This window comes from Stegastes partitus, unplaced genomic scaffold, assembly GCF_000690725.1.
Source record: "Stegastes partitus isolate 25-593 unplaced genomic scaffold, Stegastes_partitus-1.0.2 Scaffold309, whole genome shotgun sequence".
In the NCBI taxonomy this organism is placed as follows: Eukaryota; Metazoa; Chordata; class Actinopteri; family Pomacentridae; genus Stegastes; species Stegastes partitus.
The window spans coordinates 475193-547281 of NW_007578040.1; the positions used below are offsets into that span (position 1 = coordinate 475193).

Consider the following 72089-nt stretch of genomic DNA (forward strand, 5'->3'; position numbering starts at 1 on the left):
AACGACACCTTTTGGTGCATTTTTGTTTCCTAAACTGTCCGACATGAGTCAAGCAATCTTAAAAGTATGCAAGTAATTATAGAATTAGAATAAAGGATATAGGGCTTTATTAATCCCTTCGGTACAAGACCTCAGGGAAATTACTACATCAAAAAACAACATAACACCAACATAAAATCAGCAACAAAACATCCATCCATCATCTATACACCGCTTAATCCTCACTAGGGTCACGGGGGGCTGGAGTCTATCCCAGCTGACTCAGGGTGAAGGCAGGAGACACCTGGACAGGTAACCAGTCTATCACAGGGCTACACTTAGAGACAGACAACCAAGCACACTCACATTCACACCTACGGACAATTTAGAATCACCAATTAACCTCAACATGTTTTTGGACTGTGTGGGAGGAAGCCAGAGAACCCGGAGAGAACCCACACTGCACGGGGAGAACATGCAAACTCCACGCAAGACTCCACCGGGACGCGAACCGGCGACCTTCTTGCTGCGAGGCAACAGTGCTACCAACTGCACCACCTTGCAGCCCCAGCAACAAAACAACAGCAATCAAGATTCAAATCAAATCAGCATTCAAATTCAGCACACAATGCACAGACACATGTAACATATTGCACAGTCTAAAGTTATTGAATATTCAGTATGATTGCTTGCTGACCCCTTTGTCTTCTCACATTTCTCATCCTGTTAAACAATCAGAGACTATTTAGTTTTAAAACTGTAGATCTGCTGCTGCCTGAGAAGTCAACCCTCTGAATCCGTCGTAAACTCCCGTCATATTTTAAAGTCACTGTGGGCTCATTTTTCACTCCAATATAAAGTCCTGCAGCTCCATGGAAGCAGCACAACTCTGTCTATAAGTAGAGAGAACTCAAAAATGTCTTCCGTGCAGTACGACGCAGTGATAATGCCATGAATCACACAAAAAAGAGAAAAACAGAATTTAAATTTCTTTGATTATTCATTTTCCAAACCCGACCTCATCCTGTTTCTGTGTGCCTATTGGTGTTAACAGCAGTGTGAAAAACAGTTGCTCTGCATATTACAGATATTTTACAAGTCACATTTTAGTTCGTGCCCTGTTGTTCGTCACCTCTCTGCTACGTGTAAACACTGCCTGCAGTTCAGCACACGAGTCCCGTCATGTTTGTCACATGACGGTTGGTGGCAACTCAGCAGTTTCACCAAGAAGCGCAGAGTTCTTTGTTTTTCACACAATCTGGCAACTAGACACGTAGAATAAATAGATTTTGATGAAATATTGTGATTTTAAGCTTAGATTTCGTCATCTTTGGATGGAAACGCAGGTCAGACAGATCACAAAGCTGAAAGTCCCAAGATTTTTTTCTATTTTTACAGTTTCTGGATGGAAAACGGTGCCATTTTAGCCATTATTTGCTTTTATTTGGGGTTCAGGAAGTAAATTTAATTCAAATAAACTTTATAATTCATTTAAAGTCATCAAAAATATCAAACAACTTTTAACTGAACTAGAAAGAACAAGTCAGTCGGTATCTTTCAGCCCTTCACTGGTGACTAAAAGCACCGGCTGAGGTTGACATTACTTTCTCCTAAAACCTGTTAGAAGACATTAAAAAGCCTGATAAGTGTAAAAGTCACATAAAAGGGCAGACTGGCTTTGTACTGAACCGAACATGACTGAGATGAAGACAGTAATTATCGAACATCAGACTGCGATCGCTGATGCTTTCGCTGCTGTAGCTGCTGAAGCGCTTCTGGCTTGTGGGGAGAATAAACGAACAAGCTGCTGACACAATGACAACAAATCATCGAAGTGAAGAAAATACTTCAGTCAGCAAAGAGGTTCGTGATTTCCAGCTCTTTTAAATTCAGCCAGTTGCACGCAGACAGTCAGATTTGCTTTCTGGTTATATTTTCGTAGCTTGTAAATTGATTTTTAGTGAGTTTTTCCATTTCTTTTCTGTGCAAAGACCAAACAATGGCTACTTAAGCATTATTACTGAACCAGGGCAGTTAGAAGTGAAACCTTCACCATGGTGGGATTTCATTATCTTCAGATGAAACAACAATAACGTAACACCTGTTACAGACACAGCCATTTACCAACATGTGCACCAGTCAGCCACAACAAGCTTTTAACCACCATAAAAAGCACAGAAGTTTCCCTAATACTCAAAAAGAAGTCAGACACCACACAGGAAGAGTAAAACACTCAACCTGTCGCTTTTAAAAAAAGACTTTCATGAACAAAATAGAGCAACTGCTTCGCATTCAAGCAACACAAAAGCTCCATATAAAAGGAAAACACACCCAATAATCAGAGTTCATTCAACCCAAATAACAATCAAACACAGAAGCAAGTCACAAACAAATGCCCATTAAATCAACAAACACCAAATTAAAAGCCTGATACCAAACATCAGCAGAAATTTTAATTCAGCATCCTGACAAGAATAATCAAAAGCTCCTTGATTAACAAAGGAAGAGAAGGCCTTGAGATCATTAAAATTGCACAAGAGAGGAGGAGAAGCCTGCAGATTTTGGAGGAAAAAAAGGACACTTACCTTAACCAGAAACATCCACCTCAGTCCAAGAAGGCCAAACAGGGAGTTGAATAAGCGAACATGCAGCCACGTAGCTCCTGGGATCAGCTCATGGCTCCTTATTGCACAGGACGTTCCCACAAATCCACAGTTTTATGCTTACATTTCTCATTCTAGAGCAAAGATGAGCAGAAACTGGATTAAACTTCCAGAAATCTGCTCTTTTTCACTTCTCTCTCATCACTCTCTTGTCCTTCATGTTGCCTTGTTGGTTTGTTTCAGCTCACAGGTGAGTCTGGTTTAGCTCCTCCCCTCAGTTCCTGTCCAGGTGAAAAAGGACAATTCTGTGTTTTTGCTTTTTTCTTCTCTCTGCAGGTTGTCCTGACACCATATCTTGGTCTGCAGCAGCATTAGGGTGGGTGGTATGTGTACAAATTCAAGGGTTTCCCAGCAGAACGCTGTACTGTAATGAAATAATCAGTGGTTGTAATGTTTAGGTTGATGTGTGTTCAATTTTCTTTAAACTACAAAAAGTCCCTGGAGGCTTTTATCTCATAAACAACGCGTACCGTGAGGTTTGTTAATATGCAAGTACTAATAAAAGTCATTCCAAATTCTTCGACATGCTTCAAGTGATCCAGATATGATGTTTGAGAGATTCTTATTTATTTTATTTTTCCTTTATTTAACCAGGTAGGTTAATTGAGAACAGATTCTCGTTTACAATAACGACCTGATCTGACGGTCTTAAAATGCAAACTAGAAATTCTTAAGCTGCCTCAATGTAAAATTATTAAAACATGCTGATATTTACATTAAACTGATTCCACTAAATTTATGTTGGACTGTAGTAAATAAAACTAGAACTAAAAAAAAAACTAAAAAAAACTCATTATTGTTAGGATTTTTTTTCAGTTCTTGGAGAAAAGAACTGAGTTAGTCGCCTCTGCAGAGAAAATGAACTGAGTTTCTTAATGTGCACATAAGTTTTTATATTATTGTCAACTTCTTGCTCTTGTTTCTGGTCCATCTATGAGTTCTCCAGTCGAGTGAAAGTTCAAAATCCGGGCAAAAAAGGGACACATATTTAACTAACATAGTCAGAATTTTAATGTCACAATCATTCTGACGACTACTAGTAAATAATAATAATAATAATAATCCATCCATTGTCTATACGCCGCTTAATCCTGTCTATCAGCTTCACTTAGAGACAGACAACCAAGCACACTCACATTCACATCTACGGACAATTTAGAATCACCAATTAACCTCAGCATGTGTCTGGATTGTGTGGGAGGAAGCTGGAGAACCCGGAGAGAACCCACGCTGCACGGGGAGANTTCTTAATGTGCACATAAGTTTTTATATTATTGTCAACTTCTTGCTCCTGTTTCTGGTCCATCTATGAGTTCTCCAGTCTGGTAAACTTGAATTTCTACACTAGTGGATCCAAAACTAAATTAAGGTTGAGGTATCTTAAGGAAACTGGCTTGATAACTTAATTTTTCTTTACCTTGAAGTCAGAATTTCAAGTCCCCTTCCTGACCTACTGAGCACTGGAGAATCTTACTATTATTATTATTATTATTATTACTATTATTATTATTATTATTATTATTATTATTATTATTATTATTATTATTATTATTATTATTATTATTTGATTTCCCAACTTAAAAACTTGTTCATAATTGTATATTATATCATATTTAATACATAAAACGTAGAAAATCCTTTTGAATAACGTGGAATAAGTTTTGATGATAATCAACATTTGTGTTTATGCCACCAATCGCTACATAATTAAAGACACGTTTGATTGAAAAAGAAAAGTGAATTCCACCAACTCAACATAGTTTGTTGGTTGAACATAATTTAATTCAAAGTCGTCATAACTGCATAAAAGATGCAAATTGATTTTTTTAAAGTGTAATAAGTCAGTTCAGGAGTTCTTCTCAGAGGTTAATGCTGGAGTTCATTAAACATTCTTTGTGACAAACTGCAAACTGGAAGTTAAACTGGATGTTTTAGATTGAATCGTCTCATCTCTATACTGCTAGTGTCTCGAATGCAGCCAGCAGGTGGCATCACAGCAGCGTCCCCTGTGAAGCTCTGTGACGATTCCCAGTCATCCAGGTCCTGGTGTGTCTACATGCTAAAGCACAGGCAGCTGGAACTGGCATGAGATTATTGAAAACCTCCCATCCAACTGGCTTCTTCACTTCTGACTATCAACACTGTCAGTTAAGTCTTTTAAAAATGTCGATGTTCCTCATGACTCTGTTCACCTCCATCACTGGCCCAACATGCTCACATCTCTTAGTTTATTTAGAGTCCCGCCCACTGGCATGCTGTCCTGCTGATGCAAATAAAATAACATAAAAAAACAAGATAAGAAAAGATGAGATGAGAATAAATGAGATGAGTCAAGATAAGAAAAACTTTTATGAATCCCACAATTAGGAAACTTGGAGTGTCCTGGCAGCAAAGGGAACAGTGTGCACATGAAAGAAAATAGTACACACATATATGTGTGCATATACATAAGTACTAGTTCTAGAGATAACAGTATTGCACATGTCAATGGTATTGCACAGAATCCTTCATATTTAATGAATAGAAATACTGAGAGACGTATTTATTTTGCACAGATTTATACAAATTCAAATAAATAGTCACGAGAGTGTCACATATATTCAAATAAAAAGCACTTCTGCCTGTATAAGTGTTGCAAAAACTTGTTTTAGGACATTGTTGAGCCTTTAAAAACCTTAAACTGTGTCGTTTAAAGGTGTCCTATCCTCAGTGTGATCAAATGGAGCCGAGGGCCACAGGCTAGTAAAGAGCATCACTTCATTTAGTCCTAAAGTGCATTCAAATCTCTTAGTTTCAAGCGATCTGCAAATCAAACGTAACGATTTTTTGACGCTGATCAAAGTTGTGTCTTGGAAGTGACAGGGTCCCTCGTGCCTCGCTGCTGTTCTGTCAGGTCTCATAATTGGCTTTCTCACTTGCACAAGCACCTGCAGGTGAAACATACACGCTCTCCTCATCCTCATCCACGCGGATGCATATACGTCCACGCAGCCTCGCCATGTAGGAGCTGCAGCAGACAAACACGCTGCTGTGCACCTTCAGGTGTGCACAGACACAGCAGGCGACTGGGAGGAGTGTGAGCACACCTCAATCTGTAACAAGAAGATTGTCACACCCGGCCTGACAGAAGTCACCTGCTGCCACACTTACAGATGTCATTAGAGACGAGTCGAGGCTCTTTGTTACTTCCACTCGCTGACTTCACTTTTTTTTTTTTTTTTTTAAAGCCTGATGAATCCAATTAGTTAGGTTAAGTTAGGTCTAACTGGGGTCTGAATTGAGGTTCATCTCCAGAACTCAATGACAAGTGAAAACAGTAAACTCATTCATTTTTTTTGCATTTTTCATGTATTCATTTTGAACAGAGTCGACACAGAGAGAACAGCCCACAAACACTGAGGAGATTATCGTCAGACAAACACAGATAAATAGGAAAATATAAACATAAGAGGTGCAGTGCTACAATTTAGATTTTAAATTAGAATCACAGTCTTTAGGGCGTCCCTATAGCTCACCTGGTTGTGTGGGTAATCCATGAACAGGGGCTGCAGTTCCCCGACGTAGTGGTCGTGAGTTCAACTCCTGTTCACAACAGTTTGCTGTAGGTTCTCATTCCCTCACTGTCCTAACTGTAAAAAGGCCAGAAAAAAATAATCTTGAAAAAAAAAAAATCTTTACAAAACTTTACAAAAAATCAATAATCTACTTCAATTTTAAAACTCTTTAAAAAAGTTTTTTTTTTTTTAAATCAATTATATTCCCGATATATATATATCGAGGGAAGTAAGATATCTTAAACTTCTAAACTTTCAAACTGTTGTTGTTCCATTTTTTAACAAATATTTACTTATTTTCTTGCTTAATTTTGTCCTTCAGCCAATTTAATTTACATTTTAACAAAAAAGCTTTTTAAAAAAAAGTTATTAAATTAAAATGTAATAGTAAATTAAGATGAATTTATTGATGTGATATTTTTGTTTGACATCTTAGTAATTCATCAAAAATCACATGATTATAATAACATGTTTGTTCATTCAGGGCCAAACAAGTCAGTACATCACTGTTTTTATTTTGTATTATTTATTCACTTTTTGGGGTCTTAATTTTTCTCTTCAGTGATGAGACAACATTTTTCTAAATAAAAAAATAATCAATTTAAAATTCAACGTTGATTGAATATAATTGTTTAATTTTGCCCTTCAGCTGATTAAATTTAACTTTTAAAAAATGTAATTACCAATCACAAATTTTACTTTTTTTAAAAATATATTTTTGTGTAAGTACGACATCATCAATCAAATGATTAAAACACCATGTGTGTGTTAACTCAGGCACAACAAATAGGCTCATTTGTAGTTTAGTTTTTTTTATTTTTCTTATTTTTTTGGTGTATTTTGCGCTGAGTTTAGCCTATGGATGCCTCCCTAAACTCAGCCACGTCCTGCCACTAAAAATAACGCTGCACTGTCTAATTTTGTTGTAATAACACTTGATGAAGTGGCCATCGTGAGCTGAAAACAGTCGCTTGAAGAATCCAGATTGGACAATTATCCCGTCTTCTAACTCACTGTTTTGATTTCGCAGCAAATGACAAGTATCCCAGCTGTCATTAACCTAATTTCTCACAACTGGGTTCAGCAAAACGCCAATAAACCAACTTCACATCACCTGCTCAACATCAGCAGAATGAGCAGAAAGAGCCACATTATTCCTTCGAGATTTGACAAAAATGGTGCAAAAAGGTAAACTAGTGCAGCATAAAAGCAACTCTGAGACGTTTTTATGACTCGGCTGATCACTATGCACAGCGCTCTGTAAATCCACGCTTAAAGAAACTTTAAACTTTGTTATTATAATGAAGTATCAGGCGAGAAGCTGCATATTCATGTCCTCGCATCTAGTGTCGCCATCAAGTCCTGCGTCTCAGTGTGTCTGATAGAAACTTTAATAGCTAGCAGCATGAGACACTGATCAGCCAAGCACATCAGCATAGTGAGATCCAATATGTCACCGCCACGCAGAGACACTGAGAGCATGTGTGAGTGTGTGTGAGAGAGGAAGGCGAGCTACATGTGTGCCTTGTTAGCGCGGGGTGTAACAGTGGAAGTGATGGCAGTAATTTGGGAATGACAAAGGAGCTCTCACTGTGAGCTATATGAAGACACGTGAGACGAGGGAGGCTTCTGCGACATGTTACAGCCAGTGTGTGTGTGTGTGTGTGTGTGTGTGTGTGTGTCTATCTGTCTGTAAATTAATCTCACACCAAAAATTCAAAATTAACAAATGCTATTAAGTGAAGTCTGTGCTGCTTTATTCTTAAGATATTTGTTTGTTGGATGAATTAAATATAAAGTTTAAATACACTTCAGAAGGTGACCTCTCTCATTTACTGACTGTGATGCCAACAAAATGTTAATTTCAGTTGTTAATTGTTGATAATTGTATTTTAGTGGGACGTAGGATATTTTAAACTTTATATAAATAAGCAAATAGTTATTTTATTATTTTATTTTATTTTATTTTTAATTTTTTTTAAATTTTATTTTATTCTTAATGGCTTAATTTTGCCCTTTAGCCAATTCAGTTGAAATCTTCTTCTTTCTTTTTTTTCTTTAATGAAAACATAAAAATAATTTTAAAAATTGAAATCTAAAAATATTGTATTTTTAGGTTTTTGGGGGGCAAGCAAGACATGTTCCGAATTCATTTTATAATCACATGATTAAAACATTATTAGGTCTAAGCAAATACGCACATTGTTGCTGTTTATAGTTTTACTATTAAGTTTATCTCAGTACAAGCACATGTTCAACATCAGGCTAAAAAAATTCCAAGTTAACATATGCTAATAAGGGTAAAGTGAATATAAAATAATTTCTGTGCTGCTTTATTCTTTAGAAACTGGTTAGTTGGAGTTTAATTACACTTGAGCAGGTGAGCTCTGTCGTTTACTGACTGTGATGCCAACAAAATATGATTTTTAGTTGTCGAAAAAAAGATGCATCATTAAAGTTGACAAAGTTGACATTTTCCAAATTAGTTGTTTGAATAAAGAAAAAAAAAACTTTAAATCCCATTGAAGAAGTCGTTTTATTTTGTCAATTTAGTCAAAAACCAACTTTAATTTTTTAATACATTCTTCAGGATTCAATTTATCTTGAAGATTACAGCAAATGTTATTTTTCTTTTTAAGTAAGTGAAGCTTGTTTTTTCAGATGCTTTTTGAATCATCAGCAACATATCAAACTGTGTTTTAATTCTTGTGATTAGATTCAAGCTGAACTGTCTCCTCTTTGTAAAGATGCTGCAGTTTTTAGGTGAAGTGCATTTTTTATTGCCTTAGAGAATAACTTTAGGACAGGCGGTACTTTATTGAACACGATTTTAAAAGGAAAGCTGTGTTCTCCACTAACTGACAACATTTGATTTCTTCTTTTAAAAAATATAAGCGTGGCTTTAGGGATGACAGCGTTACAGTGAAATATCTCCACCATTATTGCACCAATTCCCGTGAAAGTTTATACAGACATTGATTGTCACTTGAGGATGTATTTTAATCACTTTGGTGGTTCCTTGACTTTTCTCTCAGTGCTACACAAAATTGAAATTATGCTTTCTAATAAAGTTTCTAGTGTTGCTCTCCTTAAAGCTTCGCTGGTCACTTTTCTGCACCCATCATATCAAAACAGTGAGATGTCCGAAACCTCTATCCATCTTGTTTAGTGCTGAGAAAAATTCTAACACACTACCTAAAAAGCACAAAATTCACTTTAGCATCATCACTGTGAGCGTTTTATCGTCATCATTTAACCCAAAGTACTGAGACCAGGTGCAGCTTCATGAAACACAGCTGAACCTTCAAGCAATGAATCAACAAAATCCAGCTGAGAGGGTTCATGTCAAATCTTAACATGTACTCATCATGTTAATGCATCATCGTTTTTATTCCTGTAATTTGCTTTATTCTTGCTTTTTTTATTATTGCAAAGTTAACAGTGATCCCAAAATGTTTGTCTTGTAAAATGTGACTGTATAATATTAAAAGTAATGCTTAATTAGTGTATAAATGAGGTTGTAGTTCTCTTTCTCAGGGCTTCATATGACTGCTACAACAATTCCCATCTTACTGAGATGTTGCTTTTTCTGCATTCATTTATTTAACAGACCTGGAAACGTCTCCCAGCCTTGGAAGTAAATGTTGCATCAGTTTCTGACCATCCTCCCCTCTGTTTGCCTTCCCTGTCCTTGTCTTCTCTCCTTTCTAATTACCTTCCCTCGTCCCCGGCTCCGGCCCCTGCCTGCGGCTCTCGGTGGGATCCACAGGGGCCGCGGCGGCAGCTGTACCCCAACAGGGGCTCTGCTTTCTGGGGAGGCAGCTCTGGACGGTGAGACTCAGTGAACCGGTGTGGGAGGTCAGGACACAGCTGAGATGTAGAGCAGAACGGGCTGTGACCTCTATCTATCTATCTATCTATCTATCTATCTATCTATCCATCCATCTATCTATCTATCTATCTATCTATCCATCTATCTATCTATCTCTCTCAAGGGTCACAAGCAGATGCTGGATTTTACCACTAGAGGGTGCTGGTGGTTCAGCAGTGGCATTTAAATTTGTGCGTTTCCTCCAAATTAAATATTTGAGCTGCTCAGTGCATTAACCTTGACAGAAACCCCCCCCACCCTTTTTTAACACTAATAAAAAGTGCACTTCCTTTGCCCACATGTTCCCATTTTGCGTGTCCTCATTTCATCTGCACATACGCTGGGATCAACAGACTTCCTAACCTTCTAAGACTAAAGGCACTAATGGGAGTCATTGAAAGTGCATTAAAATCATGTGACTTGAGTGGAACTGCCCATCAATCCTCTGAGCAGCGCAGCAAACATCCTGGTAAAAAAATGAAACCAGATTTATCAGATGAGATTAGCTGCTTTTTGTTGTTGTTTTGAAAGGTCGTGCTAAATCCAAACCACAAACTAAAGATACACATCTTCACATACGTGTTTTGTACTGAGACAGCCAAAGTGAGGGAACACTTGGAGTTAATAAATCTTTATTTAAATCAAAGAGCAGATAAAAACATTAAGGCAGACGAGCAGCAAGCGTTGAGCTGCAAAATGGAACGTCAGAATTTGACTATACAAGGCTTGATCCATTAATAAAAAAATAGAAAATTATAAAGCCAGAGAAAACAACAAAACACAATGTGACAAAGAGCGTGTGTGTGTGTGTGTGTGTGTGTACATGACTGCATTTAGGAGATTTATTCAGTGTGTGTGTCTGTGTGCATGCAGGTGAAGCCTGATCGAACCTGTACGTGTGTGATGAGACGAGTGAACGGGCGCTCGCAGGACGTAATTTTCAGACAGTTACTTGGTAAAACAATAAAGTGCTGTTATTATTGACCTTCTGGGACTGAAGGGCCTAGAATAAAAACTATGAGTCAAGCAGCCAGCCTCTCTAGCAGAGAGTTAGTAACAGCAAACTAAAGTGCACGTGTCACAGTTTGTCTTTTTTCCCTACTCGGCTCACATCAGCCGACGCAAACCGATGTCAAAAATGACGCCATGCATCTCTTTAATGAGTCGCTGTGGTTGAAGTTCAGGGAGGCTGTGACACATTTCTCGTTCAGAAATGCTGAAGTTGAATATTTACAGTTGCAGTCGAGGAGAGGATTTTTGGGACGTGACGCGGCGATGATGAATCAAAACAAGATTGAAATAAGTCTGATTGCTGAGAAGTGACTGCAAAATCTGTGGAAACAAAGTTTTCCTAAATCAGCCGAGTGAGTGAATGAGCGAATTTTGAGGAAGGGGCTTTATGTAGCTGTTTTGAACCGAATAAAAAATCATGATACAGAACGTGAGAAGAAGCAGAAGTTGGAGGCAATAACCAGCCCTGAGCTGTCCAGCGTTGTACACGTGTAGAACCCTCGTCGAGTTTTATGGTGTTGGAGGCTGCCGCAAGCTTCCTCCAAGAAGCCCAACATGTCTGCAGGCATGTTTTTGGTACAATAAAACCAACCAGCACTGCCAAAAAAAAAAGAGACTTCCCTTCTGTATGTGCCACTTAAAAATGACCAAAGAGAATCCAGGAAATACATCCAAACATGAACACATCATCCAAACTTCTTTTCATTTCACCTCAGCTCTTAAATTGTTTGATGACGCACTCGACCACTTCATGGGGAAATATTTGCTTTCTTGAGAGAGTGAAGTGAGAAACATGAACTAAATGCTAAATATGAAGCTCAGCACAAACACTGTAAACATGGGAGACAACTGGTTCAGAAGTTCAGGTTATATTTAGTTAGTGAGGTTCAGAGTTGGGTTCTGTTACATCTAAAGAGCTAAACTAGCAGCTGTGCACTATTTTCAAAATATGCTATACAGGAACTTGCATTTTATCTTGCAGACATCAATCTTCTCACGTAGCTCCTTGCAAGAAAGCAAATAAAAATTTCCCAAAGTACACATTTAAGTCTATTATTTGTCACTTACCTACTCACCTACTTCGACTTGCTTAACCTCCAGCTACAGAACTTTTACTGTCTGTCAAGAAAACCGGAAATCTGACAGCTCCGTTCACTTCGATGCTCAGTAGACGCCGTCGTAAAAACTGTATATAAAGACAGACGAGGGAAAAAGTCTGGCAGCCCCCGTCGTAAGTTGCATTAAAGTGCGAGAACGTTAAATGCTTTTCCTCTAAAACTAACTTATCACTAAAGATGCTAAACTCACCTGAATTCAGTTTAATTCCATATGCAGACTTAAGATTTAACAACTTTTTAGAGTACCTTCATTTAGACGTGTTTGCGTTTGTACATGCAGAAGTGGACTTCCTAAAGCTACGATAACCGGACTGCTCCAAAGCTTCTTTCACTTTAAAGGAAAATCAATGAGAAATGTCTGCACAGGGAGAAGATCAACAGTTGGTTCAAACACACAAGAATGAAGGTAAAGTGCCGTTAACAACTAACCGTTACTGGGTGATTTAAACTTGTGTATCTATGCACATTAAAAGGGTTCAAAGTATGTACCTGCAACTTGATTGCTCACATGTGGATATATTAATGCAAGCTGCTGTGGATGCATGTGTTTTTTTTAAAATCTGTTTTTACACGCATGTCCTCCACCCGCCTGTGAGATCACGTAAGCTCGGACGCAGGCACAAAAGACGGGAGTCGATTTCAAAATATTCGATCCGAAGCACACAATCATCAGATTTTCACCTTCTTGTGTGCAAATGTAGCCGTGAGAATTTAAAAGAGGGCGGTGATGCTTCCAGAAGGAGCTTTCATGTAAGAAAAACGAAAACACAACACTTAAAAAAAAAAAAATCAGACGAAAAGGATTCAAAAGAGACATTGAGTGAAGATTTGACTTCCAGATTTGTGTGCGTGTGTGTATGTGTGTGTGTGTGTGTGTGTGTGGTGTAAGAAGCTGCCAGCGACAGGCAGCGTGGTGTCACTCCTGGAGAGCCCAACCTCCAGAAACCTCCTACACCACAACACCAGCACACCTCATTGGTTAAAACAGGCCTGCGAACACACAAGCTGACTGGGTGTTACAGCAGAGTGTTTCTCATCTAGCAGTGTTTTAATTTTACTACGTTCCAAAGCTCGTTTAAAAACACCGACTCCAGCGCGGACAGGAATTACTCGAACCATCATTTGATTTTTTTTCTTTTTTTTGCAAACACGGTTTTCTTTGAATGTTTGCTCTTTAGCAAAAAAAGCAAGAAGCACAGAGACATGAGTAAAATCTATGTGTGTGTCTGTTTCTCCGCATCTGTTTTCTAGCTCTATGTATTTGTGTCTGCATGCCCATTCCTCCCTTCATCCCTCTGTGTATTTGTATTCTTGTGTTTGTTCATCAGTCAGTCTTCTTCGCCCATGCCAGGTCGTCTGATCGTGGTTTCTGCCCCGTCAGGTGTTCGATCAATTGCTCCATCCGCCTCCAAAAGCCCAGCTGGTCCAGTGGATAGTTGCACCAACCTGGGGAGTGAGAAAACAAGAAAAAAGCAATCAGGAAGGAAAAATTCATGATAAGAACTGACCAGAGCAAAGAATAGATGTTTGTGTTTTGTCCTGATTAGCAAAGTGCAACTCATGATGGTGGCAATAATTAATCCCTGACAGATGAAGTGTATCACATTGATCATCTTCCATCCTTCCATCCATCCATCCTCTATCATCCATCCATCCATCCATCCATCCATCCATCCATCCATCCATCCATCCATCCATCCATCCATCCATCCATCCGTCCATCCATCCGTCCATCCATCCGTCCGTCCATCCATCCAATCATCCATCCATCCATCCATCCATCCATCTCCTTATGGGGATCCCAAGGTGTTCCCAGGCCAGATAAGGTATACAATCCCTCCATTAAGTTCTGGGTCTACCTCGAGGTCTCCTTCAAGGCGGACGTGCTTGGAAACCCTTTAAAGGAAGTCTTCCTGGAGGCATCAAGAACAGGCGTTGACCATCTTGTTATAATGCAATGTTCTGCAGGGAAACCTTGGGTGCTGACATTAATCTATGTTTCACTTTGACACTGACCTAAATATTTTATCAGACCAAACACAGCAGCTTCCTCCAGCAACAGCTTGAGAAACACAACAAAGAACCCACAGCATTGACCCGGTCTCCAAACTCCCCAGATACCAATGTGATCAAGGATCCACAGGATGCACCAGATCAAACTCGATCCATGGAGGCTCCACCCCACAACCAACAAGAACCAAAGGATCTTTTGGAAACACCGTAGTGCCCAACACTGCGGTACACCCTTCCATGGCAACGATAATCCCCAACAGCTGCAGCCTCCCCCAGCAGGACAATGCATCCCACCACTTCACAAAAACTGCTCAGAAACAGCTTGAAGAACACAACCAAGAGCCCAAGGTGTTGACCTGGCCTCCAAACTTTCCAGATCCCAATGTGATCAAGGATCCGCAGGATGCGCCAGAACAAGGCCAATCCATGGAGCCCTCAACCCGCAACCAAAAGACCCAAAGGACCAACATCCTACTGCCTGATATTACAGGACACCCACAGGGGTTCTGTGTCAATGGCCCGACAGATCAGAGCTGTACTGGCATCACGAGGGAGGCCTACACCAAGTAACCTACCCATGTACTTGCAAAAATATTCCATTAATTCCAATATCAACTGCAGGCGCACACAAGTTGAAATATCCCTGTTTTCTGGTACATGCTGGACAGACAATAAGAGCTTTAAAAATGTGCATATCTGAACATGACACTATAATACCTACACAATGCATGAACTATGCTATTGCCCGGTATTATGTACAGGCTCTGCAGCACCGGTACAGTTCTGGATTACAGAAAAGAAGCCTCCCTTCCCTGAGAGGTGGTGACATCCTAAACTCACAGCTCCACAAAGAGGCACATTGGATCCACACTTCAAACACAGTGGAGCCCTTTGGCATTAATGAGAAACTGGATTTGTCATAAAAGTGTCAAATTTGACAGGTATTTATATATTTTGTGACTTGAAGACAGGTTTGTTTTGTTTCTGACATGATCTTAGCCCTCTAGCATAAAGAATTGCTTGATTTGTCATGTTTCCTCTGGGTTGTCACCTTTAACAGATGTTTGTTCTGATACTTTTTGTGCTTCTGTTCCTGTAAACTTAAGGGAGGCCTGTATTTGTGTATCTCTGGGATGAGGTGTGGCAACTGCTACTCTTTGATTCATCATCCCATCGATTTAACATCCTGTTCAACCTACTATTCAGTGACTACGAGGTTGAATATATCCATTTGCCTCATGGCTTTGTCCACTTTGATAAAGACAGTGTTGAAACGTTAGTCTGTTTGCACAATGAAAGGATATGTATTGAGAAGAGAGCAACTTTATCCATCCATCCTCTGGGAACCATGAATAACTGCACAGAATGTAGCAACAATCCATCCAGTAGTTTTTAATAGTTTGTTCTAGATTTTTTTAAAAAGCAAGTCACTGAGCCAGTCAATAAATCACCTGAAACAGCTCGATGTTTGCATTTTTAAACCATATTTTATCAGATGTGAGTGATGACACTGATGTACAAGCCTAAGCGTTTTAGACAGATCACTCCACTCTTGGACCCCTGCAGGGATTTTGTAACTGTATTTAGATATTTGTTTTGTCTGTGGCCCCGCCCACTGCTCCAACTACACCCACAGGGCGAACACTGGCTCACATTGGCCTATTTCTAAATATCCTTCGTCTCTTTTTTTTCTCCTCCTCCTCCTCCTCCTCCTCCTTCTCCTTCTCCTGTCTCTCTCCCTCCAGACATCCTGAGCCGCTCTTCCTAACTCGTCTAAGCTTCACCTCACATTTCACTCTCCTGTCCTCAACTTCCTCCAACATCCATCGTCTTTCCTTCTTTAAAATTCCTTCATTCACTTTCTGATCCTCCGTTCTTCCCTCCACATCTGAACCTATCGTCTCGCTGTCATCATCATGTACAGACTTCACATCAGAGCGGTGGAGGGGATCTAGGGGATTCTCTCGAGGGACATCTTTAGCCCCGACTAACACACAGAAACACCCACGCACGCCTACAGTATCTACAGTTTCTCCATTCTTGTGCAGTTTACAGAACTCTAATAGTTACGAATATGTGTCTTTGAGGTAAATACATTAATGTATGTATGACTGCGGGCCAAAGTACATTTACATGTACACATGAATGCATGCATGACTGTGGTATACTCTCTGTGAAGCACATGTACAAGCTTTAGAAGCAGTCCCCTGACATTTGAGACGAAAACCCATTTTTACTATTATTACGCTGTATGCAGAGGCACAAGACAAATGCAGCTTTACTTGCAGAAGCCCACAGTCAATCACGCGCACGTTCGGTAATAAAAAAAAAAAAAAAAGAAGACAAAAGCAAATAGAAACATCCACATCGGGCTGTGTGTGTGTTTAAGCCACCCTTGTCTGATGCACCACCACCCATGATGTGTTTGCATAGGGTGCATGCTATAGCTGCAGGGGTGTGTGAGTGTGTGTGTGCGCTCGTGTCCCTCCGGTGACCCTCTCTCGGCTAGAAGACAGTGCAGCAGCCAGAGGTTTTTGTTTGATTTCACTCTTCCTTTCTCCTTTCTTTCGCCACACACACTCCTCCTTTTGTTTATTCCTCCAAATCCCTGCTTCCTACCCTCCCTCCCTCTCTCCTCTCTCCTCTCTCCTCTCCTCGCCCTCCCTTCCTCCCCTGTCCTCCACGTCTCCCCCCCCCCCTCTGCCTGTGAAGTCCTATTTGTTAGAACAGACAGCAGGTTAGCATTAAATATACATGGGGATTGTCAGCCGGTGGCAAACACAAAGGCAGCTAGGCGAGCCCCAGTGGAATCCGAGCGGGGCCCAGGCAGCCGGGCTGGGGGAGCAGGGGGCCGTCGCCGTCCCCTGTGGGCCCCCGCGACCGCCACCAACCCACCGCGCACACACACACACAGTTTAGAAACCGAAGAGGAGGTCAAAGAGACTAGTACACACACAGATGCTCGAGTATGCAGATGTACACAAGAGTGTGCGCGCACTATTTCACTGTGCCGCCGCCGCCGCCGCCACCCCCCCACCTCGACTCACTCGCGCACACATCTGTCGTCCGCTGGGGCGCAGGGTGACGTACAAGCCGAATCCCCCCTGTGAATCCTCTCTTTTTTTTTTTTTCCTCTCTCCCTCTCTCACCCAGATGCACGCAGAATACCGAATGTGGATCTATTACGGAGGCCTCGCGTCTCTGAAGACCCACACGCACGCAAACAGAACATTTTTCTGTTAGTTATTTATAAGAAAGCCGACCGACAGACAGACACGGACGCCATTTTATTTGAATGTGCCCCGAGAACCGCGAGTGAAATTGTTCCAGAGTCATCAGCTTCAATTATGGCGATTCTAAAATGGCCGCCCACGACAATCACACTGATAAAACATGTGATAGTGTTCAAAAGTGATGTGAGACACCTTTAAATGTTGATGGAAAAGTTAAAAAGGAACTGTTTTTGGTGGAATATTTTTAATTTGTTCTTCAGTGTCTTTGGCAAACTTTAAGTTTAACAGAGAGTAGAACTTCTCATACAAACAGAATTGGTAGTAGCCATGACTGCATGGCCTCATTTCTATCATGCACTCAGGGTTGACTTGAAGAATGACTTCTGGATGCTTACTTTGTGTTTAGTAGTTTTGCAAAGAAAACCTACCACAACATGAACACCCCTGACAGGCGAAGTGAAGGGATCCTCTCGTGACAATGGAACCTTCAGTCTTGCATTCATGTAGGTGTTACTTTTCAAACGTTGCATTGAAGATTGGCTCGAGAAACACAATCAAGAGCTCACGGTGTTTAACAGGCCTCCATGTCCACCAGATTCCAGTTCGACTGAGCATGCATGGAACAAGCTTGACCCATGAAGGCCCCATGCTACATCCCACATGACCCAAATGATCCGTTGGAAATATTCCAGTGTTTGGACACCAATAAATCAGATCGACTTATGTTATGCTAGGCAAGTGGTTTTAATGTTGTGGCTGATAAATGTGTACTCTGAAGACAACATTTTATTTTTTTAATTACAATTTGGATCTTACTGTGCAGAGTTTCACATAAAAAAAGCATCTTTTCAAATCTTTTCTCCTCAAGATGTGGAAACCGGAAACTCTCTAATTACACTCTATGACAGTCTGGCTTAATATTAAGCCTAGTTTGTATATTTCCATTTTATTGTTAATTAAAAGGTGATTCAAAGGTTGTACCCCAAGCATTATGTTTGCTTCTGTTCCAGTTTCACAAACTGTGGGTTCATTTTTCACTGCAATATAAAGTCCTGCACCTCAATGGACATCAAACAACCACAGTTAGGGGTAGAGAACTCAACAACGTTGTCTGCACAGTATACAACACAGTCATAATGAAAAAAAAAGTTAGTTTACAAAAACCTGGAATCAACATGTACAACATTTCTTCAAGGGTGTTAACAATTTTGGGGGGAAAAGGTGGCTCTACATATTATAATCCATCCAGCCATTATCTATACACAGCTTAATCCTCAGTAGGGTCACGGGGAGGCTGGAGTCTATCCATAGACTGTATAAAAGATGGACATAGCTACCGTGACGTCACCCGTTGGTTCCTGCTCTGAGAAAATGGAGCCAGGGTTTTGCTACTTCCTGGTTGACATCTTGTATTTTTCCAAAAATCGTCAGAGGGGGACGGAGCCATAGGAGTAGCGATTGGTCAGACGGATTGAGAGGCGGGCCCTCTCTGCCCGCCCACATTTACCACCTTCTGCTCGCTTCGTCTGTATTGTTGCTGCCGACTGTCAATCAAGCCAGCCACGCCCCTTGCCCCACAAAATGTTGACGATTTTTTAAAATTCCGTATTGATTTATTTTCAGATTGGCCACCTGATCTCTGGATTTGACCATGAAAACTAATAAGAAAAAAATCCTGAGCTGTAGGAATGCGGTATTTCGTGATCTGTGATCACTTCTTTTCCAATTCAAGTCTATGGGAGCCAGGGCTTTTTGGAGCCACGACTAGCGGACGAAGTGATATTGCAGGTTTTTGACACTTCCGGGTTGGTTTCATTTTTCAGGGCCAGTTGCTACGTCCATCTTTTATACAGTCTATGAGTCTATCCCAGCCGACTTAGGGTGAAGGCAGTGGACACCCTGGACAGGTCGCCAGTCTATCGCAGGGCTACATATTATAATATTTCACTAATTTAACTTTCTGTTTGTTATGTGCTCTTTGTTAACACAACCTGCAGTTCAGCCCAGTTCAGCAGAAAATCTCAGAATTTTCAGCCATAAAGCCATTAATAGTTTCATAGTTGTGACAAGGAGTGCAGTCTCTAGTTTTTAAGGAGAATCTGGTTAGAGTAAATGGTTTATTTTTGCCATTTCTTTAAATAAAAGATCTACACTCAAGTACTTTTAATTAAATAGTTTTAAAGCTTAGATATATTCTCAATGGAACAGCATGTCACAGGTGAGTAGTTCAAGAAAAGCTGACTATCCAATGATTCTGTCTTTTTTTTTTTTTAAGTTTCTGTCTCTGATAAATGGTGTCATTTGGGCAATTACTTTAAAGATAACATGCCTTTCACACCCATTCACAGGTTTTGGGGTTTGGAGGGTTAAAAGGTGAGGCATTTTAATAATCTATCTGTGCCAAAACCTACCAGGAAACACAAACTTTCGAGATTTAAGTCAACATGAAATAAAGGCAGAGTACATCTTGTCGTCAATAATTCATCTCATTTACATGTAATCACATTTGCTGTTTTGAGTACACATTAAAAGCATGAAAACTTGGCCACTCTTGCAGTATTTCAGTGAAGCAGTACCACCACATACCTGTAGTAATGCAGTAGTACGTCTCGTGCGGCGAGACATGGTGGATGCGGTGGTGTTTCCGTGGCAACACCAGATGCCAGTCCTGGAGCAGCGTGACCCAGCGCGGGAGGCCGAAGTAGGAGTGGCTCCACTTGTGAATCTGATTGGTCAGCGTCACGAAAACTGCCAGGGCAAAGACGTAGCAGTCCCAGGGGTAGGACGCCGCCAAGGCCTCTGGAAGGTGACGGGAGGCAGACAGACATTTACAGAGAGGGATAAAGAGGGAAGAAAGCGAGAGCAAAGTTAATAGAATAATTGATCAAACTGTTTAGCGTAATGAAGAGGGGCCAGCGCGAAGGCGTAGCACTCCCATAGAGAGGATGTTGGCGAGAACCTTGGAGAAATGAACAGACAGAGAGGGGAGGATGAGGAATGAGGAGGGGGAAAAGAAGAGACGAAGAAAGATGGGGAAAAATAGCAGCAGGAGAGAGGAGGACAGAGATAAGTAGTAAGGGATGTGGCGAGAGTGCTAAAAAAAAAAAACTGTAACGTCAAAGGAGCTTCCAAAAATTACAGAGTGCCAAAATCAGAGAGGCCGAGAGGAGATCAGTCATTTGACATGAACTGAACACATTTCTTCTTCTTTTTTTTTTTAAATCAAGTCAGCTGCAGCATCACAAGCTTCTAAATCAGTCAATCAGGAGCGAGACACTTCCTCTACGCCCGCCGCACAAAAACTACACTTTTATTCTGTCTGTTCTTTATTGAGCCAGTAAGAGTCCCACTGATGTGAAAATGTAACTATGAATCATCACCCCTCACCTTTAAATATTTAAACAACTTCCACAACCCTACTCTCCAGAAGAACTACACATCTTCCCCACAAAGCCATCGTGGGACCGGACAGACGGTGTGCTGCTGCGTTTTTATGTCGTATTCACATGAAGGTGCAGCTGAACTTCACATGAAGGCTGGAGAATAAAGGATTGTAGCTTACGGATTGTGGGAGGAAGTCACATTGAAACAGAACTTTACACAATAAGAGGTCACTTGAAGCTGTATACCAGCAGAACGCAAATAGATGAATTTAACAATCCTTCTATTCAGTGTAATTTTTTATTTGTGCCTGGAGTGAGGTGGGTTTTTATTATGTGCTGTTTAATAGGAAGTGAAAGAAATTTATAAAAAATAAAAAGTTAAATTAACTGATCTCAATTTGTGCTTTACAAACTTAGCGATTCTTAAATGACAGATGCAAATCCTAGTTTGAGACATCCAATAATAAGAGACAATCTTTATTTCTAATTTCTTGTGTTTCCACCTCAGTTCTTTAGAATGTGCTACAAATTCCGTCACTGATTTCCATCAGTTCAGAAGCCATTATCCCTTTTCTTCTTTTGTCTGGTCTATTAAAATGTAGCACTACTAGTCTGCAAGAACATCAAAACCACTTACAGGTGAAAAACACTGATCATCTCATTATAAGGCAACGTAATCTGACACATACCACCTACCTAAACACAGACCATCTAAACCCACTGACAGAAGCAGAACAATCCCCCAGCAGGACAATACCTCCCACTGCAACTCAAAAACTTTGTCAGAAAGGGCTCGAGGAACATGACCAAGAGACTCCAAAGGCGTTCATTCAACCTCTAAACTCCTCAAATCGCAAACTGATTGCGTATCCATTGGATTTACGTTTTCAGTCCCAAAGGATCTACTACCAATGTACCAAATCCAAAAATCATCGGACACCATCAGACGGTGGACTAGAGCTGCTTTGGCGGCACAAGGGTGACCTACACCATATCAGCTAGGTTATGCTGTGGCTAACAGGTCTCAGTTTAGACTCAAGTAGTAGTGAGTAGGAGCCAAAGTACTGATGATTGTCAAGTAAAGCATGAACAAAACCTTCAATATGATGAAACAAGACGTGCAGAAAGCTGCACTTGCAAACTTCATATGTTAACATACTGACAATGACAATGCATCATAGTTTAGCATATAAGCAGGCTAATATCTACCAATTAGCAATTAATCGTATATACAGCTAATGCTAATAGAGGAAAATATCAAACTGACTAACAGGATGATGACGTGACATATATACACACATATATATATATTGGTTTTCTTAGAAGTGACACCTATAATGTGACTAAAAACGTAAATATTCAGTGCCGTAGTTTAAGTGTTGACGAGGTTTCCTAAATGTTTACTCCCAACATGTCCAAAGCCATAAAAAGAGTTCTTGAAGATGTCATTGGTAGCTGGGAAATGTGTATTGTGTCAGAGCTGATCTGAGCTGACAGGTGACAAAAACACCAGGACTCACACATGGGAGCAGCTGGGAGCATAATATCTGGAGATAATAATGCATGAAAACAAGACATTGTTGTAACACGAGCTGGGATATTCAAGCAACTGATCCACTCGCTTAATGAAACGGTTTCCATGTCTGTGCTCCGGTTAAAGCCCATCAGAAGTCTGCAGCCCGCCTGTCACATCGCTAACTCTTGTTATTCACTGGAGCCTTTCTGTCGGTATGACTTACACCTGTCCTCTCTTGTTGGCCTCCATCCCTCGTTCCCTCTCTTTGGTTAAAACTGCAATGTCTCGACCCCGGTTCAAGTGCAGACATGACAGCTGGAGATGTCACCTCACGGTTTCCTGCTTCCCCCCATCTACCTCCGTCTCCGTCTTTGTCTGGTGACCGCCTGACACTGTGAGGAGCTTGACATGACAGGTTTAGATGTCATCTCACCGCTACATGACCCTCCGCTACCCCCGCGCCTCGCTCCCTCTCGCTTCCTCCCTTTCTCCGAGCGCTCTCACCCTCTGTCTCAAACTCTTAGCGGTGACCTCTTCAGGTGCAGACATGACAGGTGTAGATGTCACGGCGTCTCTCTCCGTCTCTGTTTCGTGACCTCTTGACTCCCCGCGGTGCGCGACATGACAGGTGTGGATGTCACCTACAAGTGGACCTCACCACTGCTCTCTCCCCTCTAATCTGTCCTCCCTCATCGCCCCCATTCGCTGATCCCTCATGTGGACAAGCAGCTGACCTTTGCATCCTTGTTTCCTTTCTGCTCGTCTTTCCTCCATTTCTTTATGTCGACACATTGGTCACAATCTTTCCATTTGTGTCAGCAGCATCGTTTCCTACATCTGTCATGTCATTGACTGATTAAAGAGAATTCCACTTTTTAAATCTTGTTTTCATATGTTGGTATTAATATATTTGATGTAAACAGCCTCTTTTCATTTTAGATTATAAACTTGTATAGTCATGGGACAGTTAGTGATACTGTAGCTGTGAACTATACAACTACAAAAATAGAACTGAACATAGTATAGCTATAAGCTTTTATTTCTGTCCAGCACATTCAAAAAAAAAAACTAGTGGTAGCTCAGTGATTAGCGCTTTGGGCCACTGATCAGAGGGTTCAAGGCCCAACTCCACCAAGCTGCCACTGGTCCCTGAGCAAGGCCCTGAACCCTCCAATGATGCTGACCCTGCATCTTCCAGCTTCCTGGGATATCCGAAAAGAGAATTCGAGACCAATGGAGTACATAAAATATAAATAAACACATGTCGTGCAAGTGGCAGGTATTTTGTTAAGTGCACAAAACTGAATGAAAATGTGAGAAAAAGTCCCACGAACGAAGCATCCTAAATCAAAAGGTTTCAATTAACCATTTCTGCAATGGAAACACATCCTCACTGATGTTGTAAGAGACCAGAAAAGCACAGGGACAATTTAGAATCACCAATTAACACAGAGCGAGAACCCACGCTGCACAGGAAGAACATGCAAACTCCACGCAGAAAGATGCCAGTCGTACTAACCGGGGCTCGAACTGGGGATCTTCTAGCTGTGAGGCGATGGTGTTAACCACTGAACCACCGTGCAGCCCCATTAAAAACAGTTCACGTTGAAGTCACCCAGAGGCTATGTCTGTCTTTTACAGTCAGTAATCACAACCATCTCACTCAGCCCTGGGTTTTCAAGCATGTAGGAGAACCAATAATGACTGTACTTCAACATAAAACACGGACTACAATATTTTGCTAATATTAGCACCTCAGTTCAGTACATAGGTGCTAAATATGGGTGCTACTACTGCTACAAAAATTCTACTTAATCCTGCATAACTGAGTCTTCTCTAAAGTGTGGAAAGCAACATAAAGTCACATTAACAAAACGCACAATGTTAGGCTGTGCTTGTTATTACCAGTTGTACACAGAGCTGGGATCAGTGTTTCTAGGTTGAGTTAAGACTGTAGCTGCTCTTTACATGTTAATAACTTATCGTTTGTTTCATCATTAGATCAACTATCAAACTAACTTTTTAACTGCACCACAGATGTTCAGGTCCAGGTGCTTGTGAAGAGCTTAACCCGCCGCTCACCGAGCCTTTAACCTAACAAAGCGATGCCACCGCCCCTCCTCTCCTCCCACCACTGACCTCTGAGCTCCAGTTGAAGTGGAGACATGACAGGTGGAGGTGTCACCTCCTCAATAACAGCCTGCTCCGCTCCTCCTGCTGCTCCTCCTCCTCCAGTCCCTCCCCTCCTGCCCTGCACTCTCAGGTCAGTGCACATGATTACCATGAAAACTGCCCCCATGCTTTCCTACAACTTCCCATGACTTCCCACACTTTGGCACCTTGCAGCACTAAGTCACTGCTACAGATTGTTGGACACGGTGCCGTCGACCTTCTGAAGTCCTGACATTCAGCTTGATGGGACGTAATCGTGTTCTTTGGTAGGAAGCTGATGAGAAACCACATCCATGTTGCTGCAGTGGTGATTCTCGAACCTCTACAGGTTTTAGGGTCTCAAACTTCCCAATCACAGACGGTAGAATGTGATGAAAACAATTAACTTTTTTCTTCCATTTGATTTGATTTTATTTTTTGACGCATTTAAATTTGATAGTATGTTTGACCAACAGTATCTCAGGAACTATTACAGATCAAAGCCTGACATTCCAGTTATTTCACATCATGACATTGATTATTAATCTGCAATAGAAAAAACATTTTCTAGGTAGTTTTTGAGAACTATTTTGAAACTCCAGAGCTCTTTTCTAATTGAATAACTCTATCGAGGAATATTTTTGTTTTTGTGGTAGAGCTCGTCAAACTGGTTCAATGAGTTATGAAAGTTCAACAAATTAACATCCTTTTTGTGATCATATATTTCATACTAAAAAGCACTCAGTTTTGTTTCGTATTCCTGTGACGTGCAGCTACATGTAGATGAGGAAATATCACAAGTTGTCTTCTGCAGTATCAGCTTTTTGTTCATTTGTGCTCAAAGATGGGAGAGTTTCAATTTTTTTTTTTCTTATTTCAGCTCACCCATAATCAGGTATTATTAGATGTACTTGTCCAATATTACATTCTGAATAGACACTATAATGAGAAATCACAATTTAAATTTCAGGCTTTTATCTTTTATAGGTCCTGAGATATTGTTGTTTAAATAACCTTAAATTTCAATAAGTGAAAAGAGGTGCTGGAACTGAGTTAATTGTGGGCAATTTAAAAAAAAAAAAATCTACTTGGTATTTTAAGTTGAAATTTCATTGATGCTATTATAAACATCTATACTTCAATATGAAGTAAATCAGAGATGGCCGCGCAGAAGGCCCCTGATGATTCGAGGTGGGTTGGTTAAATGACGTGTACCTGGTGTGTATGTGAGGAACTTGTTGGCCATGTGAGCCAGTGGTAGGATGGGGATCATACAGTTGTCGCCGTTGGTTTCGATGAAGTCGTGGCGAGTGATGGCGGTGGGATCGATGTGGTGCTCCCTGAACGGTCGGATAAATGCCTGTGAAAAGTTAAAGACACAGAGAGAGAAAAATTATGGGCTGTGTAACAAACAAAACACATCCTTTCTGTGTATCCTTCCTTCGTCTGAGCTCAGCACAACTTTGTCCTCAAACATTTCATGCTTGCAACATGCAGCACTGGACTGTCATGAACCAATCGTTAGGTTACATTTGTGTGATGTCAGTTTGAATGGAGACACACAGAAATCATTATGATGAAATGTTCGTCCCTCTTTTGATAAACCGAATACTGATGAAAGAAGTTCCCACAGATTCCAAACTGCTCAAAAATACTTTTGTAAGTGCATCATAAAACATAATGTTCTATAATTACTGAAACCTCAATCATTTCTACAGCAGTCATGACAACTAGCTTTATTCTGAAACCTTTATATGTTTCTATTCGGGTGAAATGTGTTCGCTTGCTTTTGATCCTGTAGTTAAACATACACAGTTAATGAAGCTAATGGGATAACAGCGATGAAGCACAGAGAGGCTGGAAGTCACTGCTTCATTTACATTCACTTGAAATCACAACACAAAACATTGTTTACAGTCTTTACACAAATGCAGATCAAACACACAAACACACGCAGCACATTTAGTGATGCCAAACATCCTGCGTAACCCCAAAGCTCATATCCAGCATCCTAATAAACCACAGAACAGCAGTCGGCTCGCGCAAACACGCTCGTGCACATAAATGACCTGTGGACGGTGCACATCAATTCAAAAATGCGAGCTTCACAACACACACGCGTGCTCATGAAAACCCCACCTGCACTGTGCAGAGGCAGACACCTGTCTGTGAGAGCACGGGGGTCTCAAATGAAAGACTGAATCTGAATCTCAGAAGCACAAAAGAGGACAAAAAGAAACACACCCACATGCACACACAGGATAAAGGTAATTTATTTTCCTCTGTGGAGAAAGCAAAAAAAAAAAAAAAGAGAAGGTTTGCATGTGTTTTGGTGTGCCGTGTGTGTGTGTCCACAGATGTTTGTGTGTGTGTGCAGCCGCGGAAGCATCAGCATGAAAACTCATTATAGTCGGCGGTTAGCTGTTCGAAACAATCACACTCGCCCATCAGCGGACACATCTTTTGGTAGGTGTCACCGCAAACACCGAAACTATCTGTTCATGTCCTCACAATTATGTGCCCATCGCCGTTCTGTTCTGCCTCTCCCCCACCTCTCCTCCCCCCTCTCCCCCCTCCTCCTCTCACTGCAGCCCTCAGCTAGATGAAAGGCCGGCTAAGCCGTGGAGGTCGTGCCGAGCAGGGCGGCATCGGCGCTCCCAGTTAACGGCGGGCCACCGGTCGCTGCGTGTCCTCTAATCCCACACCGTTTAACGGCCTGCCTTGCAAGACGTCCGTTAATCACCAGCTCACATCGCCCATCGCCCCAGCAACCAGCGCCGTCCCACTGCTCGGACGGACACGCCCTTCCACCCCCTTCTTTTTTTTGTGTGTGTGTCCTTCCGACCTTTTTGCTATATTTTCATCTCACTTTCTGTCGTTTTTTTTTCTTCTTTTATTTCTCTCTTTTTGGACAAATGTTTCTGTGCTCCTAACTATCGCTCTCCTTCATCCCCTTTCTGGCCTTTTAGTAGGAACCGACTTCCATAATTCAATTAAGCCTTCGTCTAATCAGTCTCACCAGAGAGCCGCCTTGAAAAAGACATGTTGGTTAAAGATGCAACAAGAAAAGAGGGAAACTGACACAAGGAGAGAGAAGTGCTGATGCTTTAAAAGAGGACTATAGAAGTAAAACAGACAGGGAGGGAGGATCTTCAAACATACATCCCTAAACTGGAAGCACATCTGGCAAATTTCAGTGTGAATCGAGCATCATTGGGAACTAATGAGCGTGACTTTGTCCTCAAAGTGGTGTCATTAGAGGACTGCGAAATCCTTGTTGAGTCAATTAAAGCTCAACGACATGATGACGACAAAAAAAACAGCATGGCCCAAAGCCTCGCCAAGGAATTGTTCTGAACACTACTGGGAGATTGTCGCGCACTTTTTAAGACTGTGCTGCGATTTTAGTGCTGTGGAGGGAGAGAGAGGAAAAAAAAGAGGCTTTTACGGGCTCAAATCAAAGCAGTTTCTAATGAAGAACAGCAGCAGCAGCAGCACAATGTGGAATAATTCTGCTTTTTTTCTGAGCGACATTGGAATTAAAGGAGGTGTGACGGTGACAGAAACAAGCACCGTGTGACACTCAGGTTTGGGATTTTGCACATCACAGGTTTGTGTCCAAGAAAAGTGCATTTCTACATGATGCACGTTTGGAGGAATGATGTTAATATTGTATGTTGCTGCTCGAGAGCTTCAGGGACGGGCCTTGTTTGTGTTTTAATGAATTAAATTGTTTTTAAGTATAAATAAATAAAACGTGAATCAGTGCATGTTTTTATTAACTACCTTTATGCAAATATATTCAAGAGGACACGAGGAGGTTACACAATTAACTGACTTTTCATCGCTGCTTCCTACTTATTTCTGTTTTTTTTTTTTTTTCCTTTTTTTTTGTATTTAACCTCTGTTTAAGTAGGTAAATCCCACTGAGGTTAGCAGCCTCTTTTACAAGGGAGACAGGACAACACAACATTAGGCACACAAATAAGACAAAGCTGAAATCAGGGTTTTTTAAAAAAAAAAAAAAAAAGAGGAAGTTAGAAAGCAGTTGTCAGCATTAAGAAAAAAAAAAAAAAGAGGCCAAGCGTCCTCGTCTAGAATAAAACCAGGTTGGGATTGAGTTTGTGCAGCCACTCAGCGGCCTTCACTTCTGGTAAAATTGGTTATGATGCAACAACAGCGGATTTATGACACTGCAGGCAAAGTATGGCAAAAAAAAAAAATCAGAGAGCCGGAGTCCATACGTGCAGACGACACGTGTCTGCATTAATACCTCTACAATCCGAGCGACGTCTTTAAAGAGGCCTTAACAAATAAAGGCGACAGGGAGGTGGGAACAAAGCCAGGACGTACACATGTACACGCAGGACATACTTACACAAACAGAAGAAAAAAAAAAACCTAACAAAACACAGAACAAACAAGCGACAAAGAGCGACACCGGCTTCAAATGCTCCGTCTAGCTTTATAACTGCAACCACTATTAGCCTCAGGTGTTCTGCGTCGCGCTCGTCTTTCATATTCAAACTAGCCTTAACTGGGAGCACAGGCCCGCTTTATTCTCAGGTTCCAAACTCACATAAAAAAAAAAAAACACAACTAAGGTGTTAGTTTGTCTGTTGCACACACACACACACACACACACACACACACACACACACATACACTGTATTTTCCACTGGCCTATTGTCATCCCTCTGTTCTCTGCAAAAGTCCATTCTTCTCTTCCAGTTAAAGTCTTTATTAGAGGTCTCCTACAGTGTCCAACACACCATGCAAATCTGTGCCTGCCGCTGTGCCTTTGGTCCCGGTAACTACCCCAAACCTCACTAAATGCCACATCATAAATAAACATCAAAACCACATAATACCTTGGCACAAAACACAAAAAAGTAACACGGGGCTCCAAAAAAAATAAAAAAAACCAGCCTTCAGAGGCTTCTGACTGTACAGCGCACATACAGGATTGGGTTATCTCAACTAAATGATCCTTATTAACAAAAATACAGGTGATCAGATAATTAATATGAAATCAACACAAAGTCAACAAAAGAAGGAAATCGTCTTTATCGAGCTGTATCTCAACTCTGTGGTATAATTCTATCATGAAGCTGCTATGAACAACAAACCCTTGTCATTTCTTTGGACATTTTTGTAGGCGTCTCCAATTCTGATATTAATATCTGCTTTAGCTTTGTTTTGGTTTCTACCACATTTTCAGAAAAGTGTGCAGCTTTTTAGCTAATTGCTCTGACAGTCCCACACAACCCAAAGTGAATCTTGCAAACCTCTTAAAGTTTGCTGCTGATGAGAGCAGGCGATCAAAAAACAACCAGTTTCCAGGCATTAACCAGAAGCATGGAGGCAACAAATGAAAAAAAAAAGATGACCACACTTTTTTTGCATGTTTTTTTTTTTTTTAAGCACAGCAAGGAAAGTCTCAGGTTTGTCCAAATGTTTTTGTTGTTTCTGACAAAGATGGAAAAGACTTAGTTGAAAAAAATGTGCTAAATATTGGAATACCTGCTTCAGTCTATATTTAAAAAAAAAAAAAAACACTTCTTCCTGCACATGTTAAAAAGACACTGCCAAGAACTGCATGAAATGTGTCATTTCTGTCGTCGAATAACTAATTCTGATTAATGTCGCTGTAATTTTGCTACAATATTACAGACAAACATGCATCTCTCTGTTCTGCACAGTAAAACAACCTGTTTCACAGCAGGTTGAGAATCAGTGCAGCTCTACGCTGAGCGGGCCACGGCGGTCAGAATATTTGCGGGTGCAGGCGGATGTGGACACACACGTTGCGGGAGCGAGCAGTAATGGTCAGAAATCCAGTGGGAGCAGGATTAAGAAAGCAGTCCCGCGCAGGGCTCTGGTTGCTAACTCTGTCTGCCGTCTGTTTGAGTCGTGTACTTGTTGGTTTATGTGAGCTGTCTCGCTGAAAACAGCTGCCGGAGGTAATGAGATCAGTGAAGGACAACCGAACAGCGGAGCTGTGGGCTGTTAAACCAAAGTAATGAGTTGCTAAAATGTTTCATGAAGCTGAAGGGAAGACGAAAGTTTTGACTGATAACTATGAGTAGGTTAGTTACTATGAACAGCATCTTTCAGATGAAGCAGAACTCATTAGAATATTGAAACACTGTCAGGTTTCTCCCATTTAAATAATGAGGGTTTGGTGACATTAAAAATCCAATAATTGTAACATATCTGTAGAGTCTTCTATGGGAAGCAATTTGACCAAAGGTGTGTTAATGTATCGGGCAGGTTTGTTGCTCTCCCTGAAGAGAAAACACTTTCACCTATGATGGAGGTGAAACTAAATGTCCACTTCTTATTCTTTTTATCTATTTATTTATTTTGAACTTATTCCGTGGTGATTTAAGGGCAACACTTTTTGCTAAATGTTTTGTAATGAAAAACCAAATCTTGTTTTAGGAAAGAAATAATCTTCAGGTGACGTATATTTAAACGGTTTTGGACGTTACAGTTTGTTTGCAATGTTCATTTATGACAGTTTTGTGATCAGTACAACACATTTTTTAACCATCTTACACGTCGATTTTATGTATGTTTCCAGTCTCCACTGTTGATATGCTCTTATCCAACAAAGTTCCTATAGGTTAGACAAAATCTGGTGTTACTTCTATAGGAAGAAACTACTGAAGTCAGGAGCCTTCCAGACTGAATAACTTTTGGCGGCTGGAGAAACAAACTATCTGTGAACACTTCTGCTGTTGCCACAACTGGCCCAACCCAATAAAAACTGCTACGTCTAACCTATTTAACATTTACTGAACGTTGCAGTCAACTCCAAACTAACATGTCAAAGATGTTGTCGGCATTTTGTTAAAATAGAAGAAACTTCTGTGTAAACTTCCAACATGTCAGCTCGTATAAAAACAGCAGGAGAACTCGTCTGCATTACTTCCTCTATAGTTGAAATCACAAGCTGATGAAGTTCTATCCTCAGAAATCATATAAATATCAGCAGCTGCTCTGAGTCTACTGCTCGTATAGGATAAAGAGGTTCTAGTGATGTAACAAGCTGCAAATACTAGCTTTTTAATGCTTATTTCTCATTAACAAAAGGTCATTTTTTGTCCTCTGTGGCCAATCGATTGGTTGAAAAGTAGCTCAGATTTCATTCAACCAAGATTTTCTTTATTTAACTGCAGTCCTACACACATAAATAACACAATTACAACAAATAGGTATGAAAACATTATTACTGCAGCTTTAAATGCTCCGTTAAAATTAAATAAAATTAGACAGCAGCAGTAGTGAGTTAATAAAACGTACAAATATGGCACAGTGGAGCTCAAGAATTACGAGTTATACTGTAAAATGTGCAGAACAATCTTTCTTGATTCATAACCAGCTTTCAACCTGCACTTCATAGGACTCACTCCTTGGATGGTTTGCAGAGAGAGAAGGAGGAAAGAACTACAAAAATGACAGACTTTAGTCACTTTAAATTATTTAAATCTCATGTCAAATGCACTTTCAAGACTGCAGCAGTCAAGTTTATCTGTGTTAACATATAATATAGACTTTTATGCAGCTGTAAATTACTACATGCATCAGCATCAGTGTGTAGATCTTACTTCTGACATCTCACAACTCATTATGAGGCCGATTCTGTGCGACTGAGCATCACCTTGTTATAGTAATGACATTACACATGAATATAAATGACTCGACACTTTTGCGTCTGGTCTGTTATAATGAGCATTTTTTAAAATACGCATTTCCTCTTGCGGTGGTGCAAAGTTCCCGTGACAAATTACATGAATTTTAATTAAATTGTGAATAATATTATATGATTATTAATCATACATTGATAATATATGAGTTCAGTGTGAATAACAACTATTGTTTTAATTGGGGTTTCAAAACACACATTAGCTCCAACATTTCATTGAATTATTTATCTATGAATTATTCATACGTACAAGAAACGGCAGATAAAACACACACACACACACACACACACACACTCACGAAATTCTCCCCCCATTAATCAAAACAAAGTTCACATGAACCAATCTGCATGCTGCACCTGATCACCCTGATTTTAATTGGATGAAATGGAGATAACCTTTAGTCTAATTGGCTGAGGGAGATGTGGCAAAAGTGTGTGCGCACATTAGTGCAGGTGATGTATTTTAACGTGCAAATTGAGTGTGTGCACATCCATCTCAGACACACCCACGTATGTATGTGCGCGTCTCCTGCGAGGTGACAGGTTGGTGGGGATTCAAGGTGAGGCCGTGAACAACTCGTGGCCCCCCGGGCGCGTCGGGAGCCGCGGACATCGCCGTCCGCGGGGAGTTTCCTCTGTGTTACAGTGACATTTAGTTTCCAGGTCACTATGGCGGTCCCGGAGCTCGGGGGAATAAGGTGCAGTACCACGCTGCCATGGTGACACAGCCTCAGGAGAGACGGGACGCCGCTACAGCGCAGTGTCATTAATCCTCACTGGGTCAGTCCAGCGCTTTACTATAATCGGAAACATTTTAAAAACTGTCTGAAGCAGGAATAAGTGTGTCTTCTGAGTCTGTCGCACAGAAAACCAGTTTTTAACCATCCAGTTGAATTTGAATGATTTAAAAAAAAAAAAAAAAAAAAAAAGGCCAATTTTTTAAAAATTAGCCTTTAAAAATGAGAAAAAAACTGAATTTTTATCATCTCATCATTGTCCTTGTCTATTTTTTCCTTGTATTTTAATTTGAAATTGTGTGCAAAGTAATTAATAAGGGGGGGAAAAAAACAACCTCTACTGATATTTACAGTAATTTTAGTGGAATGATTATTAGAATTATCACGGGAAAAGTTTGGTGTTTTAAAAAGTTCTCTCTGTTGAGGATTACATCCATTTAACATGAGGCCTTGAAAGAAGCTCAGGCTCGCTCAGTTCTTTGCTGCCAACTAGTCGGAAGAATCAAAAGTTTAATGATTAGCTATAATTGCATATATATTGAACGGCAAACCAACTATTAAAGGAGTGAGAACTGTTCTTGTAAAACCCATCATGAGTCAAATAACCTGTAAGACACGTTTAAAACACATCTATGTACGACCAACTCTATGTGTTGACACAAGCCCAAGTTGGCCAAAAGCATGGGCCTAATGTCTAGCATGGCTGTGTCAAGGAACGTGAGGATAACTGCTTTATTTACTAGAACGTGTGGTTGTGTGTGCTCACCTTGCCAATAACAGGGATGTCCACAGACCCCCAGGTGTCGGCCCCCCAGTGGACCATCCCCGACGCAAAGTCTGCCGTCACTATTCCTAGGACTGGCACACAAACACAGAAATACATGGAGAAAATAAAAGAGGAATAACATATGTTGTTATTAGATGTAAACATTTAGGAATCATTTCCAACATTAATAAAAAAAAATGATCTGAACGACGGATAGTTTTAATGGAATATGTGCACTTTATATTCAGATTGATTCTGATGAGCGCCAGCTTACCGATGCCGAGGACGATCCTGTAGATGTGGACGGTGGAGAAGTGCAGGAGGAGGAAGGAGAAGTTGATGATGAAGAGGAAGAGGCACAGAATCACACACACCCACTCCTGCAGCCGTTTACCTGCAGCAGAACAACAACAACATTTTCTATCTCAGCATCATGGAAATACAGATTAACTTGCTGGGCAGAGAGGAAAGGAGATAGAAATCTGAAAAAGAATGAAGAAGAAGGTTTTTCAGCTCCGATATTCTGTTTTAATGAACCGGGTCCCTGCACAACCACTGGGAGAACAAGTCGCTCCTCACTGAGGGTCAAAGGACAATTCACCCACAAACCACTGTGTGTGTGTGTGCGCGGTGTTAATATGTAATCAGTCAGATGAAGACAAGTGTACTCCGGGCTGCAGGGTCGCGACCTCTCATATGTGAAACACCAGCGCTGATGCAGCAGCGACACACACACACACACACACACATAAAGGCTGTTTCAGGTGGGAGGCGGCTCTCTGCAGGGACGAGGCCAAACTCACAGGTCAGCAGCACGAACGAAAGGACGCGGGGAGAGGGACCGACTAAAACTATCATACTCTAAACTGGCAATTCAGCAATATTACGAAGGGGGAGGGGACGGGAGGGTCAAACCCTTCAGCCACGCAGCGCCCAAGATCAGGGATATTGAATTATTGAAAGCGCACACATCTCATTGATCTAATTTGCACCACGTTCCATCCTGGTGGCTTCAGTTTTCCCCATCTTTGCGTCGTTCCTCCCCGGCTGCTCTCACACGTCTGCGCGAGCCGGAAACATGACATCAGCTCAACAAAGACGACAAAACATCCAAACATCCTCTTTCAAAACCCCCTTCCCACCTCTTTCTCCTAATCCCTCTGTCTTTGCCAATCTAACGTGCTCCTAAAACTTTAATGTGTTCAGATCCTAATGTATCACACGGCATTAGCAGCCTATAAGATATTCATGACAGTTTTTTCTAATAAAGCACACAGGCCGGTGCGGCGTGTGCGCCTATAGACCTGCGCGACTATGAATATGCTATCAGCCTCTCATAAGGTATGGACTGAAGTGGTCACAGGAGATTTAGAATATGTGATTATGGATATTTCGCGAATCATCAAATGTGACCCTTCACCTTCTAAAAATAGACGCCATCAAAGAAGTGAGGAGACAGATGGCTAATTCAAGTGGAGATGGAAGTTCAGCTCCGAAATGAGTTTGACTTTGCGAGTTGTTGCAAGCTGTTTTAAAAAAAAATTCTCGTTTCTGCTGTCGGCTGCGCTGCGGTCGGACAAGAGAAAGCATCGAGCATCTATCGGCGCACTGCGACACTAAACATGGTAGAGTTCCACATTTTGGTTGAGTTCTGGTTTGGCTTTTTACATTAACACCACTCACATCTGTATGATAAAGATAACAGCTGATGGTTTAGCTTCCAATACAAACAACTCGACTGTCACTAAAACTAACTTGTAAACTATTTCTTTATTCCTCATGAAAAGTTGTTTATTTGTGGAACTATTTCTTGCCCGGCAGTAGTGACTTCCTGGTGTCTCTGAGTGCTTTTATTTGCATCCCTTTTCTGATCATATCCAGGATATGAGGTTGACGTGGTGCAGAGAGAAATCCGGTTATTCATTTGCCGATATCCACAACAAACACTAGCTCCTGATTATTGAGCGCTCTTTGCACGAGTGATGTTCACAACACAAAACCGAGGATTTATTCTAACCTTTCTGTACCTGTTAGCTCACCTTTAAATGAATTTGACTGTGGCGTTTGGAAATGACTTTTTGCTTATAAACAGACTGAGCATTGTTAAATGCCACCGCTGCAGATTTGGTTTATCCAAATTTTTTTTAGCAAAACGAGACGAGAGCAACGAAATTTCCATCTTTTCACCAACTGCGTGACATGGTTGGACTGTACATGAGACCAGAGGAAACTACAAAGTGAGATTCATCGTTAGCGTTGTACAAACTGTGTGGAACATCACTTTTTCGTGCTTCTGTTTGTCAGTTTGCCGAAGCCGCACCTGTGCAGGTAGTCGGCAGCAGAGACAGGATGTGTACCTGCAACGGTGTCCTGGTTTCTTTCTGTGTTCTCCAGTTAGCATGACTGGGTTGAACAGAATCTGGAAAAGAGGCTTATCCAGGTTTCTGAAATGTGGATATATTTGCATATGCAAACATAGAAATGGGACACTCCCATCACGTATTCAAATCCATGTAAATGCAGCCTCTGTTGGTTGCAGAGCATTCTCACAATAACAATAACGTGGTTCTTTAACGTCACTGCTCGTAACCAGCACTTCAGCTTTTCTATGAGATAATCAAACTATGAAGGAAATAAAAACCATTTCATTATCAGCCAGAAAAAAGCCAGCGTGGCTAACTCTTACTATTTTCATTATCTGCACTGTGCAAAGCAAACCAGCAGCTTGTTTAGTGATTTTCTTCCAACTTTCAGTGAATAAGCAAGCAAACATATTCCCCAACGCTTTTGTTTCTAACACAACTGACAATCCAGTATAGCTTTACCTTTAAATCATCAACTTTCCTTCAGTTATTCTATCTCAAGCAACAGTGACTACATGGAAAAAAAAAAAAAAAAAAAAAAAAAAAAAAAAACAGGCCCCACCATATGTTGAGGATGTAACCTGTTTACAGTCAGCAGTATATCTGCTTCACAGTGGTAACAGGATGAGAACATCTGTTACTTACACAGAATACCAGCCTTGTGTGCCTGAGCAGATGAAGCTACACAACAGGCGAAATGAAATGTCACTGAGAACGCAGCAAACGTCAGAATTCCAGCAGATAGAATGGAAACGCTGAGCATGTTCTATCAGTGTAGAAACGGCTCAAACAAAAAAACTATGAATGTCCACGCCATCATTTAAATCAGCCTAAGGAGCTGACAACCTTTTAGCACCTGTTCTGCTACATAATCTGGTTTATCTTTTCATCCAAATGCTATGTGGCTGCTTTCTAAGACATAAATTATATTTATTGTTCTTGGAGGTGCATCCCCAACATTGGCCTTCTGCAAATACAGTGTATTAATGAGGTAATACAGGCCCTGATCATAGGACAGCATCAGTCAGTCATAGGCCTTTTATGACCAAACATACAGTGAAGATATTGTTTGGATTAAAAATAACATATGTGTTTCATAGATTGCATACAAGATGTGTGATTCAGGTAATTAGATATCTGCAACATTTAAAGTGAAATGATGCAATTTAATAAAGAACCATTGGCTCCTCTGACTGCTTTTGGTATTAATTACACATGTTGCACTGATTTGTACAGGATTTTAATTTCCTCATTCACTTATATTGTTTTTATTTAGCATTTTTTACTTTAGCATATTTTTGTTATTTATTATTTATTTGTATTGTAGCCACTTTACTCCTCATGTTCGCTGCTGTAACAACAGAATTTACCCCTAGGGATCAATAAAGTATTCCTTTTCTATTCTATTCTATTTTATTCTATTCTATTCTATTCTATTCTATTCTATTCTATTCTATTCTATTGTGACTGATGTACTGTAACCGGTTGTTAGACGCAGTGGCAACCGAGACATCTGAAGGCAAAATTCCAAGAAAACGACCTGCTGTGCAATCTGGTGTTTAATCATTTTAGATAATGATGAAACTATTTTGTACTTTTTTTTCCCCATCTCATTCTTTGCAACAAAAAGCATCACGATGCTTCTCTGTTCAGGAGGAATGCTGCTAAAGTCCCACCTGAGTAATGCATCTGAGTGCGAGCGGCGTGTAAACAGCGCGGCTGCATCAAGCTGTGGAATTGTGACAAGTGTTTACTGTACAAAGTGGATTCCAACGCCGTGTTCGGATCCGGCGCGATAACTTATTGTGTTTACATCGTACGGTCCAGGTGATGTGTTTTTTAGTACACACACAGCCGCAGTGCATACTGAGGTTAAGTAGACCGCATTTAGCTCTGTTGTCTCCGAGCTTCATGTGACACCATTTTCTCCACTCTGCCCCAAGGTACACACACACACACACACACACATGAACACACACACCTCCGGGGATCAGTACACCAAAATTCACTCTCTTCAACTCTCCCTCAGTGTGTCTGCAGCCACAGACAATCTGCGAACACAAACACGCGTTAACAGACATACCGCGACGCTCCAGCTGATGGATTTCCTACCACATCTCTTTCTATTACACATACCCTGACACACACCCAAATTCAGACACTCCATCTCCGTCACATACACACAAACACACACACACACACACACACAGACACACACACAGACACACACCCACGGTGCAGGGCCGCGGAGCAGTGGGGCGGCTGTCAGGTGATGTGCGTCAGTCCTTGGATCCTCCGGCTCCCTGGTGAGGGGAAGGAAACTAGGACAGGCCTCCGCAGAGCGCATACACACTCACTCACTCACTCTCTCTCTCTCTCACACACACACACACACACACACACACACATAAGCCCTCGTCCCTCAGGCCATGGCATTGCTGGATATCACACACAGCTACTCGACAGACACACAAAAACAGCCTCTACGAGCATGTACGATTGGACATATGCTTGCAACTTTGAACATACACAAACCACACACATACACACACACACACACACACACATCCGATCTGCCTTCACTTGGCGTGCAAACACTCAGAAATTAAACACTTAAACACACACATGCCGGCACACACAATCTACACACACACACACACACTCACTCCGAGGGCCAGAGGAGCGCACTCATTAATATCGTTCTGACAACAACTGGCTCCCTGGCAATCTCTCTGCCATCGCTCACCCAGCAGCACCCCCCCACCCCCCTCCGCCCCGCCTGAGAGCGTGCACGTGGGTGTGCACGGGGATTTAACCTGGGCGGAGCCGGGGGAGGGGAACGAGGGGTGCTAATAGGCTGAAATTAATCAACGCCGGCTGATTCGCTGTCTGGGGAATGAGTGGCGGGCAGCAGGCAGGAAGGCAACACATCCTGAATACTAATGGACTAATGGAGAGGGGAGACAGAAAAGTAGATCCCTCTACCTCTTCATGGTGTTTGTCAGGTCACGAGGATGTAAGGTGAGCGGCTGAAATGCACTAAAATGCAAAGATTTTCACCAGTAGTAACAGCGAATGTACAGAAAAAGACATCAGGCCAAGTCGGACGTCAAATCTTCACCACATATTGGAATTTTATTGGAAGTCTTGGCTGCTCCTAGATAAGAAAATACTGACACTAGACCTGCAGTTTCAGTTCAAGATTAAGTGCAAAGAGTTCTACAATCATCCCTGTTTGGATAAAAATCGAAAAGAAGAATAGAAGGGTCAAGCGTTCGCCACACTAAGCCGGCTAAACGTGTAACCACATCTGTTCCTTCCTCGCTGTTTCGGCCTTTCACCTCCAAGAAACTGGAGCAACAAGAGATTTCTCTGTTTTCCCTTCTCCGATGTGGAGGCAGAAGTTTTTCGAAAACACCAAAGTCGACGCGGGATTGAATTCCACATGTTCAACAGAGCAGGCAGGGGAGACGCTCCGCTGCTTTGTGTGAAGAAGCGTAACAGGCGGCCAATCAGGAGCATTGATTTGTCCTTATTTGATTGTCCCAGAGCCACAGAGAGCGTACAGTAGTTAGCAGGACAGAAAAAAAACAAAAAAACAAAAACGAGTGCAGGTCAACGCTGATGACTGTGGATGCCCGAGAAGGAACGTAGTGGGAAGCAGATTTACTGTTTTAGTAAGTTACGGGCCATCGCAGCGGGTAATTAGGCCACAAAAGACTGCATGTTTTGCTGGCTTTTGGCTCAGTGGGAGTTATCAGTTCATATCCATTATCAGGAAACCAAGCAAGACTCTGTCCCCTAATGACCTCAATGGGCAAATGATGGAGGATTAGGAGGGGAAAAAAGGGCAGTGAAATATAATGTCGGGCGGTTTTTATGGCTCGTTCGGAGCAGTTTTTATGGCGTAAAAAGATAATTCAGAGTGTAAAAACGGGGGAAACAAAAAGGGGGAGGAAGTGGGTGAGAGGCCTTTTTAATTAACTCAAGAGGAGAGCATCTGCATGTCAAGTGAACATTGACGGACAGATAAACAAAACAAACACACATACACTACCTCCATTGCGTTGTTATTGTCTGTATTGTGTTGCATGTACATGTTTGCCGTGTTTAAACTGTACATGTTTGCACAACCTGTGTTTTATATTGCATGACTGTTTCTATTTCTATTTGATCCTATTTTTATTTTATTCTATTTTATTTTATCTTGGCTTTTTGCGCTGCATTCTCTGCACTAACACTTTAGATCTGTCTCATTTCACTGTGTACTGTACCAGCTGTAAGTGGTTGAAATGACAATAAAGCCCTTTGAATCTTGAATCTTTGAATCTTGCCTGTCAGGCTGAAGGCTTACAGTTTTGCTTGAAAATGTTTTATAAAAATGAATTTGGTATCTTTTACTTGTAAAAAAATTAAGTAGTTTTGTAATTTCTTTAGTGAATATGTCCCAAAAGCATTTTACTTTAGATCTGTATCAGCCAGTGAGAGATCATGACAAGAGGAGGCAAAATATTATATTCATTCCAGCCTTGACTCCCAAAAACTATACCTGTATGCAACTAAATGCTTGTAAATTATGTTTTTTGGGGGAGATTACATTATGCTCACAAATATGTTTCACATAAACACGTCTTTTCCTTAACTGTTGTTCATTTTCAGTCATATAATAGGTGTGGAGGGACTAATTAATCACCCAGATAGAAGATGGAGGGGAAGCTCCAAACGTGTTGAGAAAGGGCCCAAACGGCTATTTTCCTCAACTCAACCTGGTCAGTTTGGTGTCTAAACCTAATCGGGCTTCTAACAAGTAGTTAACAGTGTCAACCAAAGCATGACGTCTACCTGAATGACCACTGAAAGTCATTGAAACAAACCCTAAATACAATGATCTCATGTGGGTCTGTTCCTACAACGTCTTACCTTTTGGGGACCAAAATGTGTTTCTTTCAAAAAGAAAATGCAGTTTAGCTGTATAGGGGCTCAGTTTTCGGGGGCGGTTTATCCACCACAGGAGAGACTGGATGTTATCTGCAATTAGGTGCAACAAATATGTGCATATATCAGTATTTGCAATCAGGAAACATGATCAGACACTTGCAGAAGTCCAACATCGTGCATCTCTAGTTTCCTGGCCTGCAAAACGCTCTCATAGTTTAAACAGTTTTATCTCTATCCGATCTTTTTTTATTAGCATAAGGAATGGAAAATGTGTAGGTAGTGTTTTTCTTACTCACTCGCTGCGTAACTACAAGTGGACTTTTGGTACTTCAGCAGAGTGGAGCGTTAGGAGGCAGCAGGCTGCAGCTGTGCATTAATGGACTCATTTAATGGGCTGTTCAAGCAATACGCTGCTCGTGTCTTTTTACAGGACGCAGCTACAGGTTGTAAAGGTTAATTAGGCTCATCCAACAAAAGGTGATTAGATGTTTCGGAGTTATTTTAGTTGAAAGGTGAACCTGTGAGATTCAGCAGCTGTAAACAACTAGAAACCGTCAATACGTCTCCACCACCAAGGACGTATATTCCCATGTTCAAGTCTTTTTGATTCTGTTATGACCAATCAAATGAACACATACACACAGCAAGGGACCAAACCAAAGCTGAGAACACACACACAACCCCCAGTAAAACAACAAGCAAGCGAGCCGCACTCACTGTGAATAACCACCTACAGAGCCGCCGACAAAAAGAAACTCACGCAGTCTGAACGGCTGCTCAAAGAGCGAGTTGGAGCCACCGACGTACCTCGACCACGCCTTTTTTCTCTCGCCATTTTCTTTCATGTCACCGTCACCTACAGTCTGTCCCTGAAACGGATTCCATTTACAAATACTTATTCACTCTGATGTATAGACTGTTAACACATGAAATCACAGAGGTGCGATGCAGAATGCGAGAGCAGAATACAGACGGCTCTGCTGCTCTTGTCTTTTTTTTTCTTTTAAATTCTCTGTCTGTCTCTCTTTCCATGTCCCCTGGTTTGCTCTCGGTGGATCGTCTTCAGATGGGACTTGGGGAGAGCGAGAGAGGGGGAGAAAGGGGGGAGAGAGAGAGAGAGAGATGTGGGTGGTAAAAGTGGGTCACATGCTCAGAGAGAAAGAGGAGGAAAAAAAAAAATGGGGGGGGAGAGAGATGAGGGAGAGCGACACCGAGGGAGAATGACAGCAACGTGGAAACATGGGTGAGAGAGAGGGAGGGAGAGAGGGAGAGGTAGGGCGACACAAAGAGGGTGAGAGAGAGAGAAGGGGGGAGGAAAAGAGGGGAGGTCGAATTCCCTTGTTCAGAAGGAGTGGATCAGTCACAGGCCTCTTTCCTTTCATCTGATCTCGGCGGACCGCAGAACCTGGGACGCACACACACACACACAATAACAAGTACACAACGCAGCACACTCACCCACACACACACACACACACACACAAAACCAACATCAATCCAAAGTACACACACACACACAGATGAAGAAATGATACACACAAACACAATATGTATGTCTTTATGTGGATGCACGCACACAAACACACACACACAATCCTGCCAGACAAACTTAATAAATCCATTACCCCCTAGATTCAACAGCAACAAAGAGAGGAATGTAGAAAATGAGATTCAATAATGGCATACCGACACAATGACACACACACACACACACACACACACACAAGTGCATGTAGACAAACAGATGCATACATCCAAGCACAATAACACACACATGAATTTAACCCACATGAGAGTGTAAGTAGGCGCTGCTCCAGCCTCCCTCCCTGGTGGAGACACACACACACACACAAACACAGACACACACACACACACAAGAAAAAAAAAAAAGGATGGACAGATCCCATCATGTGTGTTTTCCTTTGTGTGCGAGTGTGTGTTGTGTTGCTGTATGCCATCCCCTCATCTCCCGGGCTTTCTGCTACCACCATATTCATCTGCAGCCCTCATAAGGATAATTACACACACACACACACACACACACACACACACACACACAGACAGAGCTCGTCTCTGAAAACGCACAGCATTCCCAGCTCCACTCTGGCGCTGGTCAAGGTCAATAGCAAAATCCTGCCTAGAAGGCTCGCCTAAAGCCATAGATGCACTGTGTGTGCGTTTGTGTACAGTGTGTGTGTGTGTGTGTGTGTGTGTGTGTGTCGGTCTCTAAATTTTGTGCATGCACCATTCATGCGTATGTGCGCAGTGCAATATCTTTGTCTGCAGAAATAAAACTGCACACCCTCGATTTATTCATTCAGAGAAAAGACATCCCTCCCAAAAAAAAATCATCCTTCTCCATAGTTCCTGGTTGAATCCTGACTGTTTACTGACTGCTGAGGAAATTCATTTAAGTCCTCGCGTTGTGACACTAAACAGTGAATTTAAAGTCATTCAAGTGACTCACTTCAGAGCTTTAGATAATGTTCTTTATGCTGCTGTCACTGTAGATTCTCTTTTCTGATTGGATGGAAGCTGTGGATGCCCTTTGACACCAAGATGCAGGTTTTGTTCTAAATTTTTGTAGCGGGCAACAAACAACAACAACAACAACATGAGAAGATTCTCCTTAAGAAGAGCACAAATGTAACTGCAAACAGGTTCAGCATTTGCAAGAATCTGAATCTTCAACGACGAGGGATGTGAGGACTTTTAAAGTGACATTAGGGGAAGAAAGAGTTCAAATTCAGGACAGAACAAGTGTGTGAGAAGGAACGAGCTCAATAAAGTGAACTCCCCTTAAATAACAGTTGCAAGAATCTCTCTTATTACAGGTTGAGTAAGATTTGAGTGCAACATGAGAAATAGATTTTTCTCCCGCTCTCTTTTTTTTTTCCTCAAAACTTGTCAACATCTTGTGAACGTCTTCCTGTTTGGCTCCGTGTTGCCTAGCAACCCAATCTGCAGAAGCGTAAACTATGTTGTATCATATCTAAAATATCACATTACAGTAGTTAATCAAACAAATAGTTTTTAAAATTGTTGCATTTTGTCAGATCCACGCTGCCTGCTGAGGGGGGATGGCGTCTTTGCAGGAGCAGCTCCAAAGCTCTGGAAAAATCTCAAGATGCTTTTAACGGCTTCTGGTTGCTCCTAACTCTGAGAGAATAATCACACGAATATCACATGTGGAAAAACACACGTGACCACCTGTACATGTGGTTTTGCACTAAACATGTTGATGTAGCACGTGTGAAACGATGACTTTCTACAAGAGAAACGTGCTTTTGAAACACTTTCATGGTGCTTATGTGTAAAAATGTGTATTCTCATGTGGAACCAATAAGATCACATGTAGAACAAACTGTAAGAGAATCATCTTCAGATTTTATTTTTTAAAGTTGAACTTATTTCAAAAATTCCAGTGCTTTTGGACTTGATTCAATACTTTGTACGACTTTATTTCGCTTTACAACTTGCTTTTGTGTCTTTATCCTGTTTTGCTTTTTGCACATATTTTACTGTCTGATCACTCCCACAGCACTTTGCTCAACTCGGGTCGTTTTAAACGTGCTGTATGAATAAATCTGATTTAAACAGTGGTGGTGGTAACACTGAAGTTGTGTGTTTCAAGACAGATTCTGTGGCGACCGCTTGAGGTTCTCAGTCTTCATGGAACTGGACGTTCCTCCTCACACAGCCACTGGAATGGGAATTTATTGCTTTACATTTCCTGCAATAAAACCTGTCTGTTTGTTAACCGTCTGAACCAGGAAACCTGCTGGTGGGTTTAAAGGCATGATTTCTTTGAAACACAGCAAGAAACTGTACAAACAGGAAGAACGGTCGATTCTTTAACTTTCTGACAGTCCTTGAGCGACTCATGGGTGACTTCCACTTTTGTTGAGAAGAAAACACAACCAGATCTGAGCTGAACACCTGGATATTTCATCAAAATCACTTTGGCTCATTCAAAAATGTGTCAAAAATAAACCTTTTACAGCAACCAGATGTTGAAAAAAAACTAAAAACTTTCTCGATGTAACCGCGAAGCCACGACTGACTCAGCTGCAGCCGATACTCAAAAACTCATGGACTTTTTAGCTTAACTGGGCTAAATTGCAGAGCAGATAGGAGACAAATAAGAAAAGAAATTAAAAATACAAGAAGTAAAATATCTGTAGTATGTAGAGCTGTCAGGTTTCAGTGTTGATAACACTTTGAAAGAAATGTTTATGTTGATTTCCTAATTTTTCAAGTTAGTTTTTTTTCTCTCATCACGTCATTTCTCATTATAACGGCATCATACTGCACAAAAGGATGTTTAATGTCTCTGTGCTTCTAGATATAGTTGCACTGTTTCCATTGAGGTGCAGGTTTTTATATTGCAGTTAAAAAAAATTAACCCATAGCGACTAAAAATGTGACTGGAAAGGATTAAAAAGTTAAGTATAGATCCACCGTAAACATACATCAGACAAAAAACAGATGATTTTACTTGCAAAAAGCTGAATCATTACTGCTATCACGGCCCAAAAGTATGATACACTGATCAACCCAAGAAAGGTGGCGTGATCAGTGGGCAGTAAACTGTGAATGCAGAAGGTTAAATGTATGACTTGATTCACGCCCAGCACTGTAGTTTATGAAATGTCAGACGTTTTCTAGGTCAGAAAACTGATGAAATCAATTTGCACGCACAGCATGGGAGAGCAAAAATAAAGAAACTGTGACCTTTAAAATTACAAGATTATTCACACTTGTAATTTAAATAACATCTGAAACCGACTTGACAGACGAGGCTTGATGTGGGAATGCCGTTCACAGAAAGAATAAAATCTGTCGTTCTCCTTAATAACAGACGAAGCAGGGCGCAGAATGACACCGGATCAGTTCCATGTTGTGATTCTGCTGACTTTAATCAAACACACACACAGAGGTCAAAGCGGCCCAACACACACACACATGTTTTCATGTGTGTCTGACCTCTGACCTTTAGCTGAGCTCAGCAGTTCATGTGTGTGTGTGAATGTGTCAGCTGTCAGTCAGAAGAAGCGACTGATATCACGGCAGCATCTATGAAACAGACGAATTTTAAGGGTTTGAGATCTGGAAGAAAAAAAAATTCTGACATTCAAGTCTGATTTGCAGGTTTTCACCGCTGGACACTAATCCACTAATCCAAAGTGCTCCGTTCCTGAAACTATGCATTTTCATAGCAGGGATAATTGTTCCAGGACTCTCTCCCCAGAGCATATTCATGTCTTCATTAAGATCTGCTGTTAGTTCTGACTCAGCTACAGTCAGTGTTTTTTATTATTTCATTTTGTGCTCCTATTCCTCAGTGACATGATACTTAGAAGGAGTGCAGCTGATATACCGGCTGGAAATTCAGCAAAGTTTGGGAGATTTTCGCTAAAAAGTCCTAAATGTTGGACAAATTCATAGTTTTCTATTAATGTCAGTCTGGATATTATGGAGTTTGTAGTTAAAAAACAACAAAAAATATTTCTGTTCTTTGTTTCAAAACCAAAAATGTTCCAGATATCAGATTCAAAGCGCTCAAAAAAAAAAAAAGAATGAAGCACTTTAGCTTTTGTAATTTTTTTTTTAGCAATTCCTTTTTTTGTTTTTTATTTGAAAACCAAAAACAGACATCATCTTTTTTTTTTTTAAACCAAAAATTAAAAATAAAATCACGTGGTCTATTCGGTTTTTTGTTCCAAAGTGAGGAAAAACAAACTGGAAACTTGCTCCACCTTTGTTCAGTGTTCTTTTGTGTACCGATGGATTACGTGGACATAATATGGTTGCTGAGAATATTTGCTAAAACATTCACTTCTTGTGTTGCTTGTTAGCATCCTAGTTGGGATAAAGCTGTACAGTACAATTTGTCTGAGTAAGATGGGAGACAATTACACATCTTCAGTTTTACAGAAGTCTGGTGCTCAGAAGGTGGAACATTTTTAGTTCAGTTTTTCCACCTTTTTGAGTTGAAAATGAAGCGATGCAGCAGTGAATCAAAGTGTTTTATTATGGATACGATACAAATATTGAATTTCTGTCATAAAAAGTGAAGCAAATTGAACTAAACTCAGTTATAATATCCAACCCAAGTCACTAGAAATGCTGCGTATCAAACCACTGCTGCATTAAAATCAACTAGCACATCAGAAACAAACACCGGCAATACATTTATTGTTACTGAACATGTAACTATGAGGGAAGATTTGCTGCATCTCCCTCTTTCTCTTTGATTATTTCCATAAAAAGCACCTGAGCGTTAAAATATCACTAAGGTAACTAATATGTTAAGTTATTGTAATCACCGGCGGAGGTTTGTCAGTGCAATAAAACGTCTTTGTGTTGAGCAGGTGGACATGTGAGACAGAGACGAGGCTGAACATCACTGTCACTCTTTAGATCACTTACACGAACTGACAGCAGGCTGCAACCCGAGATCAAACACGCAACACACAAGATATGCATGCGAACGGAGACGCCTTGCAACAAAAATATAGGAGAGGAGAGGAGAGGATGGAGGAGAGGAGAGGATGGAGGAGATGGTATTCAGCGGACCGTGACACTTCAGACATATGGGAGGACCGAGGAGAGACGAGGGGATGAATGGAGGGTTGCTGAGAGAAATGGCGAGACGCAGAAACAGAGGGAGAGGGAGAAGCATCCAGCTGTTTGTCCATCCTAGCTCTGCCGTAATGAGCCCATGTTTGGCTCTGTGGAGCATTGCCAACGCCTCATCTAACTTCTCCAAACTCTAACAAGCCAAACTGCTATTTAGATTTACCTCCTACCGGCGCTGAACCGAGCCCAAACAACTAAGCACATAACAGCGTGGCGCTCCCTTAAATGGACACTTTGACATTTTGAATTTTAGCTGTTTATTTTTCTTTAAACAGACACTTGTCAGCATGTGGGGAACATTTTTGCTTTTAAGTTTTCATAAAATGGCTCGGCAGCATTGTTAGCGTCGCTGAGCGTATCTTCCACTTGCAGCCTGCTGTGCCCTTTGGCTGAAATGAGGGAAAAGCTTCTAAGTCATTTGGAGATTCACCTGGCGAAAACACAAATTCACACACGGCCGTATTCTTATTACAGCCAGGAAGACGCTGACCAATAATTTAAAGCATAAAAAAAAAAAAAAGCATTCCCCCTCTGCTTAGTTTACCCCTAAAAATGTGATTATGTTCTGGTTGACAGCTGCCAGCGTCCTTCATCAACACAACCAAGCTTAATAACTGAAAAAAAAGCCACTACAACAAAAAAAAAGATAAAAATATTCCACAAACATATTCTCTTTTAAATCCCCAATTTAGGAAAAAAAAACCAACAGCTAAGCCAAAAGCTATCATTCACTTTGTGCTAAAAACGTGCCACTAAAACGCTATTTTTGTCTCTGATGTTAATCCTCGTCTCCGCATTTATCCATCGCTGAAACCTAAAAATGATTCCTGCCTCCCCTCCCGTCTCCTTTTTCCTCCATAATACAGTCTGGATGCGTCAACGGAGGCGGCGGCGGCTTTGTATGTGATCATGAGGTCGACTGAACCTGAACTAGTTTTAATCCCGGAGTGCAGACGATTCGTACCGAGCAGAACCTTAATGCATCGTTTTCGGAATATATGTTGGATTTATTGTAGAAACTGCATCAGAATAATATATATCTTGGTCACAGTTCCTTTAATAACTGAGTTTAAGGGATTATTGTTTAAAAAAATAGGCAATAAATCCTTATCAGATGGTAAATATGTATGTTATAATTGCTCTTGTCGGACTTCATCACTCTTTTTAAAAATACTTTTCAAGGTTTAAGGTTCCAAAGTCAAGCCTCTTCAGCGTTTTGCTCGAAATGTGGATGCAGGGAATAAAACTGGCAACCCTGCAGCTATTTGTTTTTTCTATTTAAAAGTGTTGCAAACTAAAAAACAAAACCTTTCTCCTAATTTGCATTTACGTTTTGCCCAAATGCGTGGAGTCACCAAACCTTTGCTGCACCCTCACCTCCTCCCTGCAAACAGTAAATTCAACATAACAAAGCTCGAATTCAAAGTGCACTTAAGCTGGTCACAGCATAAACTCTGTGCAGGTGAGTCCATGGATTATTCAGCGATGGTCAGGATGTGGTTACCGCTGGATCGGGTTACTGCTCATATCTGAACATCTTGCCACATAAAACCATAACTGTCTGCGTGGACAGCAGCTTTTAGTGTTTAGTAAAGGCGGTGTAACCCTTTAAAAAGGTTCGAGCCACATTCTTTTAGATTACGATGCTTTTTTTATTGTTTGGGTAAAGTTTTACTGTCACTGTCTGATCAAAAGTTGACTTCTGTTGTATTTACTCAGGAACTCTTTCACAGGTTTACAGAGATATGTGTGGTGGAAATAACTTCTTAGAGGGTTAATGATTCACCAGGTGAGCAAAGAGCGTAAAAATATACATGAACTGATACAAAAGTCGACTAGAAAGGCTTCAGAAAACAGCGTAAGTGTGATTTTTCCTGTCAGGATCTTCTTTAGCTCCTTCTAAACTCGTGAGAGCAGAACTGCAAACTTAACTAAACGATGCAAACTCCTGTATTCTCCCAGTTCGACGTGATTTATTGCCTTTCCCCGGCGTTAACAGAACAGTCGCAAACAAAGCCTCCAAAAAACTTCAGGTTCAACGACCGAGCATAAACTTTACTGCTGAGCGGCATTGTGTAACACACCAATCTGAAGTTTAGCAGCAGAGTCTGTGTGTTGCATCAGAACGCTGCCCTTATCTGGGCTATTTTTACCCAAAGTCAGTCTGCTAACTAAGCTCCGTGGCCACTAAGTGAGAGGGGATAAAGTGTCAGGACCCCAAATGCATGTGTGATCCTCTTAACCATCAATCAGTGCTACACTCAGGGTGGCAAACATCAGTTCTCCATCTTCACAGCTACAACCTTTACTGTGTGTGTGTGTGTGTCATCGTCTTCTTACACATGATCAAAGTCATTATAGGTCACTAACGTCAACCTGAAGATGCTTATTTTAGCATTAAGACACAATATTGTACCATAACATTCTTGTATCAGCTCAAGAATAGCTCAATAAATAGTAAAAATAACTGAAACAAGGTCTATCACGTGCAAAGCAGTTTATTCTGATGAAATTCTTCAGCTGTTTGAATACACTTTTAATAGTTTCAGCTCTAATTGTTTATTAAATGTATGATGTTGGTTAAATTACAGACAACCACGAGCAAAATTACCGGGGAAAAAAATTATTAATTTACATGTTAAACCTACAAAAAAAAAAAATCAAAACACACAAAAAACAGGCCAAAACTGTCAATAATGTCCCCAACAAAAAATATATATATAAAAAATATTATTGTCATTATTTTAAGGATGAAAAAAGTACCAAATACTTTTTTACACTATTATTTTATTTTATTTTATTTACTGTGTTTTGCTAAATAAAATACCAAGTAAAATCACAGAATAAAGCATTAATTTATTATTTATTATTATTATATTTATTGTTATTTTGTATTATTTATTATTATTAATATTATTACATGTTGCCAGTAAAAAGAAAAGAAAAAAAGGGAAAAAAAAAGAAAAAACAGGCCACAGCTATAAATGACGTCTGTCAAAAATATTCTTCAAGTTGTTCTTTTACAATGTGTGACATAAAAACTACACTGTTAACTTAAGTCTGCCACAAAAAAGTCCTTTTAATTTGCTGTTATTTTCACCATCTTTACAGTTTTCCAGCCTTTGTCTTTCGGTTGTACCTTCCTGTTTATAAAGCTGAATGGGGCCCTTCACTCTGATTGTAATGAATCAAACCTTTATCATGATGAGTGCATGTTTACAATTCAGGAGATGGATTTGATGCCATTGGGCTTTAGGTTTAAAATAAGACAGAAATAAGGTTAAAGCTGCACTATTTCATTTCTTTTTTTTTTTATTAAATGGCAACATGTAATGTGGAAGGGCTCAGTGGTAGAGATGAACCTGCACAGAATCTGTGGTTTTCCTTGGTTCTGTGGAGCATTTTTGATTCTTTCACTTGAATAGTTTGATTTTTGCCTCTTTGCTGTTTTAATCAGCTGCTGGTTTCACCTTAAAAGTTCTGCAAAGTCCTCAGAATGCTACCTGCTTAGAAGGCATATAAGAAGAGAGATGAGTTTATGATCAGCTTCTAGTCATTTAAAGTGTAATTTCACCTCCAGCTCGGACCATAACTCCACCCGCTGTAAAGTTTTGTGACAGCAACAAGCAGAGAACATTCAGAGAAACACAATCTAACACTGCTGTGGTGGAGGGCCGTGGTGGTCCAGAGCTGTTTTAATCTGAGCCGCTGCCTTCAGCCCCAGGAACCCACAAAGCTCGAGCTCTTGTAAAGCCTAACGCAACCTGACCTCATCTGACTTTCTGTGATCCATCTGCTCCTCTCCTGCTCTCTGCGCTCACATAAACTACATTTAAATACAATCGAATTCCCAATAAAAGTTGTTCACATTTACATATTTTTCCATTTCTGCTTGCAGACAATGAAACAAATACGAATGACTGACTAAAACGCAGTCGGTTAGAACTACACGCTACCCAGTAGTCGCTTCCACGTTGCTGCTCTGCTGAGATCCTGATTTTTTAACCACAGCGTCCTCTGACAGACTCTCCTTACGCGAGCAGACGACGGCGGCTGTGCTGTGAACTCGACTGTGTTTCAATGCGGAACGATTACTCAGAGAGAAGACGGAAGCAACAGAACGTCTCGGCCTCACATTCAGTCACGTCAACATCAGCTGCTGCTCTGAGGCAGAGAAGCTACAGGGCGGCACTGGCGACTTTTCTAAGGAAAGGAGCCGAGATTTTAACTAAAAGTTGCTGCACTTACCACTAGATGCTTCTTAGGAAAGAAAACATCTCTATGCGATTCTGAAGTGAAAAGTCAGTAAATTAGAGAAGAGTCAAAGCATGTCAGTGTGGAGCCTGGAAGCTTCAGGATGTTGCATATCATAGAGTTTACAGTTTGAAAATAATGTTTAAGTGTGGATCTTTAAATCTAGAGACAGCTCCTTGAGTTCAAGTGTTCAGAATAACAAGCACTGCTTCATATCGGACAAGAGTTTTGGGGTTTAGTTGCTCTTTCAGGGGTGGTAGCTGGTGAAATCTTTCAAGTGTCTACAGCAGGGGTGTCCAATCCTGGTCCTCGAGGGCCGCAATCCTGCATGTTTTAGATGTTTCCTTCTTCCAACACACCTGATCCAAATGATCAGGATCGTTATCAGGCTTCTGGTGAGCTGATCATTTGAATCAGGTGTGTTGGAAGAAGGAAACATCTAAAACATGCAGGATTATCGCCCTCGAGGACCGGAGTTCGACACCCCTGGTCTACAGAATCACCTCCAGATGTGCTGCCAGCTTGTTTTTCTGCCAACAAGTGGTTAAAAACTATTAAATACAGCTTTAAAGCTTGCATGTGTTCATTTAGTGCAGCGTTTATTCGTTCTACAACTTGTTACTGGAATAGAATAAGTAGAGCTGCGCTGTCTCAGAACACTTAGAGTCGTATTTTGGTATCGACAAGCCATTCAAATTCAGCAAAAGGTCAAATTTTGCTAAACTTAGTGGTTCATAATCGGTTACTTCTCTGTGTGCTGTTGATATCTGACTAATCATATTTGGCTCAGTCACTGCAATACGTTTCTTGTTACAAAAAGTTAAGCGGATTGAATTAAACTGAGTTCAATAGTAAACTAAAACTCCATCCAAGTCATTAAGGATGCTCCATATGAAACTGCTGTTGTGCTTCTGCGTTATAATTAATTAGCACAGCAGTGTGAGACTTTACCGGTGGACGCATTTAACGCTGTGATCCAAGAACAGACGAATACGAAACCTCTTGTTTCTGGTCCAACATCGCTGCCGCTCACCCACGTCAGCTCGGACCCATCTTTAATTAGGCTAAATAACCACTGTGTGTGTGTGTGTGTGTGTGTGTGTGTGTGTCTGCACGTATGCAAGCTCCACGTTAATGTGTAATGTTTGCGTTGCCTGGCAGTGGAAAACACTAAATGCCAGAGTGGAGATGGTTATCTCTCTAATGTAATTGCACTGAATAATAGTGTAGATCCAATTCCATTAATGGCGAAGGTGACTCTTTTACTCACAGCGGCTAAAAATAGAGACGACTGGTCTCACCGGCTCTCGCTGAAGTGAAGGCTTTGCTCCGTGACGGGCCGCGCGCTGACAGGGGTTAAATGAAAATAAGGTTTTAAAACATGTTAAGTCAAGAGTCGGGTCAGGAGATCCTTTTTAGCTCAGTGAGTCAGTCGGAGGCACGTACGCTGCCGGGGTCACTGCCTCGTGAATATGAACACACTCATTGTGCTGGAAGGGATTTGGATTGAACACAGTGACATATGTCGTAGCCTCACGTGAACCTGACAACAGCGCGGTCGGAGCGGCGCAAACCTTTCTTTTCGCCGATCGTCGGTCCTATTTTAGAAAGTGTCAACAAGTTGCCAACATGGCTCGACTAGAGGCAATTAAAATGCTCAGTGAAGTGAGACGCAGGGCAGATGGTCAGGCAGAAAGTGGCACAAGCCAGCTTGATGCACAACTGGTACACAGGTTTTCTTTGCTAAGGTCTGGGGCGCAGCGTGTCTGCCGTCACGCCAAAATCAATGTATCTACAGCGATAAAATGGCTCAATTTATCTCTCTCTCATTTTTTCCGTTCACTGGTCAATAAAACACAGAGCGGAGATGTGATGGTGTAGGAGTAGCAACACGGATCATGAACTTAAAATGCTGAAAACCTTGATGAGCAACGTTTCCCTGCCTCTACCTTTGGGTGTAAAGGGTCTCGTTGGCTGTCAGGGAAACACAAAAGAGAAATATTAATCTAGAATTTTAAAAAAAAAGGTCAAAACAAAATATTTTCTTTGTGTTTGTAACCTAATTTATGTGCACTTGTTTAATTCTACTGCTGTCATTAGTTGTTTTCTGCTTTACCTCACACAAGGTAACGCCAGTTTACATCAGAAGCTTCCAACAAGTGTTCATCTGTCAAAAAATGGACAGATGCCGACCCCAACAAATAACTAAAAATAAGACAAAAAAAAATGTGGATTTTTGTTTTAAAACACACATAAATCTGGCAACAGTAGTGAGAAAACTAGATGCAGGAACTTGTGGGAACTTTTATGTGTGTTCCGTGTTTTTGTGAGAAAAAAGTCGTGACTTCGGACTTTACCGACTTCTGACTTCCGGTAAGTGTTAATCTGTCTTTAATCAAAAACAGACAGACATTGACCCCAATAAATATCTGAGAGTCAGCCCAAAATATCAGCATTTTTCTTGCATCCATACAGCCAACCTGGATCTGGACACAGTGGGGAGGAGCCTCAGAGCAGGAACTTGTAGGAACCTTTATGTGAGCCCTCGTAAAAACCTTATTTTAATTTTTGGAGGGGGGAAAGAAACGACTTCGGCTGATGTACTTCTGAGCAGCGTAGCAGTTTTTGCTAAGCGTTAGTCTATCTTAAACCAAAAATGGACAGACACTGAACCCAATAAATATGCGAAAGTCAGTAAAGTCGATCTTCTTTCTTGCATCCATGCATCCAACCTGAATCTGGACACAGTGGGGGGGATCCTCGGAGCAGGAACTTGTAGGAACCTTTATGTGCGCCCTTGTAAAAACCTTATTTTGATTTTTGGAGGGGGGAAAGAAACGACTTCAGGTGATGTACTTCTGCGCAGCGTAGCAGTTTTGAACCCAATAAACATGTGAAAGTCAGTAAAGTCAATCTTCTTTCTTGCATCCAACCTGAATCTCGACACAATGGTGGGAATACTAGAAGCAGGAACTTGTGGGAACCTTTATATGTGTTTCGACTTCAGTAACTGCCTCTGTAGAACCTCTTTCAGGGCCATATTTGGGAGAAAAAAACTCCAGACCCTGGGTTCTATACAAGTAAAAACCAACACACGGATCTTTACGCTGATTGCTTGAACTCAGAGGAGACGGATGCTGATTGGGTAAACTCAAAGTCTGCCCTCTTAAAGTCTTTAGTGGCTTCTCTTCTGTGTAAAATTCATCAGATAGGCTAACATGGTAAAGCCTCAATTGTTCCTATTTCCTGTGTGCATCATAGACCTGGAGTTACTTCCAGTCCATACTATGTGTTTTGGCACACTATCTAGTTAATATCGTGGTTAGAAATGGCAGATTTTACACCACAATAGAAACAGAAGGGCTGAAAGGGACGATAATGGTAAATGTTTGGCCAAATCTCGCCTGCTGAGGAAAATCGTCTCCTGTTACAGCTCCCAACAAACCCTGGAGGACCGGTTTGACCCGTCTCTGCTGTGAGAGAGGAAACACTCCTCCTGGCTCTACAAGACCACAAGCAAATAAAAATGTGCACTTAAGTTAACTCCATGCAGTCGTGTAGCACTCAGACAATGCATGGCTACTAAATATGGTAATTATTAATGGAAATATAAAGAAAAAGGACAGAAAGAAACCAAAATGGAAAAGTAGCATCATCACAAGCAGCCTCTGGAAAACACTGACCAGGTTTATGTAGCAACGAGTGAAACTCCTCAATCTGTTACTGAATGAAATCTGATGACAACTAAATGATAACAGCTAACACCTTTGACCTCTCAGCCAGCACACACTTTAAGGTCTTTGGTCAGAGGGCCTTTGTCTGTTCCAGGAGACGGTGCGTTTGCAGTCCGAACCCCGAGGCTCTGGAAAGATCTGCCTGAGGAAATCAGGTCGGCTGAGTCAGCCACCTCTTTTAAGTCCCTTCTTAAAACAGACTTGAACAGAATTTCAGGATCTTCCTGAGCTTTCATTTCTTTCGCATCTGTGTATTTGTCGTCCTACACCTAATTGTGTGTTGATCTGGCTTCAGAAACCCGATGATTTCATAACTAAAGTGCTCTATAAATAACGATTGCTGTTGTTATTATGAAACAAACAGAAGAGAGTGGGAGCGCTGGTGGAGCTGATGGGAAATGATTTAGAAAACCACAATGTGCTACTACAGGAGGCCTCCGGATCATGACACAGAAGCAACACTTTGCTGTAACGGATGCAAGGCGATTCAGCCTGAAAATTCAGTCCTACAGGATCCAGACTGCTGCTTATTTTCTATTCTGCCAGGCAGTTTTCATTCTAGACACCTAATCACAGACTTATTTGGACTGGGACGCCAGGTGAATTTAAACTAGCAGGCAAAAAACGAAAACCAGCATCACTGCAGACCCCAAGGACTAGATTGGAGGATTACTGCTGTAGACTCTGTCACAGACATTGATTTTGTCCTAGAACTAAACACCTGAAGGCAACAACTTCACTAGCATCTGAAAACTTTACCCAGGAGTCCTGTGGGAGTGCGGGCCTTTATCCCACATATTTGACTGCAAGGTTTTTCATGCTGGGAGCGTTTTAAACATGTGTACTTTACTAAGGTTAGCTTTAAAGACCCAAAACATCCTGCAAATATTTTAGAGTACTCCTGTTTATTATTGTATTTCCATACAGTTGGAGGATTCGGGAGGAGAGAGAGAAACAAAGAACGATCAAAACCGATGCAGCAAATGCAGCGATATCCTGCTAAATACAGGTGAGGCTTCAAACGCACTGCATCCTACACCTCCCCTGAGGAGAGCATCTTTCATGGGGGATCTGCACGCCTGGAAATGCCTTCGTCTTTCTAACTCCAGTTTGTAGCTCATGCTTTCTGTTCAAATATTTTGTCTCCAGGCCCGAGCTGAGATAACTGTGCTGACTTCAGGTTTATTTTCTTAAACTTTAAAATGTTCTCTGGAGAGCCGCAGTAGAAACAACAGCTTTCAGAGGCAGAACGCTGCTTCTCGACAGGTAGATTGAGCTTAATGTGGAAGCGCCCCTTTTTGCAAAACAGTCACCCTTCCTGCAAAAAGCAAAAGCACAGGATGAGCCCTGTCTCAAGTTATCGTGCATGTGTGTTGCAAAAATGTGCAACCACTTGTGCAACAAATAGATTTAAATGAATAAATATTGCTAAATAGGCCGATTTGTTCATCTTTGCAACGGACAGTTCAGTCAAATTATTCAGTGACACACACAAAATATCCTTGTAATCGATATATTTGGTGCATGTGATGCTGTTAAACAAGAGTACAGAAGTGACAAGAGATGAGATGAGACACTCAAGGTTCCCTGCCAGACACAAATGTAGGAGGTCATCATTGGGTCCCAGCTGCCTATAGGCTATGAAGGAGTCTGACATTGAAGTTTGAAAGTATAAATAAATACAAAAATACCCCCTGAGTCAGTGAGTCTTAAGTTAGCAACTGGTTTCTAACAGTGAGCTGCACCAATGTGACGTGAAGTGTTTGTGGGTAGGTCGATACGCAGCGATGGGCCACAACATTAAAACCACTGACAGGTGACGTGAATGACGCACATCATCAGGTTAGAATGAAAAGTTCTGACATTCATGTGTATGTAACACTTAGTCTAATCCAGGGGTGCCCAATCCTGGTCCTCGAGAGCCCCTATCCAGCATGTTTTAGATGTTTTCCAACACACCTGATTCAAATGATCAGGATCGTTATCAGGCTTCTGCAGAGCTTGATGATGAGCTGATCATTTGAATCAGGTGTGTTGGAAAACATCTAAAACATGCTGGATAGGGGCTCTCGAGGACCAGGATTGGGCACCCCTGGTCTAATCCCAATAGCAACAGCCTTGACAGGAGCAGCCTCCCCCTGCAGGTCAATGCAATACTGCAAAAACTGCTTGAGGAAAACAACCAAGAGCTCAGATTGTGCTGACCTAATCTGATTTAGCATCTGCAGCACAACACTGATCTATGTAGGCTCCATCCTGGAACGCAAGAAACCCAAACAATCTGCTGCCAGACAACACATGAAAGCCCCAGATGCCCCACATCCATACCCCGACTAGCCAGAGCAACTACAGTGGCACAAGAGGGACTTATACAACATTGGCATGGTGGTTTAGATGTTGTTGCTAATCAGTAGAAACCCCAAATTTACAGAAACATGACAGGAAAAGGAGCAATTTGCTTGGTCTGCTTTAACTTTAAAGATCACCTTCTGTGAAAACCAAGTTCCTCATCTTATCGTGTTCTTATGTTGAGCAGAGCGTTTCCACCTTGAAACTGCAGCACTCAGACTTGTAAATAAACCAAAGAAGTCAATCCTGTCAGCTTTCAGTCTAAGATTTGTCACAGTCTTCTCCTAGAAACAGGTTTGGCTGAAGTGCTCCAATATTACAACCTGCTAATGAGCAGCTCCAGGTAGGTGAGCTGATGCGCTTGAGCTGCACCAAGTAGCAGAATGACAATGAGCTGCACAAAGCGACAGAAGAGTTGCATGTGTCATTTTAAGGAAGGACGGGATTACTTTTGATGGAAAACCTTCTAAATATGTAACTTGGATGCACACAGTGGAGGTTTTACAGGTAAGATCAGCAACCAAAGAGGGACTTTCAGCATTTCTAGACAGCCGAGTGAGACGTGATCCAGCAGATTTTTGAAAAGCCTAAGACAGTGTGATGTTGCTGTGAAGTCGGCTGCAGACTGGAACCTGTCTCCCTTTAGCTGAGCAGCAGGCCTCCACACTGTGCAATGCAATTATTCACAGCCTACCACATTACAGCCATTGCAAGAAGCCACATAAGCTTTGTAGTAATTAGTCATGAATGACAAATCCTTGCTGAGGTTGCCTATAGCCACACGCTTAGTAGTTTGTAAACAAGAGCGTCTCCATCCTCCTCATCCTCATCCTCCTCATCCTCCTCCTCATCACCACCATCCCTGCGTCCATCTGCCCTGATGTCGCACTGTGGCTTCTAGGCCTCAGCTGATGCCACGTCTCAGACCTGCGAACCCACACAGCGACTCACACCGACGACGAGAACAAGACAAAACGAGCTTTTGTTCACCTGGCGAGTAGAGCCGCGCTAGCTGCCGGGCCCCGGCGTGCTGCGGTCCCCAGCGAGGCGCCGCGCTGCGTGCAGCCGCTCCGTGCTCATTCCCGTTCGGATCCTCCTCCGCCATGGACCGGTGCCTGATGTCGGTCTCGGAGAGAAGCGACGCCGCCATAGCTCCTGCCCGCTGCCCTCCCCTGCTTTGGCTTTCAGCTACAAAGACATCAACCGGGGATGTGTCTCGTGTGTCGGTGGAGCGTGTTCGTGTCCCGGCCTCCGGCGCTGGTTGTGGCTGAGCGGAGGAGGGAGGCTGGAGCAGCTGATGCTCGCTGGGACGTACCGGAGCAGCTCGTACCACCCGGAAATACACGGACGGAGCTGCGCTGACACACAGACCTATTTCACAGTTTGGTTTTTTTTTCTCTTGTTGTTGTTGTTGTTGTTGTTTGTAACCCGCTGCAGCTCCTGCACTGATCGGACCGCCGTCACCATCCGGAGCGTAAAAGCTCCGCCGGCACGTGTTGCGTCGCGTTGCTTCCTGACGCACCGGATTTCTGCAGAAGAAACTTTTATTTGCGCGTCCGGTTTATTGGAAGGTGCTCAGAGTTCAGCTGGCTGTCACGTCAGCTGCAGGGACCGTCTGCAAGTCACAGGACGGATGGAAAGTGGAAGCTGCAGAATCAACAGTTCACCCAAACCTGACAAACCAAAACAGCCCGTAAGTCATGCAAATCCTGCTCAGGACATGCAGTGAAATAAATATCAAGCTTTAAACCCCGTCTGAGCGCATGACTGTGGAGCTGAGAGGAGAATGTCCAGTTTATAAAGACAGCTTCAATAAAGTCACTTTTATTAATGAAGCACATTTAAAGCAACAGGCATCATAATAATCATTTAGAAAATATAAAATGCCACAATGATATTATATGTGTACATGAATAATGTGATGCATTATTATATTATTTTACATAATGCTAAAGATTAAAATCAGAAACAATTAAAAAGTAATAATATTGGGATTTACCCAGCAAGTGTAAATACTGAGGTTAAGACCCTATGGTGTTGTTTATGGTACAAATATACCAAAGTAAGGATTAAAACTATATAAAAATGAAATCAAATACAACTTCACCTGGCAATAATACATATTAAGGCTGAGCCCATGCAGTGTTATTCATTATAAACTGATAAACTCGACTTAAGTTAGAGCTGCCCTGAAAAAATAAACACGAAAATCCAACAATTCAAAGAATCTCCTAAAACAAAACTTCCTTTTCTTCTTCCTTTATTCCTTTTTGTTTACATTGTGCTCACTGTTTGACACTTAACATTACAAATATCTAATTATTTCACTTTTTTTAAACCAAGTTTTTAGTCTTTGGATAGATTTCGCACCAAATGACTTTTATGTTCAGTGTTAGATGTGGAGTCTTGATACAGTTTCCTGCAAAGGACCAAAAAAAATTACAGAAAAGTTTAGAATTTAACCTGATAAGTGCACCATTTTTAGGAAACACTGTGCCAGTAAGTAAGTTTCTTCTTCTTCTTCTACTTTCTTTCTATACTTTATACACGATCTACATTAATGTGACAGTGAGTGATGGTTAGCTACACTAAACTATGTGCCTTGGAATTAGTCCGATAGTGATTTACAGAGCTGTAATCATAAATGAAGGTGTACCTCGTGACATAAATGTTTGTAAAAGTTTGACCAGAGATGCCAGTTTTAGCCGCCAGCTGGAGTCAGGTCGGTGTATTTATAAGTTGGTATTCTGTCATCTGGGTGAGTGATCCGGTAAATAGTCCAGGAGAAGAGATGCAGGTGCTGGTTAGAGAGAAAAGTTCACCCACAAAGTTCCATCACATGGTGCACTAGAGTAAATAAGTCATAATAATCAGAGCAGATCTACTGTTGATGAGATAAAAACAACTGAAAAGTGTGTCCAAGTCTTTTTGGCTTCTTATATGTAGAACCTTCCATTCTTGCTTTAGTGAATAAAACAAGGTCTGAAGCTGTTGCATATGCTCATACAACATACACCAAGTAGTGTGAAGCAGATCTGCTGCTCCAGTGACACACAGAAGAACCAGAACTAGAGCAGCTGTACTGTTGATCAATGATAATCTTATTTTTAGGGGATTTAATGCATAACTACAATCACAGATGAAGAGATCCGATGACACATATAAAACAGGGCTTTAGCATCACAGTGACACCACATCATGATATTATTTAAAATGTTTTCTGTTTTATGTATGAAATATAGTCACATATGTCATCTAATGTTTAGACATGAATAGAACATTAGGGTGGTGCAGCAGACTGTGGGAGAAACTCTCTGATTAAAAATAAAGTGCATCAAGTGTAATATCCTGCAACACACACAATCCGCTGCATGCAGGTGAGCAGCTGGTCCTCAGGTGCATTAAAAGGCTGCAGATATGTGGACGTTTATCAGTGTTGACTGGGACAAAAGACAAATAATGACACTGTGGGAAATACAAATAACTAGCATCAGTTTTTAAAATGCGCTCAGAGGACTTTTTGGAACAAACAGGATCAACTATATACAGTTGAAACCAGAAGTTTACATACACTGTATACAAAGACATAACACCTTTTTTTTCTCACCGTCTGACATTAAATCAGACTTAACGTTTCTGTTTTAGGTCTGTTAGGATTACCAACATTATGACTTTGAAGAAAGTAATAAAAAAAAGTCTCTCTTTCATTATTCTCGCATTTAGCAAATAGAAATAATTTTAGTAATCCTAACTGACCTAAAACAGGAAAAGTTTAGTCTGATTTAATGTCAGATCGCGAGAAAAAAAAAAAAAAAGCTTGTGTATCTTTTTCCACAGTGAATGTAAACTTCTGGTTTCAGCTGTATCACAGTCAGGAGGTGATTTTTCGGGGGATGAGGGGCAGTTTCATCCCCTTGTTAACCTGCAATCCCCCCAGTCTCCCAGTACCAGAGAGTGTGCCAGGACGGGGGGTTGCTTAGTTGAATATCTTAGTCTTGTCTGTCTGAATGATTGATTCTTGATCTGTTTGTGGACGATAAAATCCATGGAGCCGACTTCGACGCCACGCTGCGTATTGATAAATCCATGTCGCTGTCCGCGGTGCTGAAGCAGCAGATGGATTGGTAACCTCAGCTTTTCTCTTGTTACCGCCCTTCTGTCAGGATCTAAAGTATTCTCTGAACCACACACGGTTGTTTCTTCTCTGGACCAGGCTGCTGATGAGCTCCAGAATGCCTTCCTACAGTTGCAGGCCTCATTGCATGATCTAGAGTTGGTTTTGAACACTAAGAAAGCCAAATGTATGAGCTTCTCCAGGGTTGATATCCCAGCTCAGATGTTGCCAGCACTCATACTTGAGGTGTGAAAAAAAATTAGGTTACACTGAGTTTTTATTATTGAAACATGACCTGCCTTAATTTGGCAGTTGTACGTGCTACGTTCTTTAATATTTCAAACTATGGGGACATTATTTACAATTTAACAAGTTCTTTACCTAAACAGAAAACATCACAGATTGTTCCTGCATTATCATGTTTCAACGCAGTCTCCTTAAACTTCAGTGCACTTGGTCCACCGATGTTAAAGCTTCACTATCTCTTAGCGGAAGAAGGGCACATCTTGAGCCTTCAGATTCTTCTCAACAGCCTGTATGACTTGATCATCACTCTGAAAATGGCGACCGTGTTAGTTTGGGATAGAAGGCAGGTCGGGTTAATGAGGTTCATGGAGCAACAGTTCAAAGTCTGATGCTGTGTGGACAGACGCATGGTCCTGAAGCAATTAGGAACAAAGATTTCTCCTCCTTTATTCTTTGGTTGCTTCTAACATTTGAGCTTTTTTGGACAGTGATATAAGGCTTTATCGTGTACAGTTATTCCCCAAAATGAAAGTTAAGCTCCTTGTTTCCAACAGGAAATCTCCCTACACTCTATATATTAAAGCTCTTACCTGTCCAGGACATCATCACTATGAGCTTCATCTTCTGGTGTCTTGACTTTCTTTCACCCTGTAAAGCCTGATCCATGAAATCATTGCCCGAAAATTCTAATGTTTTGGAAATGGGGTGTTTATTAAACCTTCTGATAAATTTAAAAAAAAAAGATTAAATAGTAATTTTCTTGTACGAGGTTTAATTTGTATCATTTTTGCTACATCTGACATTTGTTGGTGCGTGAATTACGATCTATGATGGATTATGTGTACACTGAATGTGTCTGTTTGTATAAAATAAAATAAAAGTATCACACTGATGATGTAGAGGTTTAAAAAACTCATGTATCAAATATGATGCATTTGGCGTTACAGGGTTACGCCTACAGAGACAGCAGGGCCAGTATCCTGTAAGGCCATACTGAACAAACTCGTGTCATTTTCTTCCACTTACATCATGATTCTTGTTCATCTAAACAGCTGCTGTAAAGATGCTGCCCAAGAACTTTCTCCTATTTTACACCCTGATCCTGGAGCGACCTTCAGAGCTCACCACAGCTTCATGAGTTTGTCTCTTCGAGTTCAAAGCTCTGATAAAAATAAAAAATAAAAAAAAACAACTGGAGAGTGCAATTGCTCCTGAGCTGGATTTTCTGAATCTTTAATCCCTTGGTAGTTTTAATGTGTTTTGCTTTTGGCCTATATCTGTCATTCGATTTAGTCATTTTTGTGCGCCTTCTTGGTCAAGTCTTTCCCTGAAAAAGCGATTTTGATCTCAAGGGACTCGCTGGTTAAATAAATAAATGAAATGTACTATAAATACTGAATTCTCTGTTGTGTTGTAGCTTAAAGGCAAGGTGTCAACTTCATGATCCACGTAACAAGTTGCTTCTAACATTTTTTTCAATCCACATGTTCACTGTTATGCACAAAAACACCAAATCAAATTCCTTGTTTATTAAAAACATACATTGCAATAAAACTGTCTGAGTCTGACTAGTAGCAACATGTTGTGTCAAAAGCACTGGAGGATCTTGGGCCCCCCTATAGCTCACCTGGTTGAGCTGGTGCCCATGTGCAGGGCTACAGTCCCAATATGGAGGTCATGGGTTTGAATCCTGCTCATGGCCCTTTCCCACACGTCCTCCCCCACTTTCCTGTCTCTCTCTCACTGCACTATCCAATAAAGGCACAAAGGCCAAAAAAAAAGCACTGGAGGATCCTAGATAAACACCGTAGTTTTCCTATAATGTTTCTATGATCATCTCCATACAGCTGAATACTCCCCAGACCAAACCACCATTACTGTAGTTGGCCCTGTCTAGTTTTTACAGCAGATGTTTGTTGTAATCTGGGAGTGCAGGAGTTAATGAGGACTCAGCTGCTACAGTTACATAATCTGAGGTAAAGTTTACTTCATAACAACTACCGTGTGTTTTGTAAATTAGGCAAAATTAAAATGCTTACTGGCCACATCCAGTAGAAGAACAGGCCAACACGACGCGATGCATTGATGAGGTATCCTGCAGTAGTGTCCAGTGGGAGCAGGGGGCTGTTCCCACTGGACTTATACCCCCAATAAATAAATAAATAAGTATTGATTACAGTTTCAATAGATGACGACACACATTCAGGAGATCAATGGAGGAATAATGAGCTTAAAGTGTACATGTGCTGTACATAAAAAGGATCATGTTTGAAACGGTTTCTGTCGAAAATCTCTCAAAAAACTTCAATAAACTGATTATATTCATACAATAATCCTTTAATGTTTCTGATTATGTAGCAGCATCTGTGCTGCTGGAAACACACACCAGAACAAAACAAAATACAGTTTATCATATCAGTTCCATCCAGAGGAGCAGATTTTACCTGAAACATGTGAGGAGGTTCTGGGATAAGTATTGTTGTTTTTTGGACATAATAATGGGCCTTTTATTCAGACTGACACACCATAAACACCAGCTTCTTCATGTCTCGTGATAAATATTGGCCTTAACACCAACCTATAGGTGCACAACAGCCAAAAGGCAAACTAGTGGAGTGCAGCAGCATTGTGGGACACACGTATCTCTGAATACAGGTGAAGTCAGATGACTTAGAGTTGAACTTCCTGTTTGTCACTTATCTATTTTAATCCCATCGAGACAAAAAAACATAGAAACAAAGTGACACACATTTACTTTTAACAGTCATACAGTTCCCTCATTCTTAGTATCTCCTAAAAAATGTGCAAACAAAGGTAAATCTGAAGTATTACCATCCGTGTAATGCCAAATTCAGCGAAGCTCACTAACCAACGAATCAGTTTTATTTTTAGAACAATTTTCCCTCTTTTATTTTCCTGTGTTTGAAGGGCCAGCAAGGCAAAGATGCAGCATTCTCAGCAGAAAACCTCAAAACCAGTTGATTTATGCACAGCAGTCCTGTACCCTTCCACTCATACACAAACAAGCTGGAAAAAGGGGCAGCGAGATATTAAAAATAGTCAGTGAACATAATCCGAGGAGCAAAATCATCAGTTTCGACGGAGCAAAGTGAAAATTTAAGCCCCCTTTAGACCGAGGAGTCACACTGGTCTCGGCAGGTCTGTGCAGCTTTTAGCCTCTTCATCTCATCGCTTTGACCCGTACAGGACTGTGGAGCCTCACAGCTCATGCATACCCGATCAGAATATCTGTCAGATCCGCTAGATACCATATTCATCAGGTGCAGAGACACATCTTCAATGGGATGTTTGGAATTCTCTTTTTGTGCGGGCAGGTTTTGGTTAGCCAGAACAATTTGCAAAGCTAATGATTTATCTTTCTGTATCGTAAGTCTGAACGATGCTCTGAAACTTGGCTGAGTTACTATAAACCGGTTATCATATTGTCTTCCCTCTGACAGACATTTGCAGCTTTGATTGTCAGGACAAGACTTTAGATGAGATGTCAATGTACTGACAAGAGTGAAATTGAGGACACGCTCCCTTCCCCAAAAAAATCTGTCTTTTTCCAAACCAGATATATTCATAAAAGATTGTGGCAGAGTGATCAATCCCACTGTTAGGTTGTGAAAGAAATCCCCGGGTATAATGACGCTGCACAGGCTGACAGCACAGTCCCAGAGCTCATGACACACAGCCCATCTTCTGCTTTATAACAAAGGAGATGGAAGTATTTTGCCAACAACTGTTAGCATTTGCATTGTTTAATACTGCCGGTATTCTTTATTCTGTGGTGTTATTCACTAACATCGCTCCTGTTGCTGAATTCTTTACAGCATGGAGAGCAAGTTTTTGTTTTCCAGCTTCTTTTGGAAAAAAACTTTGCAAGTGTCCACGGTTAGGACAAAGTGTGTGTCGATCTCACAAAAGGTTGCCGCTGAAAGTTGTTTGCTAACTCAGTAAGTGTGCAGAAGGCTTTACACTGCAGCGCCGTGAACACTGAATTTAAACAGGATGGATAAGTGCTGGTGTGAAACATGAGTGAAGGAAGACGCCGCCGACGTGATGCACTCACACATTCAATCATGTTCCCTTCAGTTTAGGTGTCATCAGGCTGCAGTTCTGTCGGAGCTGTGAGCAGAGCGACTGTTTTGTTTTGTGTGCAGATCTTTGTCACATCGTTTCCATCACAGAGCAGCTGAATAATAGAAATTCTAGGGATGACACCTCACTATATATACAAATATATATGCATCCTCTCAAATTCTTGCTTTTGAATAAACTCACATCACACAGTGGTTCTTTTATTTGTCATTTATTTATTTGTTTTATCGTTTTTTTTCTGTACTAGATTATTGCAATCTGGTTAATTCACATTTAAAAAGCAGTCATTGACCAGACGCACTGAAATCGATGATATTCATTTTTACAATAACCATTATAGGCCCCATAGAGACTGGAAAACCCAATCCAAAAAAAAAAAGAAACATCTGTATGGTTTTCTGCACTTTATTTTGTTTTGATGTCTTTTTTTTCATAGTAATTACAAAAAGGAAAAATATATATAACAATAATCATAAAAAGGATAGTTGGGGGGGAGGGGAGGGGGGGGAGGGTTCAGGAATATTACGACTGGCAAACAAACAATCACAACACAGCACAAGTACCTACTTACTGCAAGAAATGAAAGGTACAAAAATGAAAACAAAGAAAATAAGCGCATATGGAATAAAGAAATATCAAAGAAATTGGCACCTATGAAGTTGAATACAATAAGCAACTGAGGGGACAAGAAAGTGAAGCCTTTTTTCTACAATCTATTAAAAAAAATCCCAAAACAAAGGGTGTTTTCTTGCTTTTTTTCTTTTCTATTTGTTAAAAAAAATAAAATGCATGACCTGGGGAGTGATTGGTGGGAGGAGAGGAAAGGAGAAGGGGAGGAGGAAGAAGCTGGTGGGGTGGGTGGGGGGGGGGGTTTGGCAGGGACAATAAAAAATACTGCACGTACAATACCTTTGTTCACCCATCTCTTTCCTTCATCTTGCTCTTACCGTTTTCTTCACCCACTTTTTCCTTTCTTTATTTAATAGCATATCCCATTAATATTCCTTTCCCCCGCTGCTCCTAATAGCCGCGCCCAGTGGCGCGATCGTTAGAGTTTTACATGTGAGTAGCAAATGACACTTTGATTGGCTGTGATGTGGAGATGGGGGTCCCCCGCCGGCTCCGGGTCGGGGGCCCCGGCTGAGCTGAGAGATCCTGCCGGGCCTCGGTCTCACTGCGCGTGCTGACTCAGTGTGTGGTTCTGGAGGGAGAGAGGGAGAGGCAGAGATAGGGAGAAAAAGTGAGAACACATGATGAGAGAAATAATGGGCTACATGAGCATAGTGCTTTCCACTTGCCCCCCCACCCAATAATAGAACAGAAAGAACAGAAACACAACTGCCTCCCACAGTATAGACAGCAAGGCCTCCTTGCTTTATACATCGTCTGACGAAAGAAGGAGAGAATAGGAGGGAAATATTAAGCAAGTACAACGCACTATATGTACAGTAAATGTTTGATTGCTATTATATTATAACTCACACGCAGACTTTCAAGGAGATTTGTCATCATTTTGCATTTCAACACACAAACATCATCACCACTGGAGGCTGCTTTGACACATTTTGTCATACAGTCAAACAAACAGAACCAACAATCCCGAAAAATACCGCCGAGCCGAACCTGGTTTTGTCCAGAACCAAACAATTCAGATCACATTGTATTTGTTCTGTTCCTGTTTTAAAATCTTATCTGTGGGAACCCGGCGCCTCGATTTGTTTATTCAGATCTGTGAAACCCTCGTGTCTTTTGATATTATGATTAATATTTTACAGAAAGCGTCTCCATACCTCCGAGACGCCTACACTCACATCTCTCCAAAGGCGTCGGCGCGCTACACATCAATACATAATCACAATGCATAAAAAAAAAAAAAAAAAAACACCTTTTTTTTTTTCAAAAATTAAAATTCACAACAGCAGTGAGAGCACAAAGGGAGACTGATGCAGTGATCTCTAGGTAAAAACTGGAGTGGATGAACTGCGATTCACAGACAGCTTTGTATGCGAAATGAAGACGGCACACACACACACACTGAACACACTCTTAATAAGAGGTTAAACTTTCTTCACAAAGTAAATACAGGTAATGTGAAGCTTCTTCTCATGTGTTTGGAGCACAAAAATAAGCCTCATAATCACGTCCACACCGGTCCTCTGTGGCCGCTTCATATCAGCTACAACTGAACTCATGATAATCTGGATTTGCTGGTTTGGAACTTAGCTAGCATCACATCTAAAGCTGGGAGATACCGTCTGTGTGTGTGTGTGTGTGTGTAGAAGATGAGGAGATGATTGGAATGATTTCTCTGGGAATGTGTGTGTGCGTATCAGAGAAATTTCCACCAGGACGTCCTCCTCCTCCTCCTCCTCCTCCTCCTCTCTCCTCATTTTCCCCAGACAGTACAGCTTTCTCCCTGTGAAACATTCCCTACCTCTCTCTGTCTCCGTCTCTCTCTCTCTCTCTCACAATACACAAACTCCCTTAGAAATCTTTCCCCTATCATCCCTGTGTCTTCGCGCATACACACTCGCGCTCGCGGACGCACACAACACACACAATTCCCAGCGAGATTTTCCCAATCAACACCCCCTCCCCTCCTGCGTACCCCTCCCAACTCTTCACCACCACTAAAAGCAGCTTTCTCAGATTAATCGCGCTCTCACACAGATAGGCCCCACTACGGGAAAAAAAAAAAAAAAAAAGGACAAAAAAAGAACAGTGGATGGGAGACTGGAAAAAAAAAAAGAGGAGGGGATGAACAGAACAGAGAGGCGAGGAGGGGTGGATGGGGACAGAAATGTGACGGATTATACGTGGTTTGGGGTTGATAAATACTTATTTGTCATTCTATGGCCCTTATCTTGCTGTGCATGTTTTGTTGAGCCCTTTGGTGTGTGTGTGAGAGAAAATGTGTGTTTTAGAGTGTCTGTCACTCGGCTTTAGAGGCCAAGCTCGCCCGTCCAGGGGAAAGCAAAGGGTATTAATGCCCCACGCCGGAGAGGCCGCTGCACACGCATGTATGGAGCCACATGCAGGGTTTCAGAAAAAAAAAATGGGTGCACGAGTGAGCAAAACAGCGAAAAGGGACGGTGAAAAATAAGTGTCTGCTTCTGCATGTGTGTGTTTGTGTGGAGGCCTCTCCGGCAAGGAGGGAGATCTCATTGGGAGCCACTGACCCCATTATGATAGAAAACCCTCCTCTCTTTCTGTCTGCTGCCTCTCACTCCATCGCTTCCACTCGTCCTCTGCCTCTCCGCTGCCTGCTTTTCCTCCCGCTGCCAGAAGAGGTCAGGCTCATTCCTCTTTATGTTAAATCATAAAGACGAGAGCGGCGTCCAGAGCGTTTGTCCAGTTTCCTAGCGGAGCACCATCCATGTCTGGTTTTCGTCTTTCCTCACTTGCCTCGTACATGACCTCTAACACTAAGGTCATATATCAGGCTTGAGGAATTACAAATAAAGTAAATACGACACGGTGATCGAAGGACTGCAAGGAGGAAAAGGGAAGCAGGAAGGAGCTTGAGAGGGAAAAGAGGGGAGAATGTCTGTCTGTTTTCCCATCAGGTTTCTACGGGTCCAACTGCTGGTGTATTGATTTGTAGACGGAGGAAGGGATGGAGAGGAAGGACAGAGGAAGAGGAGGGAGGAAGGGAGGCCGCGGTCACTCCCTGGAGGAGCTCACAGCGCTGCAGAGGACTGCTGGAAATAGCCCAGAGGAGAGGAGAAGGAGAAACAGGGAGAAAGATGAGAGCGAGGGAGGTGGAAGGAAAATAATGGACGAGTGAATGACAGTCAGCCGCTCTCTGACACCTCCTGGTCGCCTCTCTTCATTTACGTAGTTGTTGGGGGCTCGCTATTGATTATGCAGCACTGCGATCGATCAGTGTGTGCGAGTGTGTGTGTGCCACAGTGTGACATCTGCTCTACAGCAGAGTAATTGATATATTCTACGGGGAAAAAAAAATGGGTGACAAAAGCAGGGAAGAGAGTGAAGGGGAGAGGAAAAGGGAGAAAGGAGCAGTGTTTTTAGATTTGGTGTGTAAATTCTCCACCTGCGAATGTTTCACACTAAAAACCTTCCAGCAAAGTGAAGAGACTATGTCCCCTAAACTGCTGGGAGCACTTTAATGTCTAACAGATGAAACAACTATGCAAGCAGGAAGACTTCCCGGCAAAGTGTCATAAAAACATATGCATCAAACTGAAGAAACTGGAAGTAAAAGCCAGGCTCAAGGCAAGAGAGGCCTCAACCACTCAACCACCACCTATGTGCGTTTATTATTTGTTTAACTGCTCATTCCTTGAATAGCTTTAATTAAGTTGAAATGAATACGAGCCCTGGTTCAGTATCTGCTGTTCTTTTCTGTAACAGAGGGTGTGTGTGCTGCAGAGAGAACAGCCTGTCTTCCAGGCCAGGCCAGACCAGACCAGTCAATACAGAGGCCTGTCATTGTTTTTCCTAAACTGCTTAGAGAGAGCGAGGCTAAAGCCTGCAGAGCCCCGGGCCCTGGGGAAATATGGCCCTGTCGCATTACCCACGCGCAACGCTGCCACACTGACACACACACACACACAGACGCACACACAGGAATAGATCCGCGGACTTGCACTCGCAGTTAAGAGCACATGCATGTACAGACACATGATGCCAAAAAAAAAAAGAAAAGTAGAATAGAATACTGGAATACACAACGCTTCACGCACACACATACACACAGTCTCGTGGGGAAAGGGAGAAGGGGACGACAGAGGAAACCAAGAGATAAAGATAAGAGAAAATCTAATCTGCCTTGTCCTGCTTCGCTCTGCTATCTACTGCACTGCACACACACAAAAATGTGCATTTGTGTTGTGGTGATGATGCTGTTGGCTGCTTTACAGGGATGAAGAAGCAGCCCCATCAGCTTTACTATGCATGGGATCACTGTCGCATATATATTATTGTTGTTTGCAGTCGGACCTGAACTGCAGTGGAGACAAAAACTCTTCTTTTGCTCTCAGATTAAAGCAAAACAAGAATGACCAACAATCAGATCGACACACATGGCAGTGACCTTGTTAGAGGTCCGGATTAGTATGACGGCAAATTAACTTTCTCTCATGTTTCCTTGAGCGCACAAACACTTTGCTTTTCTGCGGTGATGTAACACCAACACCTTGAAACGCATGTGCCAAGTCTCTAATAGACACAGGAAGAGGAAGCACTGCTGCTGGAACAATGCCGTGTGTCTGTGTGTGCTATCAGCGAGTGTCTGTCAGTGCGTGAATTTGTGTCAAATGTGTGTGTGTGGGGGTAACCTGGAGGCGATCCAAAAAGCTGTGTGTGTGTGCGCGCGCGCGTGTTTGTGTGTGTGAATGTGTGCCCCAACTCCATTGCTGTTTTTAACACCAAATGAAAAATCACCTAAGTCGCCTTGTGGTCTTCTTTGGGTTCAGTGTATTTATAGCTCGGCGTTGACACTCTTCCAACAGAGCACGTCTATGTCTGTGTGTCTGTGTGTGTGTGTCTGGGACTAGCAGATGGGCTGTCTTAGCCCTCTTCCTCTGCTCCCTGGCTTGTCTTTAGCCCCACCCGTCCAGGACAGGATGCTGCCTCGGGAGTAGATCAAAAATAAACGCACCCCCTGCCCTTAACAT

General features: G+C 41.5%; 2 protein-coding genes across 2 annotated transcripts in view; both read right to left on the minus strand.

Moving 5' to 3' along the window:
- Positions 1-10682: 10682 nt before the first annotated feature.
- Positions 10683-59480, minus strand: LOC103358434 (transmembrane protein 189). The gene is made up of 6 exons (XM_008283403.1): positions 58977-59480; positions 33981-34100; positions 33707-33798; positions 25708-25852; positions 20029-20241; positions 10683-13642 (listed from the first exon to the last, which is right to left on the minus strand). Exons 1-6 carry the CDS (start codon positions 59134-59136, stop codon positions 13521-13523), a joined length of 852 nt encoding a protein of 283 aa, XP_008281625.1. The 5' UTR covers positions 59137-59480; the 3' UTR covers positions 10683-13520.
- Positions 59481-67515: 8035 nt separating this feature from the next.
- LOC103358435 (zinc finger protein 423-like) overlaps positions 67516-72089 on the minus strand; it is a 28134-nt gene continuing 23560 nt past the window's right edge. Inside the window, exon 4 of the mRNA XM_008283404.1 lies at positions 67516-67651. Within this exon, the coding sequence (XP_008281626.1) occupies positions 67622-67651 (30 nt within the window). The 3' untranslated portion in view covers positions 67516-67621. The remainder of the gene's footprint in view (positions 67652-72089) is intronic.

Bases quoted from the DNA above. Each gene is read 5' to 3' on its own strand.
- LOC103358434 (XM_008283403.1), bottom strand. From the start codon at position 59,136: ATGGCGGCGTCGCTTCTCTCCGAGACCGACATCAGGCACCGGTCCATG. The intron at 33,799-33,980 runs GTAAGCTGGCGC...TTTGTGTGCCAG, and splicing joins CAGGATCGTCCTCGGCATCG to TCCTAGGAATAGTGACGGCA. The intron at 25,853-33,706 runs GTGAGCACACAC...AACTTTTCACAG, and splicing joins ACATCCCTGTTATTGGCAAG to GCATTTATCCGACCGTTCAG.